Source organism: Mya arenaria, chromosome 4 (genome assembly GCF_026914265.1).
Source record: "Mya arenaria isolate MELC-2E11 chromosome 4, ASM2691426v1".
Classification (NCBI taxonomy): Eukaryota; Metazoa; Mollusca; class Bivalvia; order Myida; family Myidae; genus Mya; species Mya arenaria.
Genome location: NC_069125.1, coordinates 38,196,523 through 38,262,153, shown reverse-complemented (window position 1 = coordinate 38,262,153; position 65,631 = coordinate 38,196,523). Strand labels below are relative to the sequence as shown.

The 65,631-nt window shown below is 37.8% G+C and overlaps 2 protein-coding genes across 4 annotated transcripts; one reads left to right on the top strand and one right to left on the bottom strand.

Moving 5' to 3' along the window:
• Positions 1–15,793: 15,793 nt before the first annotated feature.
• LOC128231530 (soma ferritin-like) lies at positions 15,794–24,747 on the top strand. The gene is made up of 4 exons (XM_052944506.1): positions 15,794–15,986; positions 18,688–18,834; positions 20,063–20,188; positions 20,841–24,747. Exons 1-4 carry the CDS (start codon positions 15,882–15,884, stop codon positions 20,985–20,987), a joined length of 525 nt encoding a protein of 174 aa, XP_052800466.1. The 5' UTR covers positions 15,794–15,881; the 3' UTR covers positions 20,988–24,747.
• Positions 24,748–39,018: 14,271 nt separating this feature from the next.
• On the bottom strand, positions 39,019–63,562 carry LOC128230310 (uncharacterized). 3 transcript variants are annotated; one of them, XM_052942481.1, is made up of 9 exons: positions 54,038–54,617; positions 50,202–50,326; positions 48,521–49,026; positions 48,148–48,286; positions 45,900–46,015; positions 42,485–42,569; positions 41,810–42,132; positions 41,581–41,595; positions 39,019–41,100 (listed from the first exon to the last, which is right to left on the bottom strand). In XM_052942481.1, the coding sequence occupies exons 1-8, from the start codon at positions 54,148–54,150 to the stop codon at positions 41,587–41,589; spliced, it is 1,416 nt and encodes a 471-aa protein (XP_052798441.1). In that variant the 5' UTR covers positions 54,151–54,617; the 3' UTR covers positions 39,019–41,100; positions 41,581–41,586. The 3 variants fall into 3 exon arrangements, with proteins under 3 accessions (XP_052798441.1, XP_052798443.1, XP_052798440.1); XM_052942483.1 differs by lacking the exons at positions 41,581–41,595; positions 54,038–54,617 and adding an exon at positions 63,395–63,562; XM_052942480.1 differs by lacking the exon at positions 41,581–41,595 and having other exon boundaries at positions 54,038–54,616.
• Between the last annotated feature and the right edge of the window lie 2,069 nt (positions 63,563–65,631).

Here is a 65,631-nt window from a genome sequence, read left to right as displayed (position 1 = left end):
AAAATTGCAATATTGATTACACCCTGACAACAGGGAGAGTAAAAATATAGAAGTATCGAATAGAAAGTGTAAACATTTATATAATCGGACATACATGTATGATAAATCAGGACAAACAGTTAAGATACGAATTAAATGTTTAGATAAGTTTAGTTACGCTGCTATCTCTATTTAATGTGTATGTCATACTACCGATGGATCATTTGTTTTGAATGCTTTAGACATACCTATTACATGATTAAATTTAAAAAAACAAACAACTTTAGTAACAATTTTTCAGTGACATTTATATCGACGGTGTCCTCGTCTATGCAGAGACGTTGACAAGTATGGCATCCGACTCCACGAGGCAATGTGACTTAACAAACACAAACATGGTGTTCCTGAGCCTTGCCATGAAAATAGACTCATCGTTGCACCCAAACCTACAAGTTCAACTGAAGAATGTCGAGATTATGAATAGATTTTTCGCTATGATGGGTACGGAAGAGTTAATACCGGTGGGAAGTTGCATGGACGGATCGAAGGTCAACACTCTAACAGATTATGGAGATGTTGACATTTTACTTGTACCAAAGAAATATGTTTTGAACGAACAGTTATTTGACTATGATCCCATTTACCCAGCGTTTCTCCATGTAAGAGGAGATAGTGATCACGCAAATATCTTCGAAAATGTGAAGTTAGTTGATGGCTGCCATGTTCCAGTGATGGTTCTCAAACAAATACAGAGGCACTACTTCCATCAAGTTCCCTTGTTTATTAATAGCACAATGGCAGGCGATATTCCTTCAAAAGGGGAAACTTTTAATGTAGTGAAGCGATCCGGTGTAGGCTTGGAATTCGCCAAACTTGACGTTGGTAACTTTGATTTGAACGGTTTTTTGGGAAAGCAACATAAGGATGTCGATGAGTTCAGGCCCTTCGCGAAATTTATGGATTCAACAGTCGACGCTTTTATAGATTTTAGTATGAATGCAGATAGAGCAGCCAAGCCCACGCGAAGGAGAAAACGCAAGGAAATTCCAAAAGAGAAATCATCGACAAATATTGTGATTTCAACTGCAATTAAAGCAGTGAACTTATTTACAGGAAAGTATAAAGAGCAACTGTCTGAGAGCACCGCACCAAACAGTTGTATTCCCAAAACCGATGATATCAAAGATATAGAAATCGATCCCGAAGACGGAGATGTAACTTTGAGGTATAACAATAATTTAGATATAGACGAATCTGATGAAAGTGACGAAGATGACGATGACATTACAGCGAGCATGCCAGAAGCAACTGAATCAAACCATGATGATGACGACTCTGATGATCAAAAAGTTTGTCTGCCAAGAATATTATCGGCAGATTTTGTTCCAGCCTTTAAGTTTGATGACTGGCCCAGACCAGCAGCAGAATGGAAGACGAGGAAAAGACAGTGGCCATCGGAGGAAACCGTTCTAAAAGTTGTAGAATGTGGTTGTCACATTGTATCAAAACGACCACTCTTTCTTGAACTCAACGGCGATCCAAAAAATGAAGACAACTCACCAGAGTCCGACACAACAAACACATTTTTCAGACTATCCTTCTCCCGATGCGAACTCATTCTTGCAAAAAGTTTGACAGAGACACAGAAATGCTGTTGGAGGATACTGAAAGCCTACCAGAAAGCATTTCTTTGCACAGAACCGAAAGTTCTCGCCTCGTATCATTGGAAAAACGTCGTGTTTTGGGTCAGCGAAGAGACAGACCCTTCGTCCTGGACGGAAGACAACGTTATCTTTGGTGTTTGCAAAGCTTTAGACTTTATGATAAGATGTCTCCACGAAAGATTTATTCCAGTTTATTTCGTAAGAAATGAAAATTTGATCGCCGGTTGCAAACATGAAGTGATAGAAGAAGCGCTGGCTAGAGTCATTGCAATAAGAAAGAACCCTATTGGATATCTGCAGTTCTTTATTGAAAGTCCTCCTCAATCCCCTCCATATCGAGTAAGTAGATCAGCTTTGAAAACTTCGCTTGAAACTCAAAGCTCTAAAACAGAATATGTCTTAGATACGATGGTAGATTCAATGCGAGATGTTCCTGAAATAGTATCAGACAAAAAATTCTACTCAAAAATGCCATGCAAAATGCTCGAGTTTTGGCAAGTTATGAAAAGTGAAATCGAAGAAAATGAAACGTCGAACAAATCGTCTGAATTGATAGGAAAGACGGACAAGCTGTTTAACGAAGTTCTTGGTAAATCGGAAGATCAACGTGCTGAGGATGGTGACAGTATCTTCAAAACTTTTGGAGGCGCGATTTCCGCTTTCACGTCCGTATTTGATGACCACATAAAAGAAAACCCTTCGAAATCTGCATTACTACATGGCACAAGTGCATTTTTCGAAACCGTCAAGGAAAACGTTATGAATGTTTCTGAAGGTGAGCCACTTACAGACGTCCCAAGTGGCATAAAGAGCTTTCTCAGCAAGTTAGGAGAAAGGTTACGGCCAAATAACAATGCCAAAAAGGAAGACATTGAATTAGACTGAACGACATTTTGTTTCATGCCATTTTATAACTTCGGGTAAGTGAAAGAAGTCGTTTGGTGTTGATGTTTCATTTCAATTAATGAGTTTAATAATTAATGCTTGTGCATTTGCTGAATACATATTACAATAATACATATATAAAAATCATTAAAATATATGCCTGCTTAAAGATTTGACTATTTGATTTTGCAATAAACTAAGTCTCACACTAACTTCTTAACACTTGAGGGAAAGGAGATAATGCATATCGTCATTGTCCGGCTGAAAAAGAGATAGCAGTTTATCTTAATATAAGACAGTAAAAAGCACGTGGTATGCAGTGGCGTAGCTACCGTTACGCACAAAACGTCTGTGCGTACAATTCGTCGCACAAGTCAGAAAATATTTTGGCCAAAAATACGATAGAAACTGAAGGGTAAGGGGTGAAGCGTTCGCGGGCCGCTTATGTTGAATATGCGAGACAATAAAATATTTTAAAAAATCGTATTATTGATGTGCCCCGGTGTTGTGACACTGACTGTACATTTATATTAAGAGAAAGTGTTATTATCAAAGTACTCACAATTGTCATGTCAAATTTGTTGTTGTCCGTGATGGGGTAACTTAATTTTAAACCCAATTATAGACACGAGTTTACTTTGTAGAATTACCCCACCCGGCATTTCGTTTACTGTTTCCTGCTAATCCAACGTATATTCCGATTTAGAACATGCAAGCAACTTAGCTATATTGTGTAACAGACTTATATGACTTCATTTCATAAGCTTCTTACTTTTAAAACATGAGGAATATCACGTAATTTTGTCTGTTTCATAGCAACTTATTGCAATATCATAGTCAGTCAGCCATCTTGTTTCATTGATTTTTGACATTTACGTCACATCCTTTTACCAAGGTTGCTATAACCGCGAAGTTTAAACTCTAGAGGTTGATAATTTTACCTTGTATTATTATTTTGCTTTGCTTTAGCGCTGAAAACTTAAGGCGAAAATGTATATTCTAGCATAACTATCTTAATCGCCATATTTTCAGCGGTTCTATTTTTAGACCGATCAAAGTTTTACTAGTCGATTCAATTTTAGGCGATCGATCGCATTTTTCTAGATCGATCAGCTGTAGTCGATGCGCTTTTTTGGTGTCGATCTACGAGTCGATGCAGTAGTCTGCATCACGCATATATAAGGAGCGTAGATTTTTGCTCAGGAGTTCTCCAGTTTTCTTTCGTGGCGGAAGCCTGCGTTTAACATCTCGGCATTTTTTTAAAAGTAATTATAGCATAAAAGAATCAAGAAATATTAAAGAACATTACTTAAATAATAAGTGGAACCGTTTTACAACGTTTAAGTAATTTATAAGATTTTGCTAAAGTTTTATTAACACTTTATCAATTTAAGGCGCTTGATGGCTGACTGTTTTAGTGTCTGATTGACAGGGAAATAAAACTGTTTTAGTCATAAACAATAACAACATTTTAGCCTTTCTCAAAACGACGGTTTTACCATGCATGTTTTCTTGTTGATGTTGACATAGTAAACTGAATAAATATTTTAACGGTTATTATCGTTTGTGACTTATCACCCGGATGTCAGCCTAAAGTCCGCGCCAGAACTGTAATACACGTAGGGCCAGAGCTAGCCCACAACATTTTTGGTGTCAGAAGTGGGATCGGTTTAACTTATTGCCGATCTAGTGATTCGAACCCAATTGTAAAACTTTAAAATCTGTAACTATGAGCGACTACGACAGCGACGACGAGGTAACGTTTCGGGAGGCACGGGATGACGCCGGGGAACCGGATGAGAGCACCGACCAGGCACCTTGCCGTGACGCGGGGCCACCCGACACAGACAACGCGGTCGACGGCAGCACGCAGGACTTGAGGGCGATGGTGACGGACATGGCGGGCGCTCTCCGTGAAGTGGTTACCCAGCTTCGATGTATGAAAGAAACACAGAGAGTACCGGCCGCGCCTGCGGACACGCTAGCGGCACAAGAACCACTCGACCATCGGGCGGTACCGGAAGTTGAGCGACGAGCGGCGGCCCCGGCCTGGCACCCCGACAGAAATAATTCACACAGAGTCCAACATTTCAGGGGCGCAGATCAAGCACAGTACCCGACCAATGGCTACGCACGCAGTGGACAGTACGACGTAAACCGTGCCCAACAGTGCGGCAGTACCGAAAGGTCACTCCCTAGTGTACACTACCGAGCTGGTGACTACAACAACCGGGGACAGTATGGCCCGTTTCGTGTCCAGCAGAATGAGAGCATAGACCAAGTCCCTCATGGAACACACTACGCCGAAGGTGACTACAGCGGCGGGGGACTGCGTCGCCAATATGCACGTGATTACGACCCAGCTAGGCGGACAGCAAGGGCCGGAGGCCCCAACCAGCCACATGTTAAGCTCCCTACGTTTACAGGAAAGGAGAATTGGGCCGTATGGCTATCTAAGTTTGAAACCATTGCAGATAGGTATGGCTGGGACAACGAGGAGCGTTTAGACAACTTACTGCCCAAAATGGAGGGACAGGCCGGTGAGTTTGTTTTTTCACAGTTGACTGCAGACGTGCTTTATGACTACGATGCTCTAATAACCGAGTTAACTTGTAGGTACCGGGTAATAGAAACGGCACAGACATACGCGGCTAGGTTTAACAGACGGAACCAGAAGCACGGTGAGACCGCTGAAGACTTTGCGGCCGAGTTAAAAAGATTATACGACAAAGCGCACCGACATAGAGATAGGAGAACAAGGGAAGAAGACCTTCTAAGGAGGTTTTACGACGGTCTTTACGACCAGGAGTCACGGGTCACCGTGGAGTTCAGCAAGGAGCCCAGGAATGTCGACGAGGCCGTATATCACACTGTCAACTGGATCCAGATGAGAAGTGGCGCAAGGGGCGACAGGGGGCGTCACTCAGCAAGGCGTGCGTGTGGCGGCGAGCAACAGGAAGTAGATGATGAAAGTGAGCACGTGCACTGTGAGCATGTGCGATGGGCGGCCGACGGAAAGTCAACCGCAGTGCCCAAAAGGACCGACGAACGACCGGAAACAGTTAAAGGCGACCAGCGCGCGCTGATAGAACGCTTGCTTCAAAGGATTGAGAAGCTGGAGGAGGCCTCCAAACGCGATCGACCGCAGCGGAGGGGTCTTAGCGTAGAATGCTACAACTGCCATGAACAGGGGCACTTTGCCCGCGAATGCCCGAAGAAAAGAGAAGTAAAGAATTACCGGGGTGATAACAGGAAAGAGGTAAGCAGCAATGTTCCTTTAAACAAGCAGGGACCATCTCTCGCGGCCAGAGGGGGGTCCAACTAGAGGGTGACGTTTTTACGACTGGCCACAACTTTGTTGGGAATGCAGGCAACGAGGAGAGGGTCCAGCTAGGTGCGGTCGCACCTAGGGACCGAGGTGACGGCATATACATCCAAGGCGAGGTGGGCGGAGTCCCAGTGGCGTTTACCACGGATACGGGAGCGACGAGGACTATTATATCGCACCGGGTGTATGAGCAGATGAGTGACGCGGAGCGGCCTAACCTAAAAGGGGCTGCTCATCTTCGAGGTGCAGGTGGGGCTCCAATTAAGGAATGGGGTAAGGGTATGTTTAAGTTGACATTAGGTCCCCTCGTCCTGGAGAAGGAGCTTGCCGTGGCGGAAATCGAAGACGAGGCGCTGCTCGGGTTTGACGTTCTTGTAGGGGGCGACGGTGGTCCGGCGGACATGCTGTTGAGCAGGAACGTTATAGTGTTAAACGGTAAGGAGATCCCGTGCCTGCGGAGGGTAAAACAACGAAGGTTAAGGAAAGTGGTAGTGGCAGAGGACGTGTGCGTGCCGGCACAGTCGGAAGCTGTGGTTGACGTCTACGTGGAGAGAACAGAAGAAGACGACCTCGATGACAGGGCAAACTACTTGGTAGAGGCGACAAACTCCTTCCAAGAAAGGTACCCGCTCTTGATGGCCCCGACTCTCGTAAATATCAACGGCGCGACCACGTGTAAGGTGAGGGTTTTGAACCCGCTCAATAATGAAGCAACACTGAAACAGGACGCCGAGATTGCGCATGCTGAGCGCATCGAGCGCGTGGTAAGTGTCCTCTCCGACAAGGAAATGCCTGACGAGGACAGTAATGTGAGCAATGTAAGGCGGGTACAGGTGAGCAAGTCGATGGATGCGCGGGCGAGCACGCCCGCCTTCCGGTCCGAGGTAAGTGACATCCCGGAGCACTTGCGTGCGCTTTTCCATAAGGCGGCGACGGGTAGGGATTTGTACCAACAGGAGGTGATAGCTGGTTTTCTGGTAAAGTATCAGCAGGCGTTTTCGCGACATGAGTGGGACATTGGCCTAACTGACCTGGTAGAACACGAGATCGATACAGGTGGCGCCCGGCCTGTCAAACAGCGGCCTAGGAGGGTACCCTTAGCGTACGCCGACGAGGAGAAAAAGGCTATCGAGGACCTGTTGCAGAAAGGGGTCATCAGGAAGAGTACTTCTCCTTGGGCTTCACCGATTGTCCTCGTCAGAAAGAAGTCAGGCGCCATAAGGCCGTGCATAGACTATCGCAAGGTCAACGAGCTGGTCAAGCCTGATGGATTCCCTCTGCCCAGGATACAGGACTGCCTCGACGCAGTCGCCGGGTCAACACTTTTCAGTAGCTTCGACTTGACCAGTGGGTATTTTCAGATTCCCGTTAAGGAAGAAGATATACCTAAGACAGCCTTCTGTAGTAAGTATGGCCATTACGAAATGGTCAGAATGCCATTCGGCCTTAACAATTCTAGTGGGACTTTTCAGCGCGCGATGGAACTTGCATTGCAGGGCCTGCAGTGGGTCACGTGCCTAGTGTACATCGATGACATCATCGTGTTCGGCCGGAGCTTCGACGAGCACATGGTGCGGACGTCGGAGGTCATGGACCGCATCTCAACTGCTGGGCTGAAGTTGAAACCAGAGAAATGCCAGCTACTCCAGACTGAGGTCACCTTTCTCGGACATGTTGTGTCCGGCAAGGGGGTCAAGCCCGATCCGCACAACATAGCCAAGATCGTCGCCTGGCCGCGGCCGGAGAATGCCAAACATGTGAAGCAGTTCGTAGCAACGGGGTCATATTACAGACGCTTCGTAAAGGGCTTCGCGAAGATGGCCTCCCCCCTGTCAGATCTAACCAAGCTCGACAAACCGTTTGTCTGGAGCGACGCCTGCGAGGAGGCTTTTAACCAGCTGAAGCAGTGTCTGATAAGCCCTGAGGTCATGGGGTACCCCCGGGGCGACGCGGGACACTTTCTCCTGGACGTCGACGCCTCAGGGGTCGGCATAGGCGGCGTCCTGGCACAGATACAAGAAGGCCGTGAACGCGTTATAGCATACGCCAGTCGCGGTCTGAACAAAGCCGAGCGCAACTACTGCGTCACAGAAAAGGAGCTGCTGGCTGTCGTCTATTTCGTACAATACTTCCGCCAGTACCTTCTTGGGCGGAAGTTTCGGGTGCGCACTGACCACCAATCTTTGGTATGGCTGCTGCAGTTAAGAGAGCCCAGCGGCAAGGTTGCTAGGTGGTTGGAGATACTAGCCTCCTACAACTTCGAAATAGAGTACCGACCAGGTCGACTACAGGGCCACTGCGACGCGCTTTCCAGGTGCCCAACGCCAAGGGACTGCACTTGCGCAGCGGTCGACACATCCGAACCGCTGAAGTGCGGACCATGCTCGAAATGTAAACGGAGGGCGGACCTCATGTGCTGGGCGCCCTCGGACGTGACCGCCCAAAAGACTGAAGTACCTGAGAGGATCGACTCCGCCTTCCAGCCAGACGCCGGTGGTGCTGGAGATGCTGGGCCTAAGAGAAACAGTGACCTAAATCCCAGACCGGATGGGGAAGCGGGCGGAAGTAAGGCAGTTATTAGTGTTGAAGGTTCGGAAATTGTGAGAGCAATCGGAGCAGAGCAATTGCAGGCGACTGGGTCAGGGTCGGGTCTGTGCAACTGGCTTGACGGGTATAAGGCATGCGAAGTTGCCGAGCTACAGCTGCAGGATAGCAGCATCGGGATAGTCTATCGCGGTCTAATCGAGGGTACGAAACCCTCATCTGAGGCCATGCATGTCCAGAGTCCCGAGGCGCGCCACTACTGGGTGATCTGGGACACCCTGACGTTGCAATACGGTGTCGTCTTTAGGTCTCAGAATCCTGATAAACGGCCCCAGCTAGTTGTACCACACAGCCTGAGAAAAGATGTGATGCGCCTTGTCCACGACGCAGTCACTGGCGGCCACATGGGTATCAAAGCCACCAAGGCCAAGTTACTTAAGGCCTTCTACTGGTATAACGTCAAAATGGACGTTAAGCTATATATCGGCTCCTGTGACGTCTGTGAAGCAGACAAGCGACCCAAAAAGACGGCGAGAGCGCCCATGGGACATATAGGAGTTGGCGCACCATGGGACGTGCTGGCGCTAGACTTCATGGGTCCACTTCCGGTCACTCCCAGGGGAAACCGTTACGTCCTCGTTGCCGCGGATCACTTTACGAAGTATGTCGAAGTGTGGGCCGTGCCGAGGCAGACAGCAGATGTATGCGCCGAGAAGATTGTGAACGACATCGTGTCAAGATGGGGTGCACCACTCTGCATCCACACCGATCAGGGTTCCGCGTTCGAGAGTAGCCTTTTTAAAGAGCTGTGCAACCAATTGGGCGTGCGAAAGACTCGAACCAGCCCTCGCCACCCACAGTGCAACGGTCAAGTGGAAAGATTCAACAGAACACTTATCAAAATGATTAAATCGTACCTGAAAGACGAGCAAGAGGACTGGGACCTGTACCTTGGTGTTCTAGCCGGAGCGTACCGCGCAACGCCAAGCCGCGCAACATCGCTCACGCCCAACATACTAACTATAGGAAGAGAAGTGCGCATGCCCGCAGAGCTTGTCTTCCCAAAGGCTGTAAGTGGTGAAGATGACTTTGTCTCAAGGGGAGACTACGCCAGGTCTTTGAGAGCAAGAATGCTCAAAGCACACGAGGTAGCTCGAAATCACCTCGGTCGATACGCATCTAGAAACAAAGAGGTGTATGACACACGTGCCTCGCTAACTGAGTACAAAGTCGGCGACTTGGTGTGGTGTCTCCGGGAGATGCGGAAAGTTGGCGTGACCCCGAAGCTCGAGAAGGCGTTTGATGGGCCCTGCGTGGTCAGGAAGAAACAGTCGCCGGTCAACTTCGTCATCCAGCTTGACAAGCGCGGTCGAGAGCGCCTCTTCCATCATGATAAGCTGAAGCGGTACCGAGGTGGGACGGTACCAAGATGGGCTGCAGAGGCCCGAAGACGGCTAGCTGATGGTCCTGTACCAGTGATACCTGCAGCGGGTCGACCTACCGAGTGTGAATCACCCGAGATCGGGAGTCGCCTCGTAAATTAAGCATCTGCGTTATATTTCAGTGCACATAGGGTAGCAAGAAGCAAATCATTGTTATTGCTATATAACTGTAGTAAATAGGCTTTAAAACGCCAGTAGTGTTTTCCATAGCCTAGTGGTGAAACTGAATATTAACTGCGGTACAAACAAACATTAGCAAGTGAATGTAAACTTTTTATGTGGTTGTTCTGACCTGCCTTTCAAATTGCTGTGTGAACAATAAACGTAACTTATGTTAACATAATTATAATGTGGAGTAAAATCATTTCAAAATCTTAAATGGAACCTAGGGGGTGGTTGTCCTTGTGGTAAGGGGTAAAAAAAAAAGCTAAAACAGTCAGACCTCATCCGCAGCTTATACTGCATTTACTCATAAGTCCAAGCTTTATTTCAGATGGACGGAAAATTTTCTAATGGCAGCATGACGTACAGGTGTGTTCGGTGCGACAAAATAGGCCGTAAGTGGCAAGTCTTGGACCACGCTCTAAAGGAACACATCCCAGTGGAGAGGGTACCATTCTATTGTATCCTGTGCCGGTTTAGGTGCCAGGACTCCAAGACACTGGTAGAGCATACTAACAAGTATAAGCGCCATGTAGACGAGGTCAACAAGAAGGGGCCAAGTGATATAAACCAAATTCTAGTCCAGTCGAACAACCCTATCTTTGTTGGTGATGATTGGGCCCAACCAATGAATAAGCTGACCTCGGCCACTGATAATGAGGTACAGGGGGGCTTTGACAGCTGTAGCGGGTCGTGGGGCGTGACCGGGTCAGCATTCGGCTCCACCTTCCCAGGGGTCCCCCGTCCTACATTGCGGGCCACTCATCTGCCGCTAAGCCCAGCCATGAACCCTTATGATCAGGCCAGGATGAGGCCCATGCAGACCAACGCCACAATGATGAGGGATGTCTCACCAATACAAGGAGGGAATGCCCCTCTCAATTTCGGGGCGTCGGATATACCGACGTTCACGATGGCTGGTGGAGAGCAACAGCCATGTACCTCGGCGCAGCTTGTTCCTTTAATGTTGCAGCCAACCAACTTAGGGCTTCTACAAGCGACCCCGAAAGCAAATGATGTACTGGAGAGCAATGGTACCACGCAAACCAGGGTGGCGGCAGTGCATACGCCAACAACCCCTCTCTTTGATGAAAGGATCAGCGATTTCCTGTTGCCTGGTCCATTAGATGAGGCGGACCCGATCTTCCTGGGCCTAGACCAGACCCCCAAGCCAGGGACGAAGAGGGCGGCACAGCCACCTGCGGGCTCCCCAGAACGGAAAAAGACGGCAGGGGATCCCTCCCAGGAAGCCTTGGCACGCATCATCGAGGAGACCATGCAGGCGTGCACAACCCGCATGATAGCAGGCATGGACAGGAACACACGAGCCGTACAGTCATCCATCGAGGCGCTAAAAGGTGAGGTCTATCGGATCGAGAGGAAGATGTCCACAATGGTCCCTGTGAAACCAGTCAGCAAAGAACAAACCATAAAGAGTGTTGTGACAAAGCCAAAAAGGCATTAACAATATGAACAGAACAGTTATTATTATTATAAATTTACAGTTCCATATAGTTATAAAAACTCTCGCTTGAAAGTTAAACAGGCAGCAGGAGCTTGCCCTTTAAAGGCAGGGGTGATGATGTGCCCCGGTGTTGTGACACTGACTGTACATTTATATTAAGAGAAAGTGTTATTATCAAAGTACTCACAATTGTCATGTCAAATTTGTTGTTGTCCGTGATGGGGTAACTTAATTTTAAACCCAATTATAGACACGAGTTTACTTTGTAGAATTACCCCACCCGGCATTTCGTTTACTGTTTCCTGCTAATCCAACGTATATTCCGATTTAGAACATGCAAGCAACTTAGCTATATTGTGTAACAGACTTATATGACTTCATTTCATAAGCTTCTTACTTTTAAAACATGAGGAATATCACGTAATTTTGTCTGTTTCATAGCAACTTATTGCAATATCATAGTCAGTCAGCCATCTTGTTTCATTGATTTTTGACATTTACGTCACATCCTTTTACCAAGGTTGCTATAACCGCGAAGTTTAAACTCTAGAGGTTGATAATTTTACCTTGTATTATTATTTTGCTTTGCTTTAGCGCTGAAAACTTAAGGCGAAAATGTATATTCTAGCATAACTATCTTAATCGCCATATTTTCAGCGGTTCTATTTTTAGACCGATCAAAGTTTTACTAGTCGATTCAATTTTAGGCGATCGATCGCATTTTTCTAGATCGATCAGCTGTAGTCGATGCGCTTTTTTGGTGTCGATCTACGAGTCGATGCAGTAGTCTGCATCACGCATATATAAGGAGCGTAGATTTTTGCTCAGGAGTTCTCCAGTTTTCTTTCGTGGCGGAAGCCTGCGTTTAACATCTCGGCATTTTTTTAAAAGTAATTATAGCATAAAAGAATCAAGAAATATTAAAGAACATTACTTAAATAATAAGTGGAACCGTTTTACAACGTTTAAGTAATTTATAAGATTTTGCTAAAGTTTTATTAACACTTTATCAATTTAAGGCGCTTGATGGCTGACTGTTTTAGTGTCTGATTGACAGGGAAATAAAACTGTTTTAGTCATAAACAATAACAACATTTTAGCCTTTCTCAAAACGACGGTTTTACCATGCATGTTTTCTTGATGATGTTGACATAGTAAACTGAATAAATATTTTAACGGTTATTATCGTTTGTGACTTATCACCCGGATGTCAGCCTAAAGTCCGCGCCAGAACTGTAATACACGTAGGGCCAGAGCTAGCCCACAACATTATTTAGTAAGAGCCTCGTTTACCATTTAGTTGAAGGGACGCCATTTTTATCCATGCAGTATACGGGGTCAGTTATACAAGTTATAAAAGCCTGGTGAGTAGTTTCCCACAAAAAGCCCAGTCATGAATTAATCGTCAATAAATAGTAAATACTGAATATATCCGAACGATGTTTACAAAGCGGCAAGTTTCAAAATGCCAATCGCCAACCTTGAACCTCCTCATCTTGACATGTTCAAAGATAATCCTCAAACAGTTGACAATGCTGATAGACTTTACATCTTAACAGCAAAACGGGAACATTTCTATGAGCTTTCCTTACCAAGGAGGTACATTTTGTTTAGATTATTTGTGACATGAATGTCCTATTATATTTGTCATCTTCATTTACATGCATCGACGGCCCTACATATAGATCACTGGTATGTGTTCCCGACAGTCCGGCTTTTGGCAGTTACATGTACGGTGTCTGAACACACATTTATGGTACATCTCCTTCAACACCGAGTGTGAATATATACAATGAACTTAAGTAGCCAGGCATGCCTCAACTATTTTCCTGCAATGTTCCCTGGCCTTATACACGCCTTGATCGACTTATAACACTGGTGCAAAATGCTCCAGTATTTCGTTTAAAATACGGCAATATTCAATTTTATGCCTTGTCCATGATATTTATAATTGAAAGACAATGTTACCAAGCCACGAAATTGTCACCTTCAATACAGTAAAATTGTTTCACTCGTTCGGTGTTCATTAACATGACAGTTTTGGGGATATTTATCCGTTAGGTACTTGCCAGTCCATATTGATTTAACATAGCGTACCATAGCTTAACATTTCGTTCATTCTTTTAGGTAAAAACTGACGTTTTATAAGTCAAATAACAGCAGTTCAAACTAAAGAGTGAAAATAGCAACTTCAAGAACTGCTTTTAAAATCATTTTTGTTACTTCCCTTTAATGAAAACTGAATACGTAAAAATTAAACCAGTAAATTATGATGAAATAATAATTTGATGAACGCCGGTGTTTGATTGAATAAGCACAACTTAACGTTTATTAGGGAAATGGCAATACCATTTTTCAAACGTTCTCTCTGAAGCTGAATGATCGAGCATTTGCTGCCGTTTAAAACATTAGATGAACACAGATGCTCGAACATAAACTCGATGTTTTAAATAAAATTATATAATATAGTGTTAAACGGTCTTACTTATTTGAATACAACCTACATTTTACGCCAATGAAATTACAGAAAGGCAACCATTTAGTAGTAGATTTAATCATTAAATATTTCAACTTTCGCGCGTTTTAAAAAGTCCGCCTACTGCCAAACATCCGATACACACTCCCTGCGCCAGATTTTGCGTCGACAATGTATCAGCCAATGAGGTTGTTTTCTAAGTCAGTTAGATGAATGACATGAAGTGAATTCATAATAAAAGTAAAGTGTTTGTTTATTATAGTGTCACCCCTCTTAGTTAAGGGCCAGCCCGTTGGGCTTATGAGACACCTACATTCGTGAACATCTTCACCCCGATTCCTTATCCCAAATGCCAGGCGTCTGGCAGGAAGGCAATCGGTACCCCTCGATTTAATTAGCTGCTGGGTCGGCAACCGGCCATGTCAGAACAAGCCCCTTGACAAGTCTCGAACCTTCGACCTCCCGCAAGGCCACGGAGACTTAATAATTAAGAAGGACTCGTCGCTACGCTCACTCCGCCCACTCTTAATTCTCTTCACGTCATCTAACTATTACATAAAATGATTTTCCTAGGGACCACAAACAACAATTAACTAATAAACTAACATGCCTCACCACACCTCATGTCAACAACGAAGCCTGGTCTTTACACCATCTTGGAAACGACTTCTCTACAGGCGAATAAGACTGTTCTCTCCCCTTTTTAACAGTGAGGATGATTTGATTTGCGAGTTGAATATCAAGAAATAGACTCTAAAATTTGAAAATCTTTTTTTTTTCATCCAATGTTTACCAAATGTATTTGATTTGTCTACACGTTCGACATTTCAAACATTCATTCAGTGAAATGCGATTTCTATAATATAAAGTTGATCATATCAATGCATTAAAAAATTGCCCAGTTCAAATGAAAATAAATTCGTGCAATAATTTCTATTATAAGGAACGTAAAGGCATCAACACAAGTGTATAGATGAGTGTTTATGATTTGCACTAAAACACGAGACCTGATATTGAACTATTGGATACTGACTATTTCTGCACGAGCCAGCTTAGGAACGACAGCATACGTCATTAGCGATCAAAACTTCGTGTGAGTGGTTGCTCTATTTTTGTTAGTAGGTCAAAGTTTAGCATCTGGTGGTATATCGCTGTCACAGTTAGTTATGTTTAATACGAATATTAAAATTTTCCAGTACAGTACAGTATGGCTTAAGTTGAATCGTTGGTTTGATTCAAATATTTTATTGTCAATCCTCTGACGCCCTTGGGCAAATTACACCATATTTCATTGTTACGGGTCTTATTTCTTTTAATTAACACATGCATGAATTACATTGAAACAAAACATGTTTATAAAAAATATATACCATCTCAGACCGTTGGCTTTCCTTATACATAGTGGCTATGTTCAACTAATCTTTTTTTCTTATAAGAAGTGGAACTTTTTGCTAACGTTGCTTAATATAATTAAGTATGCATACGTGGAAGTTTCTCCCCATATATTATGTTGCGATCGTGAAGGCTGAAGCACTAGAATCGTTATTATATTTCGCGTGCAAATATATAAAGCCCGGAATTGACTTAACTGGGTTTTCCCATGCCGGTACAAATAAAAGGTGAATATCGAGCTATTGAAATTCATGTAACAGTCCAATGACTCTATTGTCTCCGAAGTAACGTGTGAATATAACAACGGTTTAATTTTGTTTGTACCGGAGGATTAGGCTGGGAAAACCCGAATAACTATAATTCCGGGCTTAAACTATTGCTCAGTTGTCTATAGTATACAAGGAACTTTATTTAGTAGACTGTGACCATTGGTCTAGTCTCGATCATCTAGAAGCTTGCGGGTCTTTACTAGATCAATGACCCTCTCCGAAGGCGACCCTCTGAAGGATTGACTACTGACGCACGTAATAAATAATCTGGAAATATGGCAAATTCTTTACCACGACAGAACTTTCATGCCGACAGTGAAGCAGCAATAAATCGACAAATCAATTTAGACTTATACTCCAGCTATGTTTATCAATCTATGGTAAGATCTATTTTTATAGTACTTTTCGCCTTTCGGATGTTATCATTTTCGGATACTTATTAATTTTAGATTATTATATAAATATATGCATTATTTATTTCAATTTGTATTGCAAAGAAGGAGTCCTGAAAAAGTAAGTCATACAAATTTATAAGGTTAAATTGCTTTGAAAAGAACAAACGTTAGTTAAAATGTTGGTTGACATAGAATGAGGAAGAAAATATTCAACTCAAAAATAATTATTTTTTAAATAACTATTAACTAAAAACTTAATTCGTACAATAAGTAATGCTTTATTTTTAAGTTTTTCAACAACCTACTTTTAATCAGGCTAGATTTGTAGGCCCAAATTGTATTTTGTTATTTTAAAATGATAACTAAATAAGGTAAAGTGCATATGGCAGATTTCACAAAAAAGGCAATTATTTGGCCCATTTGCTTTCATTTATTGTTATTGCATGTCAACGTCATATATACAGCAATTGCCTTTCCCAACCCAATAAGAACACCTAATAGAAGTGATTTGTATTAAAATAATGAAAATATTGTGTTAAATAAGGTAAAAAAATGTAAAAATATGCCGATATTTAGGACAAAAAAGACAGAAAATCTTCCCGGTACCAATATACCACTTTTTTGAGTATGCTTTTCAGTAACATCTGGTAAGTATTTTATTCTTGTCTGTTGAATAATGTTTGCAAGAAATGTTAATTAAAACAATAATATATCTAAAATGATTGCATTTCGTTCGTAATATACTTAAATTTTCGGTAATTGCGCATGGTGATAACGTTACGGTAATCTGTCCTCGAATTGTTGTGTAACATTAGCAGACATGATCCACTGCTAACTGTTTTAAGCCTAAACACACCTTTATTAAATCACTGAAAACAAAGACTACGTGTCGGATAAAAACAGTATTGCATGTAACAAGAAATTGGTCATTCCCGATCATAAAGTTTTTTAGGTCTAAAAATGTGTTAATGTTACTCAAAATCGATTCTGTCCCATTTTAGCATGACGATAGCACCTTTTCTATTCGTGAATAATTTACACCGACTGAGGGTTAACATCCGGGTAGCGATTACTTTTATATTGGACTGGTTCACAGTTGACATTGAAATGATAAAAATAGTGGTGAATACCGTTGATAAAAACTTAATCCAAGTTTGGCTCATTCTGTCCTTCGATGTAACGTTAACATTATGTCACGCTAGCATTAAGACAAGCGCTTAATAAAGCAAGAAAATCGTTGAAATTTGATGACTTTCCCAGAGTCAATTATTCGAACATAACAATGTCGTCTGTAAACTATCGTTTGTAAGTATTCATTCATTAGGTACGTAGTTTATATTGAATTCATACCGCTTTTGTGTTTGATATCGTTATTTATTGGACAGAATTAAGAATTTTTGTGATTATCAATTGACCGTGTTTATCAATCATTTATATAGTTTGTTTTATACTGTATCAAGCTCAAACAGTCTGTGGTAGGTCTGTATTTTAATTTGTTGTGAAACATTCTGTCCAACTGCTAATGTGACATACTGCTAATGTTACTCATTCTGTTTTGTGGTAACACTAGCACATACTGCAATTAGCAATTTATAATATATATGTTTAATATCAAAGGTAATGATAATTGCACCATACTAGAGACATTTATATTACCACAACAAAACATTTATGTTTATAGCTTATCTGATCTGATATAAAAAGAAAACCTATGTTTGCAGAAAGCATTTTCTGTCTTGTTGTCCAATTAGGGTTTGTTTCAATAAATTTATTTGAGAAAAACGAAACAATCTTTATTTTTTGTCTGTACAATCTGCTTTATAGATAAATGAACCATTTAGTGCAAGACAAAATACTTCTTTGGATCAAAATATTTAAAAAAAACAAGTTTTTACCGGCAATATTGTAACACTAGCACAAATGGTATGGTGATACAAAATTCTTTTTTTTATAAAAATGCATGAATAAATCATTGCAAATGTTCTAAAATATGATAGATAAGAAATTGCTGTAAAAGATTATGTTGAAATCACAAATCTGCAATAAATTTTAAAAATCAATATTTGCCGGGAACTTTTTGGTCACCAAAACGTGAAATCTGCCACATGATGCATTTTTAAATAATAACTAAATAAGGTAAAATCCATATGATGCAAGAGACACATTACAATTTGTATTATCCAGATTCCTTTCAAGAAGCATCCTCAAAGACATGTTTACAAACATTCTTCTTTGTCTACATGAATTATGACAATATCTCTAGACATGTTATATGGGATATGTCTAATCCCTAAGGTTTTGCCATATTAAAAAGTGTAAAAAATATATCAAAGTGTAATTACTTAGACAAGATTTCATCCAAGATCAAATCCACAATAATAATTTAACTGTTGAAATTTCAGATTAATGATTGATAAATTATCTGTTCAATTAATTCAATTCTTCTTATTCTTTCTCTGATGTCGGGCAGTTTCCAATAAATGGTTAATATTTCTGTGACAGAGTGCCTACTGTGTTCTTGAAATCTGATTAAATTTTACATGCAGAAAGAAAGGACAGATCACCCTAGTATGCATGACTTTTATAAGGTTGTAGCTTAATAAAATTATCCGGTAAATGTAAGGTATACATCATCATGTATCAACATTCTGCTACCTATTAATCCTTATACTTTCGTTATCTTCAGGCCATGTACTATGAGCGGGATGATGTAGCCCTGTGTGGGTTCAGCAAGTTCTTCAAGCAGCAGTCGGACATTGAGAAAGGGCAGGCAGAGAAACTGATGGAATACCAGAACAAGCGAGGGGGGCGCATTGTGCTCCAGACTGTACAGGTGCTATATCATTACTAGTTGTACCTGTTAAATCAGAGATATGTGATCAAGGAGGCCAATTCATCAAAAATTCTATGGACAGACTTGGGTTTCATATCAATGAAAGAATTTCAACAGTGCAGTACTGTACTATTGTTGATTGTCTGGGTGGTTACTTTACATTTTGAGATGGTTCTACTGAAATTTATTGAGAACCCTGCACTTAAGAGGTCAGTGTTCATATGAGTATATTTCATGTCTGCTCGATATCTCTTGAACTGCTTGAAGGAATCTGAAATACCTTGCTAATTTTCAATGTATTGCAACAATGTGCGGATCACAAATTACAACCAGCTCAGTTCAAGGTCACTCTTAAGGCCAAACATCATATGGCTATGATATGATTATATTTCATGCTGGATGTTCACCTAAGTAAGACATTATTCAGAGAGCATGTTACAGCCAGCTTGGTTCAATGTTAAGGTTACACTTAGAGATCAAAGGTCAAAGGACTACTTTTCATGCCTTCTCCATATCTCTTGAACCTCTAAGGATTTGAAATATCTTGCCTTAAAATTTCACCACATTGTGACGCTGTGCGGAGGGGGGGGGGGGACATCAGGTTTTCTTTTACAAAAACAATTATTGAGTTATTTCATTAGTTTTAACTTCATTTATTTGACAATTATTTTGAAGAAAGTTAGAATAATTGATACTAGGTCACTCTGCTTGGCTGGTAATCAAAACCCACGTTTCATTGGTCAGAGAATTGAGTGCACTTACCACTACATAAGCAGGCTGTCTTTGTTAACATGAGATAATCTTTAGTTGAATGGAACTGTTCAATATTTTGTTGAAATTGAGTTATTTTTATTTACTTTGGCGTTACTAATGCTTTTAGCAATTTGGCGTTACTAATGCTTTTAGCAATTTTTATCTCATTTTTATAAACTTATAAACATGAAAGCACTTATGGGAACTTTTGATGGTGATTTAGTTATGAAACAAGCAATTTCAAACATTTTTGATATCAGACCCTTTAAAATGTAAACTAGTCCATTTCAAAAAGAAAGATGTGTCAAGTAAGAATAAAAATCAGCTTTAAAAGTAACACAGGTCAACCAGTTATAGCAAAATAAGAAAAATTAGTTAATAATGTAAAATCATATACCCTTCGATACGACTAGGCCAAATATTTATCTTATACGTACAATATTCTATATAATTATATTGAATTGTGTTCGACCAGAAACCTGAGAACGATGAGTGGGGCAGTGGTTTGGAGGGCATGCAGATGGCTGTCTCCCTAGAGAAGAGTATCAACCAGTCACTGTTGGAACTGTATGGCGTGGCAGAAAAACATGGAGATGAACATGTAAGAGTTCTTACCTGCTCATAAGATTAAATTAATGCATATTTAAAGGCAATACTGTTCTACTTTAGTTTCTTTTTATGCATATTTCAATACATAACTCCTTTTAACATGTTGCATCTTGATTCAATAAGATCGTTTATTACATTGTCACAATTTGTTAGTGAAAACATGCATTTTCTACAACATAGCCAGCCACCAAGCATTCTATGGATTATAAAAGCTGCACATTTAAATAATACTCTTATTGGTCAGCAAATAAGTACATACACTAACTCAAACGTTAAGTGGGTATCCCATTATAAAAAACAACATATGACCATGTTCTCTATTAATTATGAAACATGTGTGAGTTGCAAAGTGTGAGTGAGTATAACACATATATGTTAGCTGTTATTTTAACTTTAGTGTCAGAATTGTGTAAAATATTTATTGTTTTCATACTTATTTCTAAAAATCGACTCTGTCAAACAAAAGGGCACAGCAGAGTGTAGTAAAAAGGAAGTAGAATGCCAGAAAAGGTTAGCGGGGTGCCCCACCCTGCAATTAGACTTAGCTGAAGCTCTGTATGTTATATACATGTAGAACATGAAATGAGGTCCAAGGTTCTTGCACTGAAATTGCTGATAACCCATACTAAAATATTTTTTTCTAGCTGGGTGACTTCATTGAGGACCACTTCCTGGGGAAGCAAGTGGACACCTTGAAGGCGATGTCAGACTATGTTACCCAGTTGACCAATGTCGGACCTGGTCTTGGGGAGTTCCAGTTTGACCAGAAACTTCAGGGCGCAGAAATGTAGACTAGCTAGATCCATATCCCTTGCCAAAAGGACACAATGTAGTTAGCAGTGGACCAAAGACGTTCAAGAGTTCTATGTCTAGGGAGTAGTAGCAAAAATAATGCTTTTGTTGTAGTTAAAAATGTATATGAAAATTGTTTCAATGTTACAGTGTTAATTATAGCAACTATGACTAATTGACTATTGTATTCTTAGAGGACAATCTCTATAAACAAATTAATGTAATTTTCTGAAAAAAGCTAATAAGTAAATGTATTGTGGTATGAATAGGGAATATATGTTGGTTTATCTGTAGGGCTATATCTTTTACCTAGTCCATATGGTATATAAGACCTAAGGTTGGGTGCAATGTATCTTTACAAAAGCAACAAGAAGTGATGAAATCCCGTATATCAACCGACTAACATAGAATTTTATACCTAAAAAGTATTTTTTAAAAAGATAATAATAATTTTCTTTACAAAAGCATTTTAATTCGATGACAAGCATCCTATTTCCTTTGTGTAGTATTACGAAAGTAGATTTGCACGTGTAGACCATGCTTCTGCATCTATACCGATTCACAAAACGTAGTGTGTAATTCAGAATTTTTCCAGTTTTCATATTCTGTGTTTTTATCATGCAATATGCATATACATATTGACAAAACAGGTATGCAATAGGTATGAATATAATGTTTCAGAGTTAAACCTGGAATGCAGCTTACTTTTTCCATAATTTGTATCCGAATATTTCTAACATTTTTAAAGTAGTAAAAGATCATAATATTGTCCGTTCCCAATTTCAATGTTGTAACATTGTGTATAAGATGTTTTAAGGTGTAAAATTTGGTAAATTTTGAATGCCTGGTGACCTTGTACTTTTTTGGTATCATTTAAAAGGGTTTGAGGGGCAGGGGAAGAAAATTTTAGTATTATACCGTTAAAAATAATGCAAACACGCTGTTTAGGCATTAAAATATTGAACAATTCAAGGGTTTCGTTAAATGAAGTTTGGAAGAATATAACTCCCTAAAAATGTGCCAATACTTCAAAAATAGGGTCTTTTGAAGTACAAAAACTTCCACTATTTTTTGAGAAAATTTCCAAAAGTGAAGGATTGGAAGTTAAGAATATCTTGCCAATGTTACTTTATGGTCACAATCGCAAGAAACCCTTAAAGTAAAACGAATTCTTTAAATACAATTTTGTGAAGTTTGCAAGATATAGTCTTAAATTATTTATAACATTTAGTATCTAGATGGATAATATTGAACATTCTCAGAGTTTCAGTGGCACAAACTTCAATATTTCAGAGGAAAAACTCCCAAATATTGATGTTTAGGAAGTTCATACTTTCAGTTTCAAATTCTGGAAGCCCTGACAATTGTTCAATTTACCGATATTTCTGATTTCAGTTGAAATACCATAAAGAACGAAAATTCAAATGGCCATCAGTTTGCTTTTTATATTTTTCTAGTCATTTATTTTACATACATGTATATGTATTTAGCAAGCAATATTCTTTCATTTAATACCTAAATCACATGAGGTAGGGTTTTAGCTAAAAGAGGGGACAGGGTGCTGAGGGACGAAAGGGCACATTGTATCTGGAAGTGAATATTTAAAGCATAATGAATTTTATAGAAAATATTAGAAATTTGAAGTAATATTACGTTTCAACTACCAAATATGTAAAGCATGTTTGAATTCATAATCATAGTTGAAGTTTTATTCAAAACAAAAGAAAAAATTGATTATCTTAAGCATTTATTTTTTCGAAGGCAGAAGGGTGCACAGGCTGGTTTCATGAAGGCAGAAGGGTGCACATGCTGGTTTCATGAAGGCAGAAGGGTGCACATGCTGGTTTCATGAAGGCAGAAGGGTGCACAGGCTGGTTTCATGAAGGCAGAAGGGTGCACAGGCTGGTTTCATGAAGACAGAAGGGTGCACAGGCTGGTTTCATGAAGGCAGAAGGGTTCACATGCCGGTTTCATGAAGGCAGAAGGGTGCACAGGCTGGTTTCATGAAGGCAGAAGGGTGCACAGGCTGGTTTCATGAAGGCAGAAGGGTGCACAGGCTGGTTTCGTAAAGGCAGAAGGGTGCACAGGCTGGTTTCATGAAGGCAGAAGGTTGATTTTAAAAAGGACAGGGTTCAGCACCCTCCCATAACCCTCTTGCTAACACCCTGCATGAGTTTGTTTTATTCACATATATGTAAACTAATTCAGTCTTTCTTCATCCCATTACTGTTTATTATATGAAAAAATAACTTAAAAATAAGATATAGGGTATGAAATGACAATAGGCAGGGTCTGAAATGACTATCCAAAGGGTACAAAATAACCAAAAATCGGACGGTACGAAATGGTCAGGGTACAAAATGACGAAGTTCCCTAGGTTACCAGGCATCAAATTTAACATAAGTGTCAATGTCTCAATACCATGATACCTTCAATAATATTTGCTTACATGAGTGTAGTATGTATGTAGTGGCAAAGCATTTATTTAACTCACATTGAATATATGAAACTATGAATAATTCAATTGATATTCATGTCAAATGCAAAACTGGTGCTTAAAGAGTTACATTTTGAATGCAGATATTTTGAAATAGTCTTATTCAAATTGATTTTGAAATAATTATATATATTTTTTAATTAAATTGTATAAATTTTTATTTGATCTTATAGAGTGTTTTGTTATTTTTCTATTCAAATTGATTTTGAAATAATTTACATTTTTAGAAATATAAATTGTATAAATTCATGTAAGTTTTTGATCTTATCGCATGTATTGTTATTTTTTTATGGATCTTCAAGCAGTGCATCAGCTGCCAAACGCCCATTGTTAATCTGGCGCCAATTTATCGAAACATTTTAAATCTCCTATAGCAGGATTAAGCTCATCTCACTATTTTTGATTTCATATAATTTGCGCAAAATTTACATGCATAACAGTTTTTGACTTCAAAAGGAAAATATTGCGATTTACGATACATGTAAGTATCACTTCTCCTAAAAGTCTCCTCACTTCACCCTAATTTGACTGGAGGGAGAAGTCACGTCTCCCAAAAATGTCAGCCTAATGAGAGCCCTGATTTGTATGCTAATCACGATAAGCCATTTCTTATTAAGTCAAAATTAGATTAATGAAATAAGCTACTTAAGCTGGTTATGCTTAAGACGTTTAGAGAAATTGGGGCCCGAGTGTTTAGGACATAATTATACATGAACTATTTGATACTCACACTTTGTTAATATTTAGATTTTTTGTTTTAGCAGGAAATTAATAAATGTAATAGTATCACTGATATACTTCAGCAGCATATACTTTATGTTTGTTAATAAGTAATAACATGTATGTTTATATATTTTTTGTAGCTTAATAAACTTTCTGAATAGAATTAATGGATTTGAGGATATACGTATAATGTACATTGATCTTGTTTTACAAGTAATGGGTAATCGATAATTCCATTTTTTTACACTCTTGAGATTTTGTTGTCTTGAAATGATGTTGAATTGTTTGAAGTGTTACATGAAAATTTTAACATTACAATAACTGAGTTTGAAAAAAATTTGTGTAACTATATTGTTACCAATTTTTTAGCTACACTAACATTCCATCTTTTCAGGCCAAAACTTTACAATGCAGTAATTTCTATCTGATTGCTAGCGATAAGGGTTGCTTTATCTTTTGTATCAATACTGTTTATTGTGATAGCTATTTACATATTGTCTTTCTGCACATTGTCTTTCAAAAATATAGAATCTCGAGTCCTTCAGTCTTATTTTGTTATTTTCCTTGGTCAATATCTTCCGCCTTTAATTCACTGACAATGCATGCTGTGCTCTTTCAATACTATCTCTTAAACAAAAGGTTTAGGTGTATGGGTAACTGGTTCATTGAATGACGTGTGTTGCTGCAACTTACTGTTTTCTTACTCTCTTGTTTAATAAAACTTGTAGATTGCTTGCTTTATATAGAAAAAAATAACACTCGTTTTGGACTCTAATTCATGTAAAATGCATTACAGTTACTCTATGTGTCCTTTGAATAGGTACACACAAGTTAAGAACATATATAAGATACTTTATTGCCGATCATTTTTAGGCATGCGTAGCGTGTCAGGCGTTTGCATCACGTTGTCCGACGACTTGGGGATCACGTAGCCCTTTTACGTTCCTTTGGATCGCGTTATCCGGCGGCGTTGGGATCACGAAGCCCGGTGGCGTTGGGATCACGAAGCCCGGTGGCGTTGGGATCACGAAGTTCCGTGGCGTTGGGATCACTTAGTCTGGCAACGTGGCATCACGTAGTCCGGCAACGTCGGGATCCCGTAGTCTGGCAACCTGGCATCACGTAGTCCGGCGGCGTTGGGATCATGTAGTCCGGCAGCGTTTGGATCACGTAGGCCGGCGACTTTGGGATTACGTAGTCCGGCGGCGTTGGGATCACGTAGTCCGGCGACGTTGGGATCACGTAGTCCGGCGGCGTTGGGATCACATAGTCCGGCGATGTTGTGATCATGTTGTCCGGCGGTGTTTGGATCACGTGATCCGGCGACGTTGGGATCACGTAGACCGGTGACGTTGGGATCACGTAGTCCGGCGGAGTTGGGATCACGTAATCCGGCGACGTCGGGATCACGTAGTCTGGCAGCGTGGCATCATGTGATCCGGCAACGTCGGGTTCACGTAGTCCGGCGTCGGTATCATGTAGTCCGGCGGCGTTGGGATCATGTTGTCCGGCGGCGTTTGGATCGCGTAGTCCGGCAGTGTTGGGATCACGTAGTCCGGCACCGTTCGGATAACGTAGTCCGGCGACGTTTGGATTACTTAGTCTGGCAACGTGGCATAACGTAGTCCGGCGACGTCGGGATCCCGTAGTCTGGCAACCTGGCATCACGTAGTCCGGCGGCGTTGGGATCATGTAGTCCGGCAGCGTTCGGATCACGTAGTCTGGCGACGTTGGGATCACTTAGTCTTGCAAAGTGGCATAACGTAGTCCGGCGACGTCGGGATCCCGTAGTCTGGCAATCACGTAGTCCGGCAACGTCGGGATCCCGTAGTCTGGCAACCTGTCATCACGAAGTCCGGCGTCGGGATCATTTAGTCCGGCAGCGTTTGGATCACGTAGTCCGGCGACGTTGTGATCACGTAGTCCGGCGGCGTTTGGATCATGTGATCCGGCGACGTTGGTATTACGTCATTCGGCGACGTTGGGATCACGTAGTCCGGCGGCGTTGTGATCACGTATTCCGGCGACGTTGGGATCACGTAGTCCGGCGGCGTTGTGATCACGTATTCCGGCGACGTGGTGATCACTTAGTCCGGCGGCGTTTGGATCATGTGATCCGGCGACGTTGGGATAACGTAATCTGGCGACGTTGGGATCACGCAGTCCGGCGGCGTTGTGATCACGTAGTCCGGCGACGTTTGATAACTTAGTCCGGCGGCGTTTGGATCATGTGATCCGGCGACGTTGTGATCACTTAGTCCGGCGGCGTTTGGATCATGTGATCCGGCGGCGTTGTGATCACGTATTCCGGCGACGTTGTGATCACGTAGTCCGGCGGCGTTTGGATCATGTGATCCGGCGACGTTGGGATTACGTAATCCGGCGGCGTTGGGATCACGTAGTCCGGCGGCCTTGGGATTATATAGTCGGCGGCGTTGGGATCACGTAGTCCGGTGACGTTGGAATCACGTAGTCTGGCAACATGGCATGACGTAGTCCGGCGAAGTCGGGATCACGTAGTCTGTCAACGTGGCATGACGTAGTCCGGCGAAGTCGGGATCACGTAGTCTGGCAACGTGGCATCACGTAGTCCGGCGGCGTTTGGATCACGTAGTCCGGTGACGTTGGGATCACGTAGTCTGGCAACGTGGCATCACGTAGTCCGGTGATGTCGGGATCACATTTTCTTACGACGTGGCATCAAGTAGCCTTGCTCACGCTTTCATATCTGCTCGTCAACTTAACAATCAATGCAATCGATTATACAGTTTTGACTTAACTTTGTCACAATGCAGGGATGATAAAATTCCGGATTAATCCGGAATTCCGGATTTAAGGCCTCACGAATCGATTTTGAGATATATGTAAATCCGTTGAGTTTTTTCTAGGGAGGGAGGGGAACAGGGGGCGATTCGAGCCCAGTTCGAACAATATGGGTACGAAAGGTGAGTTTTCCGGAAGTTTAAAGCCGGAAATTAACGAACCTATTTACGTCTTGGCAATCGAGCTATATGATTGGTTAAGAAAGCATCGGGTGATTACGGAAATAACCGATCGGACTATAAGACAGTATCCGGATATGACAGACGACGAAGACGAATAAACGAGTATTGGAAAAAACACGACTACCACCAACTTCTAAAAACATCGATTCGTCGATTTAAAGGTATATTTGCTATTTATTTTTAAGAGAAATTCCCGAAACGTTTCTTTTTAAGTTAATAAAATGTGTTAAAACTGAGAATGGCTTTTGCGCGTGTAGCAATATTTCGGACATCCCGATTCGGATTGTGTTATGATAAACGATTTTTATTTTACAAATTTTATTTGGCCGATTGAAATTTACGCTGCAAACCGTTTCTTTATTCTTCGCATAATGTTTGAAGCATTGTTCTCAATAAGAAGTGGCTGTTGACCATAATGGAAGGTTCAAATGAAAATTGGGTTGGTTAAATTAAAAAAAAAATGAATTAATATTTTGTAGTAGTAATATATATTAAGTAGGAGCAGTCAGTTTATTTTCTATTTGAGACAGTTCAACAAAACTTCTTGAGGACCCAGTTTGAGTGAGATTTAATTTCTATTGTTGTATTTCCAGGTATGTTGATGGTTCCAAAAGTCAGGGATGAACAGACACCAGTTGTTCCTGTCAATGACCGCCATGATACTTGGATTTATGGCTGAACATGACCTTCCATACTCCCGGGCACCACATGTAGTGAGTCTTACCTAAGACACTTGCCAAAGATACAAAAGCTCTCAGCGAAATTAAAACTTCAAAGGTGTTCAGAATCATATAAGATGACTTACGGAGTGGCAAGCCATTTCAATGATGAACTCGTGGAGGAGTTACGTGAAACTCGGTTTTATTTGAATTTAGACAAGTCAACAAACACACACAATGAGAAAACTGTTGCAGCTATTTTTCTGCTATAGAGAAAGAAATAGTGTTAAGACATTTGTCCTCCTTAACAATCACAAGGGCTGATTCTGAATCAATTTTCAAGGAATTTGAAAGCCTGTTTTGAGAGACTTAAACTGCTGTGGGACAATCTAGTTTGTCTACTGGACACCTGTAACACCATGAGGGGAAAAAATCTGGCTTGGAAACCAGAATACGTCAACTTGTGCCTCATAGACATTGATGGTGACACAGTCCACCATGTCCACAACGGTTACCCTGCCAAAGCATTTACAGTCCCATTTGGATATTACTTGGAATAATATATATAATAATTAATAATATTATATTCTCATAAAATGTGCAGATAATGGAATAAATACTCTTATGATATATAAAAATTGAATAAATAACACTTTTACAATAAACATTTGCAAGCTTGATAATTGATATGCTGTTCATTATTATTTATCAAACATCCCACAGTGTAGACTATTCATACACAGGCATTTGATCATAGCCAGTTGAGTTTTATGGGAAGTGGACAACTGAACCAAAATGTCAGGTACATGTCTTATGCCTGTGACTTCAGGTAAAAAAGTAAATTTAACTTTGTTTAAAAACAAAGGTGTTAAACTTCACTGCTAAGATTCCTGATAATTGTTCTGATTGCGGATGTCTCCTGTTGAACATAATTATATCTACCAAACCGAAAGGTGTACTCCTTGAACACTATTCTAAGGCAAAAAAGGGTATTAGAAACCCTGAAATACTGAAAGCTTCGGGGGCTTCGCCCCCCATGTCCCCCCTACCAGGGCTTTGCCCTGGACCCATCAGGGGCCTTTAGCGGCCCCCTGAACCCCACGCAGATATTTTCAGGATTGGCACTTTGGCTCTGTTATCATCCCTGCACAATGGTTTTATTGGCAATCTATTTCGACTGTGTCAGATCAACAACAATGTCACACTATTCACTCTGGAATTATGGCCCCTTATTTGTAGAAATGATCGAAATAAAATCGAAACCTCGATCAATTCGAACGAATGAGTGATGGTGAAATGGACAGCCTTGTGTTTGAAAGCAATTTTAAAAGGCGTAAAAGTTAGCAGCCACCTAGCCGATTTGTGTTCTTCGCTTACAATTATTGCATCGTGCAATTTCGTATTTTCAAACATTTAACGACCAAAGAGTCGCATTGTCACCCTAAAATATGAATAGGTATGTCTTTAAAAGTAACATTTTACATTAAATAGTAATAATAGTAGCTTTTTTAAAACATGTTGCATACATCATGTCACACAACTGAAGGACAAACAATAACAAGATGAATAAAGCATGCGGAATTAATGATAAAACGGTCTCTTTGTGAAGTTTCCGTTCTTTTGATCCATTTTGCTGAAGGTTATTTTTCAAATGGCTGGAGAGTCGCATTAACATGTGTCAGGTAAGAGATTGGTGTTTTATTTTGGTACAAGGTTGGCCTATTTCCTCGTTGATGGTAGATATGAAGGTTGTGTGTGTTCTTATAAAGATAGACAATTTATGCATGATATTAACCTGTAACTGTTTTAAATTTTACATTTGTAGTCCGCTTTATTGGCAATACTATTGGTCAAAAATGGCTGGAAGGAAAATTCAAATGGCGCGAAAGAATAAAAACAAGTTTTAGTTGAGATTTCGTGTTGTAAAACAACAGTTAAAGCCCTTGAATTAGTGCACATCATGTGTTTGTGTCGCACATGTCTGAAATCACAATGGCTTAGTATCTGCCGTCTTCAGCATCATTTTTTTTTGTATCAGCCGATTTTCTTGTGATGTCAAATAGTTAGGCCGTACATGTGGATTTTGATTATTAGTGAATAATAACTGTAATTTTTTCGTCGCTCATATTTCCAAAAGTATTTCTCATACACTCCTTCAACTTTATGGCTGCATTTGATCCTTGCCTTGATTGGAATTACACTTTGAAAGTCTAAGTTACGCGTACGACCCTTGACTTGATTGGAATTACACTTAGGTAGTCTCAGTTTTGACCCTTGGGTTGTTTGGAATTACACTTTGAAAGTCCAAGTTATTACCCTTGACTTGTTTGGAAGTTCAGTTTGAAAGTCTCAGTTACGACACTTGGCTTGTTTGAAATCACACTTTTGAAGTCTAAGTTATGACCCTTGACTTGATTGGAATGAAACTTTGGTAGTCTGAGTTTTGACCCTTGACTTGTTAAGAACTACAGTTTGGAAATCAGAGTTATGACCCTTGACTTGTCTGGAATTACACTTTGGATGTTTGTGTTATGACCCTTGACTTGTCTGGAATTACACTTTTGAAGTCTGAGTTATAACCCTTGACTTGTCTGGAATTACACTTTGGAAATCTGAGTTATGACCCTTGACTTGTCTGGAATTACACTTTTGAAGTCTGAGTTATGACCATTGACTTGTATGGAATTACACTTTGGAAATCTGAGTTATGACTCTTGACTTGTCTGAAATTACACTTTGGAAATCTGTGTTATGACCCTTGACTTGTCTGGAATTACACTTTTGAAGTCTGAGTTATGACCATTGACTTGTTTGGAATAACACTTTGGAAATCTGAGTTATGACTCTTGACTTTTCTGAAATTACACTTTGGGAGTCTGATATGACCCTTGACTTGATTGGAATAACACTTTGGATGTCTGAGTTATGACCCTTGACTTATTATGAATTACACTTTGGTAGTCAGAGTCATCACCCTTGACTTGTTAGGATTTACACTTTGGAAGTTTGAGTTATCACCCTTGACTTGTTAGGATTGTCTGAGTAACGACTCTTGACTTGATTGGAATTATACTTTAGAAGTCTGAGTTATGACGCGTGATCCTGACTTGTCTGGAATTGCACTTGGAAGTCTGAGTTATGACCTTTGACTAGATTGGAATTACGATTCGGAAATCTGAGTTATGACCCTTGACTTGACCGGAATTACACTTTGGAAGTTTGAGTTATCACATTTGACTTGTTAGGATTTACACTTTGGAAGTTTGAGTTATCACCCTTGACGTGTTTGGGTTTACATTTTGGAAGTCTGAGTTATGACCCTTGACTAAACTGGAATGACGATTTGGAAATCTGAGTTATGACCCTTGACCTGACCGGAACTACACTTTGGAAGTCTGAGTTATGACCCTTGACTTGATTGAAATTGCACTTTGGAAGTTTGAGTTATCAACCTTGACTTGTTAGGATTTTCACTTTGGATGTTTGATTTATATCCCTTGACTTGTTAGGATTTACACATTGAAAGTTTGAGTTATCACCCTTGACTTGTTTGGGTTTATACTTTGGAAGTTTGAGTTATCACCCTTGACTTGTTTGGGTTTACACTTTGGAAGTTTGAGTTATCACCCTTGACTTGTTAGGGTTTACACTTTGGAAGTCTAAGATATGACTCTTGACTTGTTAAGAATTTCACGTTTGAAGCCTGTGTAAAGACCCTTGACTTGGTTTGAATTGCACGTGGGAATTCTTAGTTATAACCCTTGACTTTTGAAGGCTGGGTTATCACTCTTGACTTGTTAAGAATTACACATTGAAAGTCTGAATTATGACCTTTGACATGTTAGGTACAACACTGTCCACGCCCCCAAAATTGGTAGGTGCAACAATGTCCACGCCTCCAGAAATGGTAGGTGTAACAATGCCCAGGCCCCCAGCAATGGTTGGTGCAACACTGTCCACACCCGAAGACATGTCAGGTGCAACACTGTCCACGCGCTGGTAATGGTAGTTGCAACTCTGTCCACGTCCCCAGAAATGGAAGGTGCAACACTGTGCACGCCCAAAGTAATGGTAGAAGCAACATCGCCCAAATCCCCTTCCTATGGCAGGTGCAACACTGTCCAAGCTCCCAGCAATGGTAGGTGCAACACCGTCCACGCCCCCTACCTATGAAATGTGCATCACTGTACATGCCCCATACCTATGGTAGGCGCAACACTGTCCACGCCGCCTACCTATTGAAGGTGCAACACTGTCTACGCCCCCTAGCTAGGTGCACTAATGTCTATGTCCCCCAACAATAGGAGGTGCACCACTGTCTATGCCCTCAACAATTGTATATGCCCCCGACAATGGTAGGTGCACTTTTGTGCATGCCCAAAGCAATGGTAGGTGCATCAATGGTCACGCCCCCGGCAATGGTAGGTGCAACACTGCCCACGCCCCTTACCAATGGTAGTTGCAACACTGTCCACGCCCCCTACGTATGGAGGGTGCAACAACGTCCACGCCCCCTACCTATGGAAGGTGCAACACGGTCCACGCCCCCTACCGATGGTAGATGCTACCTATGGAAGGTGCAACACGGTCCACGCCCCCTACCTATGGTAGATGCTACCTATGGAAGGTGCAACACTGTCCACGCCCCCTACCCATGAAAGGTGCAACACCGTCCACGCTCCCTATCTATGGTAGGTGCTACCTATGAAAGGTGCAACACTGTCTAGGCCCCCTTCCAATCGAAGGTGCAACACCGTCCACGCCCCACGTGCATGCTCAAAGCAATGGTAGGTGCAACAATGTCCACGCCGCCAGGAATTGTAGGTGCAACAGTACCTTAACCGCAAGCTATGGTAGGTGCAACACTGCCTTAACCGCAAGCTATGGTAGGTGCAACAGTGCCTTAACCGCAAGCTATGGTAGGTGCAACACTGCCTTAACCGCAAGCTATGGTAGGTGCAACACTGCCTTAACCGTCAGCTATAGTAGGTGCAACACTGCCTTAACCGCCCCTAGCAATGGTAGGTGCAACACTGCCTTATCCGCCCCTAGCAATGGTAGGTGCAACACTGCCTTAACCGCCCCGAGTAATGGGGAAAAAAATTTGCAGTGTGAAAACCAATGAATCAATTTGATATCAATTGAAAAAAAAAACCTTAACGTGTTCTTATACAAATACTGTGTAATCCATCATTTGTCAAAAGGACAACAAACTTTAAGTGTTTTTGATATGAACACAAGTCAGTAATGATTAATTACATTGAATACATAATTATTATAGTATGATCACACACTTGTGATTTTTGCAATAGCATAATGATTTTGTTTTTTTATGGAATATCGTTTAACGATACTTTATAGCAACGCATTGTTTGGATCTGGGAAAACTGAGATAAGTATCAACGTCACAAGCCCAGTAGTTAAACATTGAAGTATAAAACCCAGTTTGGAAGCACAAGGTAAGGGCTCAAGTGACACTTAACGGGAGATATAAACGTACGTACGCCACGCACAGATCACAGATGCATCAAATAGCTTTATCAATCAATGATGGGATGACGCCTTGGAATGGTCGGTGAAACACTACTTCACATAAGTTTAAACAACACACAACTCGTTGGCTCGAACTCGTTTGGTTCGATTTCCTCGTTGGCTCGAACTGGAGGTAAAGGACCGATTTCTTTTTACTAAAGGTAAGCATTCCCGCTTGGCTCGAATTCTCCGTGGCTCGAGGTATTTTCGAGTCCATTTCTGTTCGAGCCACCGATGTTCGAGTGTAGTTTATATGCCCATAACCTCACACTTGTCCCAACCCTCAGGCAATAACTACAGAATTAAAAATAAAATCCCGATCAGGGATCATTAACTTGAAAACAATGAAGAATAAAGCAAGACTAACATAAAAAAGGATAATCCGGCGCGCGCCACCTCTAGAATCGTCCAAGTTTATCGTTTATACCAATTATGGGAGAGAAAAAAAGTAATAAAATACGCTAAAAATGCGCCATTTCCGACTACGAATTGTTAAAATATTCTTAAGGGGGTGACCTCAAACCCCATGCAAAATAGTTTATGCTATACACTTTCGGTTCTGAGGTTGCTTCGTATGTCAAAAGGTTGCGCCCCTAAGTTGCGCCCCCTCTAACGTCAATTGCTAGAGCCGCCCCTGATAATAGTAAATTCATGTACACGACGACAGGATACAGACATCACCTTCAAACAAATGAATCAAGCCTAACAACAGTGTCAACTCTTAAAAGGTATAATGTATTCATTCAAAGACGGCCATCTGACATAGCTCGCTTAGTAAATTCTAGGTTTAAAAAATATGTCTTTATATTGTCGCATAATGAATGCCGCCATTATAAAAAAACAAGTAATAAAAATGGAAATAGAATAAAACAACAGTACAAAACGTATGCTGTCAAAAATTCTCTAAGATATCAAAACGATATGAAATGGAAAGTCACGAGGGTTATATTGTCAAAACAAAGATAAGAACCTGCAAGATTATGGCTATAGTTCTCTGTTGCTGTTGTTTTTTTCATTTTTCTATTAAAGTAAGTATTCATACCCAATGAAATTTGTCCCTTTCAAACATTTCGTATTTGGCAAGCTTGTGAGTCAATCAAAATGGTAGAAATTTGTAAAAGCCGATTTTGCCTCGTATTGCTCTCTAGTATAAAATAGTTGACTAATATTAGCTTATTAGAATATTACTGCACTTCAACTAAATCGAAAATAAAATATAGCGGTACCTGAAAAATAAATGCGCATATAAAATAGTGCTCGCTGTTTTTAGTACCAAATATTTGAATAATAATAGCTTCAAATAAAACGAACATGAAATGTATCCATACATGGACAATTAATGCTCATATCACATTCTATTAAAAAATCTGCTCTTCATGCACCTTGTTACATGATTTACACAAATGTTAAGCTGACCCATACTGACATCTTGACAACCCACGTCACTTGAAGTGAACGTCACACGGTGTTTCGTGGTGCTTGGATAGACCTGCATTTGACCATGTTTGATTATTAGCATTAAAAGCCAATTAAAGATGGATTCTTACTCCCAAATAAGCAGTACCACGATTAATAGAATCGTTTTAATTTACCCACAAGGATGAATACATATCGGAAACAATGGTTCTTTTGAAGGATACAGTGTTTCATTTGAAAGAAAGGTGTAAGAGACACGGAGTTTCTACCTTATAAGACGATCGTTGATCTCGATAAATCTTTTAGGACCCACCAGTCATTAACTATTTGTGCGTTTTAAGCTATTAAATACACGGTTTCAATCGTGTTGTCAGTAACTGATATTTTCCATAAATGCATTATTTAGTAAGTAGTTAAAGGATTCTCACTCAAAATTTAACGGTTTGTTAAATTGATTATAAATACGAGTATCACTTTGAAAAAAGAAATCTGCTTTGCCGTTGTCGTAAATAAATGTTGCTGAGCAACTAGCTAGCACTATTTTCGTTGTTTCTTTGTACGTCAGAATACTGTTAACCCTTAAGCTGCTGATGGCGATTTTAAAGGCTTTGCAAACAGCTTCGAACCAGACCAGACGCCGAGTAACTCGGCGCCTGGTCAGGTTCCAAGCTGTTTGCCACTCAGTCAATATATCCCCAAAGTTTTAAGTAAATTGAAAGAAATTTAGAATAAACCAGACGACATTTTTGAGCAGACGACAATTTACCCAGCATGCAAAGGGTTAAGATATTAATATGTCATTTCTTGTCAAAGCCCGCACTCTAGTCATTAGCTCTTTCTTTAAATTTGTCCTAATTTGTGTTCTATAGACACTAATGACGTGTTTAACAAAGATGCGTTTGTCTGTTAAAGTTTTTTATCACCCATTTTAATACATATTTCAGTAAAGAGGTTGTGGGATAGAACATCTTTCATCGCTTATTGTAACAGGAGCTTCCTCAATTACAATGACAGCTAGTAGTTAACTTTTGTCCTTTTTAAAAACGGCAGGAGCGTGTATTTATGCTAATTTGTCTCGTTCTGATAGTTTAAATAAATATAGAACCAAATAGTTAACGTGGTTTATTTCTAAATAAGAGAGTTAATTTGTATTTATGGTGTAATGGCTACGTAGCTTATAGACATAAATTGATAAAATTTATAGATTGGCAAGACTGGATCCGTATCACCTGGTTTATTGCCCCTTAAAAGCTGCATTCTCACAGATTGACGGTTTAAACAACGTTTGATTATTTTTCTTTGTCATGGAATACACCAATTTTTTCGTAACATTAATAGATAACAATGCAAAGTTATAGATGACAATGCAAGACACTTTTCCTGACATGACATAGAACTCTTGGTCCAATTGGTGCAAAGTGACCTCCTTTTGTACTGAAATTATATACAAAAATACTGTCCATTGCAAATCTTGGAATCTTTTGGCAGGAAATGAATGCGAATTGAAACATTTATAGATAACAAAGTGAAGCTGTGCTTCTTGCAAAGTCGGTATTTTTTGTCATATACATTGATTTCATATTATCAAAAAATAATGTTTTCGAAAGGCTCAGTCGAACGCTTGTACTAATTTAATGAAACTTGGGATATATCCTTAGAATAATTTGTCCATATGTGAAGCCTCATTGGAGCGCAGTCATGTGGCTATCTGGCGGGGACTGGCGGGGACTGACCGGGCAGTGTAGCTGACCTCGGTCACAAATCATCCCGACTGTCATCCGTGACAAGATTGATGGCGTATCGTCACTTGTAACATGCCGTTTCCTAACGTATATCTGCATACCTCCGTACATCTGTTGCTGCTCAAGCTATTACTGTTATACTGACATATCTGAATGAAGTTAATAGTTGCAACTAGGTGTATTTTTGTTCACACTGTTCAGTAAGCATAATGTCGAATGCGATTTATTGCGCATTTAGTGCCGCATGCAAATTTCATGTATAATATTACACGCATACGTGCAATTATACATGAAAACAAATGACTGCAGCTGTAAGATCACACTCTTAAATGCATTTATGATTTATTCATATAATGATAACTTATCAATTGTCACAACGGTATATCATATACATACGTTTAGTCTTATATATTTACTTCTTTTTTTCATGAAACAGACACTCTTATAATGACAAAATAATATATAAAGAATATTACAAGAGTGGTTATTCAATACGGGTTTCGTTAAAGTCTTATTCAAAATCAATACATACACATGTATAACAAACATAAATTTTGAGTAATAAACCTTTATCTGCCTATGAATAATGCATTTATGGAAAATATTAATTACTGATAATAAGATTGTAACCGTTTATTTAATAGCTGAACACGCAAAATTATTAAATGATTGGTGAATGCTAAAAGATTTACTGTGATCTACTATCGTCTCATTAGGTAGAAATATCGTGATTTCTGCACCGTTCTTTCAAATTAAACTCGGTTTCCTTCATAAAAACATTGTTTCTGACATGTAATCATACTTATTTGTATATCTAAACAATTGTATTAATCGTAGTAAATCTTATTTGGGAGTAAGAGTGTATCTTTAGATAAGTTTTCAAAAATCAATAAAAACGAGCCTAAGCGAGTTTAATACATTTTTGTTTAAATGATCGATCACGAACATTATATTATATTTATAGCATCAATATTAAGTTGATGATTTCCAGCGTTAAAATCGGAAAACGTCGCTATATAAAGCTTATCATTTAAATGGGGTCATATAACGCGGCGATATGCGATTTTCCGAGTTCATGTCCAGAAATTGGTACACAAAATAACATATGCCCAATTAGGGGCTGTCTTTATGTTTTTAGCAATTAAAACGGGTTTTTTGAAACGACGAATCTTCAAAGGATACCACTGACGTCAATACTGAGACGTCTTTTTTCCGTTCACGTTCCATCTACATTAACTGATATTTTCATCAAATCTTCGTTAACCGCAATGTTGTTTCACCACCTAGCGCGTCACGTGAAAACGTTGACGGACATATAGTTTTTCGTTTTCTTTGGTAACGTTAATTTTCGCGGTAAAATGGTGTGGTGCTTCGCTTAAATATGTGCATCTTTCTTTAATTTCTGGAAACCCTTCACCTTTTTAAATACATTTATTCCATTTTTTTTACAAATCTCTTTCTGTGTTTTATTTATTTTCTGCATTATGTATTTTGTGATTCACATATCATACTTAAAATGACCTATGTCCATGATTGGAAATAAACTTTATCTTATCTTATCTTATCTAACTTTACCGAATTTGTATTTTGCGCAATACAAATTAAAATATCAATTAATCTTACCACTTAACCTATTTTTCCGATACTTGACGTATATCAAAATAATGTTATGTTAATTAAATGATCAGTATACAAAAATAATAGAGTGTTGTTTTGTATAAAATACTATTAAACTATACTTGATAGTTATTGTTTATTGTTGTTGTACTAAATGATTAATTCGTCATTAGATGGACACTAAATAACCGATCAATGACTAAAATTTGGCGATTGATTTCATTAGAGGTTTTTTGAACGAATCAAGCAATCCATTGACGTTAAAACCACAACACACACCTATTATCATATTTTATGTTTTTAAACTTCTTTTAATTCTTTTTTGTCGAAGTTTTAACAGTATAAATGGTTCAGTCATTAATTGATTGTCATAAATTAAAACGCTAGATAGTTTCTATATATTCTTGTCTAGGGGCGTTATATTTCATACGCACAAACACGCACACACGCACACACACACGCACGCACACGTACATGCACGCACGCACACACACACAAACACGCGCGCACGCACACACCGTTTTGTTTTTTGATTGCGTTTGACTGCGCAACACAAATAGAAATCTGTTCAGGAATTTCAGTACCTGGTTTCTGCTATTTGAATATGAAGAGTGTAAAAACGTGGGCGTTTTCAAACAATGTAGCTGAGTCTGCAGTAATAATTGTTGTCTACATTGCACGCGTTTTTTTATTATTTATTGCTAGCAAAAGTAATTTTCTGATGGCATATTTTACAATCGTTAATTAATCATCGATACGTCGCATTTGATATTCATGAATAATTATAGTTCAAACTATGATAAGTTCGTAGCGTATATATAAGTAGCAAAAACACAGTATTAAACAATACACCTCGATCGTTTATTTTGTTTCATAAAATGGCAATACAAAATACAATCACAACTATAGACAAACATACAAATAAGAAAAAAACAACATCTAAAAACTCTTAAAGCTGCACTCTCACAGATTGACCGTTTTGACAACGTTTTTATTCTTTTTATCTTGGAATGAGCCAATTTTGGCGTAAATGTATAGAAACCAATGATCAAAGACTGCTGGCAAAAGATCGATGTTTTTAATATTTACGTTCGATAATTGTTTTATGGCTAAAAGTGTTACTAACGCTTTTAGAAAAATGAGTTTTTCGGAAGTGTTCGAAACAAATGATCTATTCTATTGTGAGTTATCTTATATGACTGAATCGAAGGCATTGATGTCTTAATAAATAAAGTCAAAACTGTTAATCTGTGAGAGTGCAGCTTTAAATGATTTTGAAATTTAAAAGTTACCCCACATATTACTTTTTAAAATAACACAAAAAGTTGAAAAATTGAGAAGAACAATTAAAAGGTTGATTATGTTGCTTAAAGCAAGGAAAGGTTATTTATATATACAATCTATGTACTTGTCAAGTAGATTGAGTAGTTGTGTTTTTCTTGTTCTGACTTGCTTAAAAATGAAGACTAGATTGTCATATACGTTAATAAAAAGGTTACACTGGAATTTATTGTTACTCTTATATTTTAAATGATTCTATTTTCTCTGTTAGGTATATTTTGTCTATAGTGTTTTATCTTTTCTATTTATCAATGATAAAACTATTTATAACATTCATTTAAATAGAACAAATACATATGACCAGTTGCTCAACTTTTATAAACCGAATTTATTGGATACCAAGACTTGGAAAGAAATACTGAGCATCTGGCCAATAATATAGCGATCAATCGAAACAATTATACATATATACCATAACATATTAACATAACTATGAGCACAGCCAACTGTAAACAAACAAAAAACGTTGATAAAACATGTCCTAAATTGGCTAGGCGTATAGCGGGCCATCCGCGGTCAAATAAAAATAATAATCATATTGAAGCAATAAAATTAGTGATCATGTTTTTTTCACCAACCGAGCAATCATTCTATAAATAGTTAGATGAATTTGTAACACAACAAGCGTTCAAAAGTATAAGGATAATAATAAATATTGACAAGTTGTCTTTAAATAATTACACTCTCTGAATTCGTCAATATATTGATGAAGTCTTTAATATTGTCAGCTCAAGTTGAATATTTTTTGTAAATGTCCAATATTGAAAGCGTCAATATTATTGACCGCGGATGGGCCGCTTTAACGTAGCACATACGCCGATAAAAGTTGTGGCATAGAAAAATGGTAAGTTTCCAAACAAAAACGAAATAACAATAACAAATATATACTATAACATATTGTGGCTGTATGCGCAACTTCCTATCATTAAAATATCTAAATAAATGGTAAACACTATACTGTAACCATTGTACCACAAACGATCTAAAAGCACGTCTGATTTTATGATAATTAATCTCGTAAAAAATGATGTATGTATTTTAAAAATGATTAAATGCTATGAGGACCAAGTATGTTGTTTGTTAACATGATTACTTATACCAATACAGTGGTATAAATTATTTTAAAGTAAATGTGTTGCACATGACAATATCACCGATAATATCAGCGCTAAAAGAATCAACTATTCTCTGTCTTCTTCTCTTTTTTAAGAAAAAACAAACAGAACAAAAGAGAAGTCGGATAAAGAAGTTGTATATAAAAACGTATGGCTCATTGCGACATAATGCGACTAAATGTCAATCAAGGCACTGTCCGTCTTTGAACACAATGTCCAGGTCAATCTCTGACCATTGTCAGAGCGAAACAAAGCAACTGGGCATGTGTCAGTCACCGGTAAACAAACGAAGGCTTTGCCGTAGTCAGCAACGCAAATATCACGAATTCGACTAGATATCACCAATTGAACATGTAAGATTCTGATGACGTAACGTCTATGACGTCATTTGATGTCACTGAAGCAAACTTTTTCAAAGCGTTCTATACATCACAGAGAAGTCCCTCACAGTTTGGTATCAACACCCTGAAAAGAATAAAAATATTATCTTTAATGATATAAAATAAGTTAACACGTATTAAGTATGCACATACCGTCACCTTGAGCAATAAGAACATATATACATAGAAGCAGATATTGAGTATTGCAAAAAAGTGACGATTCAAAGACCTAATTATATAATTGAATTGTAATCTTTGTACTTAAATATCGAAAATTTCATCTTTTTTAACAAAATTTAATTGACCCAAGCCTATGTATTTAGACCTTTAAATAAAAGCTACGGGGTAAAAATGATTATAAACATGTTCTATCCAAGCATTTGTTTTTGCAATAGATGGAGCCAAGTTTTCTCTGGCAGTCTGTAAGTATAAGTAGGCACTACTCAGCTGCATGATCTTAAATGTGGTGTTGTTACGCATGGAAAGTGATTTGATAAAGTGACACCGCAACCTGGAGCGCTTTAACGCTGAAAGCATGTTCTGATTCAAAATGTTCAAGTCTTACCATTGTTTAGCGTCTCTGAAATCGACGAAAGCGAGCATGACTCGTCTATACATGCAATCATATTTTACAGTAAACCACTTGCGGCACCTGTACTTCTATCTAAGAACATTTGTTATCTACGACGATTATATTTAACGTCTCGGCATCTTCACAATTTTGTTTTTGCGGTTATACTGTAAAATTGCTTTCTAAAGGACGATCACCAATAAAAAGTTATTACTAGTATTACCTCGAATTCTTCCTTGGAAAGGCTATCGTCGAACACCGGGTTATCTTCCCCTGCGTACGAGTTCACGCTTGGCTTTGGCGACAGCACCGGAAGTGTTGAGACGGTGCTGTTGCTCATCGTCCGGCCCAGGTTGTAGTCATCTAGACTCACGCTACTCATCCGGCTGATTGACGGCACGTAAGTGGAGTCCAGATCGTCATCGGAGTCGTGGGGCGTCGGCGGCTCGAATGTCGCCTTAGTTAAGTCAGTCTGGCTGTTCACAGACAGGCCTAGAGATGCCAGCCTGTTTAATACCGGAAGTAAACTGCTTCGTCTTCGACGAGCTAAAAGAATTAAAGATAACATGAATGTTAAGAAAATCCATTTCATCATGTCCATATAGGATTTAATGCAAATATTCATGACAATATAAACTGTAGGACAAAAAAAAAATACGTAGCATTCCGTGTAATAAAGCTACTTGAAAAGAAAATTGATAAGTGATGTTTACGAAGGCGAAAATGTTATTTAGATACATTGAAAAAGTATAAACGCTTTCTCTTTCTAGACATACAGTCAAACCTCGTTGGCTCGATTTCCCGAGGTTCGGGGATATTTTTGCCGGCCCCTAGGAGTTCGAGAAAAAGGGGTTCGACTGTATGCGGAAGCTGAATTCTAATAAAGATTCGATCTTACCTCCACCGTTGGCAGCGCAACTCTGAATCTCCTTTTCTCCAGCGCCCTTCCGCTTGGCCAGCGCATGTAGGTTCTTTATCTCCACCTGAAAACAAACGAAATACATGACCAAATGAACATTTCATAGCGTGCGAACTTCCTTATGCATTGTTCTGAGGTAAATTTAAATATTTTTCAAAGAAGCATTTTAGGGAGGCGATTATGTAAATAAATCACCCCATTAATCGTACGAGCAATTTATTCATTAGCTGCAGTTGTAGACAGTGAATCCAAGCCCTGCACTAGTATTTAATATTGGTCTTAATTGGATCTAAGGACGATGTAGCTAATCGGATTACTTGTTATTAATAACTGACCAATAGTGTGAATGAAGTCAATGATGCATGACCCTAACTTTATTTGCGTATTGAATATCACCCCTGAATTAAACCGTATTCGAATCGTTAGAAATAACGAAGTCATATGCAGTGACCCCAAACGACCAGAAATGTGAACAAAGAGACGACCCTCTAGATTACGTTTCAGAAGTGTGAGGTTGATAGCTGGAATAGCGATATAAACGTCACTGCATTCGGCGGTAACGTTTATTGAAACGAAATACATGACCAAATGAACATTTCATAGCGTGCGAACTTCCTTATGCATTGTTCTGAGGTAAATTTAAATATTTTTCAAAGAAGCATTTTAGGGAGGCGATTATGTAAATAAATCACCCCATTAATCGTACGAGCAATTTATTCATTAGCTGCAGTTGTAGACAGTGAATCCAAGCCCTGCACTAGTATTTAATATTGGTCTTAATTGGATCTAAGGACGATGTAGCTAATCGGATTACTTGTTATTAATAACTGACCAATAGTGTGAATGAAGTCAATGATGCATGACCCTAACTTTATTTGCGTATTGAATATCACCCCTGAATTAAACCATATTAGAATCGTTAGAAATAACGAAGTCATATGCAGTGACCCCAAACGACCAGAAATGTGAACAAAGAGACGACCCTCTAGATTACGTTTCAGAAGTGTGAGGTTGATAGCTGGAATAGCGATATAAACGTCACTGCATTCGGCGGTAACGTTTATTGATATTGATATGAATTATTAACATTTTCTTGTTCTTTATGCCTTTTATGTTTTTGTTTTTTTTTGCCATGTAATTATTACTTATTTGGCAGTTGTGTATGACGCTGTTGCTTCTACCAAAAGGGCTATTCTTTATTTTAACAGTCGACTGTTGTACATTGCTTGGTTTGATTCAGGCTACATTTTCATTCAACATTTTGTCCATTTGTGGCTTTGATACTGTCATCATTTATCTTACAACGCGATTCGAATGGCGGTTTTTTCAGCACTCAAATGGTTCTCATCTATATTTATTAAAATCAAGTTGCATGTCATTTCCGTTCGTTGCAATCGATTTCTTAACTGCAGCTCAATTGTGATTTTTGGATTTCTTTTGCCCCTGATTATCCACATATATTTTTGTAAAACAAAATTTAATGGAATATAGTTGATACTTAATAATTCAATAAAAGTGCTTTTCTGAGTCTAAGTCTAGACTTGGACTTGAGACCGTTTGTTATCATGACCCCTGAACGTTCATGAAAACGAACCCAGAAATCACCATCAGATGCGTTTAATAAAACATAATGACAGTGGCTTCAATAGTTTGACATATGCAAACAAACAATCTATCTGTCTGACGACTCCTTGCTAGTAGAAGACAGTTCATTCAGATAGAGGATATGCTTTTTTAGATGACATTGATGTAATGAATTTTATGAAAGGTATTCAAATACAAAATTGTCACATAGATGACAATTATGTTTATTTTTTATTTTTACCGAACCCAAAACAAACAAAAAACCCTTTCATAGTGTTCAAATAAACAAAACCACAATACAAAAGCATATCCCTTCGAACACGGAAGACAACAAGTTATGGAGACATTTATTTGATTATAAAGAATGTTTGTTCGTCGCACCAAAAAAGGAGGACATTTTTAAAACTTTGTTACATCGTCATTCCATTGAAAATTATCCATTGGAATTTAAACAAAAAACACACAACCAAATGAGCTACGGTTAAGGAAACCATACCTTGCAGGAAACAAACATGATATACAACTGAATTTCTTAATAAATAAGAACTCTAGTTGTGAGAGGACAACATTGGATTAATTGGTAGCGTTGTCAGGTACAGGGGCGGGTCCAGGATTTGACGTTAGAGGGGGTATAACTTAGTGACGTAACTTTTTCACCTGCGTTCGTTCCTCTGAACCAAACTTTATTTGGTTTAAATGTTGGAAGGATGGGGTTTGGTTTGTAATCCGAAATGGTGCCTTTTGGGCTGTTCCATTACTTTTTTCTGTTATAGTGAAATAAAAAGGAAACTTGGACGGTTTTAGGATGGGGCGGCGCTGGGTGCCCCCCCCCCCACCCCACCCCTGGATCCGTTAGTGAGATAAATGAAGGCAGTTTCAACGCCAAAAATGAGCTAAGATGGACACACCATTTAATAAACATGAAACGTGATTCATCACCAAACAATGCATATTATACGTCGGCTGTCAACATACAGACGAAGAAATCGTGATGAAGGCCAAAGACATAGATAGGAGAGTGTAGATAGGTAGATAGAGTAACATGGGAAACATTTGTGGAATTACGCGAAAACAGACTCTAGAGTTGCAGACTGGCTAACTAAAAGCCAACTTATGGACATAATTAGGGTCAGTTATTAGTCACCCTGTAAATTTCGATCTTCATCTTGTTGGCAAAAAATGTAGTATGGCAGACTGATTGCCAAAGGACCATTTTGTAGACAGTATGGAACTAGGCTAGTTTTAACTTACCCTGTAAATTTCGACCTTAATTCATCTTAAAAGCGAAAACAGACTCTAGTATGGCAGATTGGCTTGCAAAAAACCCTTTTGTAGTCTCTAGGGATCTAGGCTAGTTTCAACTTAACCTATAAATTTCGACCTTCATCTAATTAGCGAAAACAGACTCAAGTATGACAGACTGGCTGACAAAAGGCAAACTTGTGGACATAAGGGAAAAGGCCCAGTTATAACTTACCCTGTAAAGTTCGACCTTCATCTTAATAGCGAAAACAGACCCTAATAAGACAGACTGGCGGACAAAAGGACAAATTGGATATATAAGGGAACTAGGTCATGTTTAACTTTCCCTGTAAAGTTCGACCTTCATCTTATTAGCGAAAACAGACCCTAGTAAGAGAGACTGGCGGACAAAAGGACAAATTGGATATATAAGGGAACTAGGTCAGTTTTAACTTTCCCTGTAAAGTTCGACCTTCATCTTATTAGCGAAAACAGACTCTAGTATGACAGAACGGCTGACAAAGGATCATTTTTTAGACACTAGGGAACTAGGTCAGTTATAACTTACCCTGTAAAGTTCGACCTTCATCTTGAGGTCACTAGCTCTTTTCACAGACCCGCGGTACTGCTGTTTGACGATCTTCAACTGTAGTAAATCTCGACCCTGGATCACTAACACAAAACCTGGAAAACACAAATGAAGAGGTTCATGACGTCATCGGGCGTTGTTTCCTAGCAGACTTGATATTTAGCCTATACATTTTTTTTATTTATTGTTTTTAGTTTAATTGGATCACAGTCTTACATTTATGAGAGTGGTATAAAAAGAGTCTCAGACACTATATATAATATGAGATACACCTGTTTTTCACGACCTTGATTTAATGAGAAATTATATAGATTATAATAGTTTCTTTCATTGTAAGACGTCAACTACTTTCAGCTATAGAGCACAAAAAGGAATTGCATGAGTGGCTAAGCCACGAGTAGAATATTTACTTTATGTTTACGACGTGAAATAAGTTGCACTCTTACACTGAAATCAACTCTTTTTTTTATCTCATGCTCATAATTCATCGAAGTAAATAACAATTGATATTTAAAACTAAAAGTTGCCAAATGACGTCAAACCGGAAATAACGTCAATGATTCTTCGTCCCGGCATTGTGTGCGATTACGTTTTCTGTTTTAAAGATGAAACGGGCTAATATGAATGAAATCTTGAAATCAGTGCGATTAACTCATTGGGTCAAAATGTGAGCTTATAAGGATAAAATCCACCATTATCTTTTAATAAACCGCCGAAAATAATGATGAAATAAAACATAGTTGTCCACTTAACTTTTGTTATATATGTTCAATTCTAAAATTAAACGAATTTTCTGCTTAATGACCAGCGAAATGGGAAGTTATAAAACTGTTAAACGCATTGTTGCTCTGCCCATTACTCGTATTAAATGCGTGCTTAATGGCTAGAATAATGTGGCGTGCGTAAAACGTTAACCACCTTGCTGCTTTGGTCACTGATATTAATAGTTATGTCTCCAGAGAGGTAATCTGTTTCACGGTACGTAGAGCATATAACGTGACCACGTTGCGCCGTGAGTGTTCAGTAATTAATGTATGCACGTCAACTAAGGCCTTGCACGATGCAGACGCATGCGCATCATTAATCCTGGCCACATCCGTCGGTCACAAGGAAAATAGGTCATTTTAAACAGGATACATATATTTACCATTTACCATTTCATGTTGTATATGCACGTTGACATGATATATGAAAAATGTATGTATATCTAGACGACGAACAATGTCTGAATTTAATGTCTGTTCTGTTCTGTTTTGCTTAAATCCAAACGTTGCAAGCTATATAGTGCATAATAACAAAACTAGCCTTGTATCTTGTACACCGGACTTAAGAAGGTAAGTAAACTTGAAAGGTGTATGGTGTTTATGAACTGTCCGAAAAATGACCTCATTGGATGAGAAAAAAACAGTGCTAAAATGAATTATCATTAAAATGGCAGATGACCTTTACCCCCCACATTTTATAACCCTACTTTGTCATTTAGCAGAGTGAATTGTGAGCAAAATCATTTTGATGTATTGCATTGTGTCCAGCTTTAAACAATCATTTATGTTTTGTTGTTTTTGTGCAAAAATCATTATTTTTTACATTTTTGCCTATAACAATTTTAAGATGAAAAAGAAGCAAACACTTGGTTAACGTATGTTTTTTTAATAAATTTAGTAACATCTGAAATTAGATTGTTCTGATATGTCTTTGTAAATTATGATGTGAGACTCAATAGATGTACCAAATTTTAAATTACTAAACTATGATCAAAATGGTTAAAGAGTATTAGTATGAACTTACACAACTAATTGGTTTAATGCGAAACAGTCGCATATAACCATTCATTTTCTGTACTGGCACATTATAACTTTATGTTTTTTGTGGACTACATTAAATGATGTAAACAACCAACTAACTGGGCCAGCCACTGGTTATATTTACGGCTTCACCTGGTTAAAATTAATAACAGCTAACTGCAGATTTACATAAATTTATGATTTGGGAAACTTAAGAAACGCTGCCTTTTCATTAGACAAAATATAATGCTGACCACTTATATAGGGAATGATGAAGACGAGAACATGTTTTTGAAACTCATTTAAGCGACCCATCAATTAAAGCAGGAGGAAGTGCAACAGCAGCAACTGCAGCAGTAGCAGCAACAATACATAAACAGTTAAATACTAGTAAAATATTTTAATAACAAATTAAGGACACGAAAACATTTATTAGTACTCACTGTTGACAATACGGATTACTCTCCAGGGAAGTATAAAGATCATGATATTTGCCGCCTCGTCTTCAGGGTGTGCCCACAAACCCTCCCAGAACACCAAATCAAGCGCCCAAGACACAGTCAACACAAACGCGTCAAACACCTGAAAACATTCAGTCATGAGGTTGTCAAAATTCTTGGTTAAACATGTCAAAATATTTCATTTTCATATATTGTTATTTGAAGCTAGAATGTGCTTTGAAATTTATGTTTGAACTTAAATAACTATGCAAACTTTCTAAGCTGTCACATACGTCTTACATTTTACACTGAAAAGAGGCTAATTGAACGTTGTACTTTAAAACGCTTGATTTATCACATGGAAACAGGTGTTCACCTCAATTTTGTGATGAAGGAATTTCTTGCCCATGACGAAGATCTTGAAATACGTGACGAATACGAGGAAAGTCAGGATAACCATTGAACCAAGATGAAACGCGTGAGTGAGCTCGTGCAGCATGTAATGGCGGTACTTGGCCGAGTCTGACAACATGTCGTGTTTGTGGTTTGCGCCTGCGCCGCGCTTCTTCCGCTTGTGGGTGTGGTCATGGGCATGGTCATGGTGGGCGTGGTGAAGCATTGGGTCCATATCCAGGCCCAGAGCGTCCAAAACGGGATCGCTCCCGTTCTTGGGCCAGGGTATATTCGCTAATGCCGCCAGTGCGTCTATGGGTAAATGATCATGGCCATCGGAGTGGGTGTGTCCCATCTCTTTGTGGACCTCCATAAGCACACTTGGCAGCGACCAGTCACCGTGTATTGAATCATTCAAAATGTGAGGGAACGTCCTAAACACGATTTCTTTTGATTTCGATTCAAGGATTTCTTTTTCATAAAGTTCATCTGAAAAAAAAAATAATATATAAATAAATATGAATTTGGCGAATTTTCAAATGCATGCTCATTGTGCATTACTTACAAAAAAAATAATCAAGTTTATGTCAGTGAGTCAGTCTGACGTAAGGGATTAGAAAATGATTGCAGATTGACAAATTAAAACATATGTTAACATAACACAAGACAAGTCTAAGGTCCGTTCCGTATCAAAGCAGCAAAAATGGTACATAAATGTTAGGAAACATGTGTTCAACATCATATAACACAACATCGGCGAAAAAAGAGCAATTAACTAAGACATGATAAAATGCCATATAAATATATGTATAGGTGGATGTTAATTTGCCCATCTTCCGCAAAAAACACCGTGCGTCAGCGGACAGGACAAGGACGGTCGCTGTTGGCTCTCCTTCACTCGGACAAGTAACATATTTCACTTTATTTCCTGAATTTCTTGCGCTGTTAAACGCATCTATCTACAGTTTAGGACATTTGTCTGTAACGTCATAACGGCGTGAAATGGTTTTGACAACGAACATTATATTTAATTATGTAGCACAAACAGTAACGTTCGTCATGTTTTATGTGCAACGATATTAGTTATTTAGTTGATGCATTTTGTTACACTTTTAGAAATTGGAATCAAAGTATTTCATGAGGCAATAGTAAATCATTGGTACATGCAGTGTTGAAAAATATATATCCGAAGACCATACACATCTAAGTTATATATATTTTCTAACATGCTTTTGTTTTGAGTGTTATTATAAGTATTTTGTATGCCGCTTCATTTTAAATTTACTTTATTTTCGAGTATGCTATCCTGTAGGACACAATACAGGATAATTTCATAGTATGATGGTTTATTACAAATGCATATAGGCATTGCAACGCCCAACGACTTGGACGCACGAGCATACGTCAACATCTGTCTCAAAGAAGTTAAGCCGAGACAAGAAAGTTGTTAGTAAACACTAAACGATATTACATTGATCTTAGACAATTTCAGTTTGACGGCGAGCAATCCGATTCGCTTTTGTCTGGTTTAGTGAAGGGGCGTACGTACCTTTTACGGTGAGGATATCGGTACGGCTACTGTCCTGCTATTCGCATTGCTTAATAAGATTGCAAGGTTAATTTGATTGACCTACATGGAGGTTGTATGAAGAGGTGGAACGAACCTTTCATGATGAGGATGTCTGAGATAATTTGGCCAATGACGCATCCGGCGTCCAACACGGCGCACGCGGTCAGGATGATAAGGGCCACGTGCGTGTGAAGCAGCGTCGACATCCGCTTCTTCATCCTGAAACAGACGATTAAGTTCGTTGTAAGAATTGTTTTACCCTTCAGTGTATAATTTATTAATTATTTTGTTTCTGCAATCATCGGTTGGTTACCCCAATTCCAATTCGAATACTCCGGCCATTTTCCTTCGAAACAACGTCGGATGTATTTGAACGATTTACAATATCAGATTTCTTTACATTTGACTACGCTGCATATATATCGCATAGTAATTCAATTACAGAATACACCTGACTCTATACTGCATTGTTGTTGTTAACAGTCAACTGTCTGACACTAAGCTTAAAGTATATGCGTCGCCGCCATTTTGATTTTACGAACTACTTTTACTAATGCGCCGGAAAACTTCAGAGATTCGTCGTAAAGCGGAGAAGGATGTTCCAATTGCCCCAATACTTGTGTTAAATAACAGAAATTTCGGTCCAAATTGTTTTAGATAAAGGACTCCGACTTTGGGTCAAAGATCCGGTGACGATACACATTTATTGTTAGATAAGTTAATGATTTATTTATGTAATCTTCGTATGTATCCTGGGAGTTTGTTGTGTGTTTTTTTGGTACTTGGTATGTCCATGAAGTATTATAAACATGCATCCTTTAGTGCTTTAGGGCTGCATGACTATATTTAACATCACCTTGACTGCACGTTTGAAGGTCTGGCTTTGTCAAACGTTTCCATAGAAACACTTCAAAACAAACGCAAATGTGATGCTTGCGGAGAAATTTTGACATCGGACTGTAGTTTTGCTATAAATGTCACATACCTGTTAAGCGCGTTTATGGCAAAGAGCAAACAATGTGATTTATATATATATTTATTTAGATTACATAAGCCCGAAAGCTGACCTTCGGGTGACAGGTTTCGTGCATTAATGATAAATGCTGCGGAATTTACAGAGGACACGCTGCAATACTGACCATTTGAAACTAAGGCAGGCTGAACTCGCAGTCTTTATTAAATAGAATTGTAAATAGTTGCCAATAAAATTAAAGTATACAGTACGTGTGAAAGTTCCCTTGCACAATATTGTTTTTATCCTAACTCTTGATGTTATTTATATGTTTTAGTGTATGTTAGTTAAGGTTTTCACATTAGTTGAAAATAGGACTTTTATCAAGATGCTCAAAAAAACGATCCAAAACAAATAAGCAGTCTTAATAGTAAAAATATGTCAATACAATTTTCTTTTTGGAGAGCATTTCTCGAAGATAATTGTTCTATCTTATTTGAAAAAAAAATCACAATAATTAAATGCAGATATAATAATGACTCAATATAAAACTTACTCTTTTAGTTTAGTTTCCACGAAGACGAATAATTATTTTATACATAACCGTTTTTTATGATTTAAATTAACATTCATTCATTCCAATGCGGTCAGCATATTATTATTATTATTATTATTATTATTATTATTATTATTACTATCAGTGTTTTATTCAAACGACACGGGCTAATCTATGTGCATTCTTCATTTAAAAGTCAGCAATTTTGGTTAGATTAGTTATTTTTTGATAATAAATGTTTTAATATAAATGCGTAAAGAAAATAAGCAGTAATTAACGTCAAGTTATTTTTAGCAAGGCAGAAAACAAAGTAATTGATGTCAAAAGAAGTTCTGCATTTTCACAAGCGGTTGACAGAATGAAATTAAGCCGTGGCTTTACGGAAATAACAAAAAAAACATGGAAGGTTAAAGGCCCATTTTCACTAAGCGTGAAATATATAGCGGAAAATAAAAATAAAAGTATATAAATATGATAAAGTCTCAGATAATATTTGCTAACCCTGAGGTTGGGGTCATGAAGCATTAGAAATCATTTTTTTTATCTTGCTTGAAAATTTGCCAATTGACTTTATGATTTATTTAGTGGTATCTGACCGTCCAGAAATACCTGGAGAGATACTGAACATTTTCAAATAAATTTCTCATAAAGAAAAGAAGCTTATTTTTCTGAAATAAATGTGATGCAAGAATTTTCGAATGAAAAAATATCAATAATGTTTAATGCAAATTTTGTTATGACGTTGAGTGCGCTAAATTCAGATTATACTTTTGGTTTTGTGGCATGTTTGTTATTGCGTTTAATGCATTTTTTAAATCAAACTTGGGTTAACAAACGTCAAAAAGGTTAAGAGAAGTAATTTGATTATACATACAAAACAAGTAAGTTTACATTATTTAAGCATACTGGGACTTTAAATAGTTTCTGAGGTATGGTTATAAATAATTATATTCATATCCCCCGTCTGCAGTTTTTTCCCATTTATCTCTCTGTCATTTTGATTTATTTTCCTTTCTTCCACATGTGTTATCGAATGATATGCTTTGGGATCAGTATGTCTTTATAAATTGTTACTGACTAGTAATGATTACAATTTGGAACCGGCCTAAAGCTGCACTCTCACAGATTACCTGTATTGACTTTTACTTTATTTTTGTCACAGAATCAGCTGATTTTTGCATCATTGCATTTAATTCAGTCATATAAGATAACTCACTAAAGAATATATCTCAATTGTTTTGAAAACCGCCGAAAAACTCATTTTTCTTAAAGCGTTGGTAACGCTTTTAGCCATAAAACATTGATTTTCGAACGTAAATATAAAAAATTGTGATTGTTTGTCATCAATCTTATATCATCGGTTTTCAGATATTTACGAAAAATTGGTTCATTCCAAGACAAAAAGTAAAACGTCGTCAAAACGGTCAATCTGTGAGAGTGCAGCTTTAAAAAATATTTGCAAAGCACTTTTACATTTTGAAACCTTAGATAGTTTGAGAAAAGTAATTAATTTTCTTCTGTGATGAACGCTATGTTGTAAATCATTTAATATAAGTTCACAAGTATGTATCATTAGCAAATTAAAATACATTTCACGAGAGAACTGGTAAAGCTGGTTATTAATGATATAGAGCAGAACTTTCGAAAAAAAAATAGTTAATGATCCTTACCACAAAGATGATGTACATTTTTTAAGAATTACAAAACAGTTTGTTTTTTTGCTGCAATTAGCAATGTAAAAGAATTTTGTTTTTGTCTGATGGTTAAAATTACACAAATTTTCCGTCACACGGAAACCAGAGAAAGCACAAACAAAAGACAAAACGGAAAATTAAAAAAAAATAAACACCACCAACAACAGCAGCAACAACATCATCATCTATAGTACGTCTATAGAACATTCCTTATACAACAAATGCTGGTGATTGATTTTTAAGAATTTTACAGGCACATAATAAATACAAATCATAACTAAGTTCCAAACAAATCGATATCCCGAAAAGTATAGACACAGAAAAACATTTAATCGAAACAATCTTGCATTTTGTATTTATGTTGTCAATAATATGTCAATATTTATGTTGTCTCTTAAAAAACATACAATTAAATAAAGGACATAATGCAATTGTACATTAAAAACTAAGAAAAGATTTCTCGGAGTGATGCTATTTTTACTCAGCATATGATTTACTCCTCTACCGATTGTAGGAACCACTACCGATTGCAAAAAGCTCTACCGATTGTTAAGAACCTCTACCGACTGTAAAACCTCTACCGACTATAAAAACCTTTGCCGACGAAAAGAAACTCTATCAACTACAAGAGCCTCTACCGATTGTAAGAACGTAAGTCTCCCTCAACAGTTTGTAAGAGCCTCTACCGACTATAAGAACCTTTACCGATTTTAAGAACCTCTACTGACCTGTTTCGCTGGTGTCTTGGATGGACTATACTCGAGTTAAATGACGGCTGTTGGCTATGGTTTTCATTATTGTTGCTTTCAACCGAGTCTTTTCTCTCTTTCATATTACACATTTAATGTTAACGACTATTATATATCACAGTTTTGTCACGCAATTATCAAATTTTTGATATCTCCAAAATTAGAACAAAAATAGTTATAAGCGTGTTTTTGGAAAGTGACAATAATTTATAAATCCACAACGATTGCACTAGGTTGCAAAGGAATATTTTTCAGTATCTAGTCACTATGATCATGGTTCTGCAATATAAGTAATTGTCCGCGACGTCAAATATATGCACAGCAACAAGTGTTATTGTGGTGAGCTATACTTTAGCATCCACACTCGGAGATAGTTCAACAAATTTGCACTGTCGGCTAACAATCCATGTAATATATAACACGAAAGATTAACTACGAATGAAAAAAAAAACACAACGTTTTCCCAAGCGGTCGATCCGCGCGTAATGTAACGTAGAACCAGACTAAGACCATTTCGGGCAAGCAAAAACCTTTATAGCTACATTAAAAACAAGACATGTCAAAGCGCGAACCAGATTGAGGAGTAAACGGAATTAGCTGTCAAGAGAATGACAGTCATATCATAATTCACTGTTTGTCATCGTACTATTTTAGACCATTATTATAGGTCTACCTTCCCAATGCGGGAACGTAACAGTGACGCTTCTATGTTTTGCACAAACGTTACAAGTTTAGCTATTTTTTGCTTAAAGGCCAAAAGCATATGTAGTTTTAATCCGAATTACCCGCAAGACCGAATTTACATTGTCATTCTTATACGGAAGTGGAAAAACATAAGGGCGGTCCTTCTTTGAACTAACTTTATACATCACAAAATCATGAAAGAAAACAAATTCAATCACAATTCTCAAAAAGAAAAATGGAATGGAAAGGTTAGCTTTTAATTATTTTTTTGTTATATTTTCAATTGGGCGCAATGTTTTGTTCATGTCAAAGATAGATAATACTGCTACAACAGCTGTTAAACGCCCAGATCATACCGTTGAAAATGTTGAGTGAAATATAACATCCATTAACCCAAATGAATAACAGCATTTTATATCAAATCATACATGAAAACTCTTACATTTCGAATTTAAAGTATGACGAGATGCCCATTCCGCATGCACATTCTGAAGTCGCCGAGGTTTCTTTTCTTATAAAGTTAGAGGAGATAGTCAATAATGCATTTTAGTCATCTGTCGTTTGTTTAGATTTCGATATAGGCCTTATTCATGAACTATAAAGGGCAGCAAATCCGGATATAAATCCGTGGATCCACGGTCTAGTGGTAACACACCTCACTGTCAATCCAGGGGTCGCAGGTTCGATTCCCCGCCGCATCACTAAAACCAATACCAATCGTCTTCCGAGAGGGACGTTAAATGGGGGACACACCACAACATAAAGTGAGACATTCTGACATGCATGCTAATCAATGCGGTTAAAATGATCTTAATAACAATGTCCTGATATAAATTTGAGATGGTATGCGCTTAAATTATTAGACAACACTTGTCCTCTGCTCATCCGGTTAAGATTTATTCTTAAACATTTTATTTAAAAATAGTTATGATTTCTGCGTCATTGAATAGCATTTAGGGAAATCAGAATTTTAACCTTTCTGGGAATTTTTAACTTTTCGACCGCAATTATACAATGGGCCGATTGCTCAGAACTTACTTGAAGTTAACACCGTGGTTAACGACATTATTGTTTATTTTAATGGGGAATTATTTGATGATATGCCCATATATTTAAATAAAAGAAGTACAGCTGAAACAGTTGTCTCAACTCTTGTTAGGAATACTGCAGATCATAAGTGTATCAGTGAAACCTACAGAGCAATATTGATTTGAAAGTTAACATCGATGACGTGTAACAAAGTTCTGAACAATCGGCCCATTGTTAACTTTAAAAAAGTGAACTATTTTGTGATGTGCTCCAGAACAATACAGATTAAAAGTTAACATCGATGAAGTGTAACAAAGTTCTGAACAATCGGCCCATTGTTAACTTTAAAAAAGTGAACTATTTTGTGATGTGCTCCAGAACAATACAGATTAAAAGTTAACATCGATGACGTGTAACAAAGTTCTGAACAATCGGCCCATTGTTAACTTTAAAAAAGTGAACTATTTTGTGATGTGCTCCAGAACAATACAGATTAAAAGTTAACATCGATGACGTGTAACAAAGTTCTGAACAATCGGCCCATTGTTAACTTTAAAAAAGTGAACTATTTTGTGATGTGCTCCAGAACAATACAGATTAAAAGTTAACATCGATGACGTGTAACAAAGTTCTGAACAATCGGCCCATTGTTAACTTTAAAAAAGTGAACTATTTTGTGATGTGCTCCAGAACAATACAGATTAAAAGTTAACATCGATGACGTGTAACAAAGTTCTGAACAATCGGCCCATTGTTAACTTTAAAAAAGTGAACTATTTTGTGATGTGCTCCAGAACAATACAGATTAAAAGTTAACATCGATGACGTATAACAAAGTTCTGAACAATCGGCCCATTGTTAACTTTAAAAAAGTGAACTATTTTGTGATGTGCTCCAGAACAATACAGATTAAAAGTTAACATCGATGACGTAAACAACGTTGTTAACTTTAACAAATTTCTAAACAATCGGTCCAATATATCATGCGTCCTATTGTACAATGTACACACAGCTACCCAGCCCAATATGGGGTCTTTGGGGGTATCTCAATTAAGATCTCAGTCGATTTTAGTCGTACATTGAAATTATTTTAATTCCATAGTTGCATTATTTTGCTATGTATTTGTTTGAATTGATACACTCAGTTTTAAAGACGCAATTTCACAGATATATCGTTTTGACAACATTTTTAATTTTTGTCTTCGAATGAGCACATTTTTGCGTACATGTCTGGAAACCAGTGATAAAAGACTGCTGACAAAAGATCAAATCTCTGTTTATCATATCTACGTTCAAAAATTAATGTTTTATGGCTTAAAGCGCTACTAACGCTTTCAGAAAAATGAAAAATTCAGCAGTTTACCAAACAATTTAGATCTGTTCTGTTGCTAGATATGAAATATGACTGAATTAAATACATTGATGCAAAAATGAGCCGATTCTGGGACCTTTTCTTTTAAAAAAGTGTCAAATCTGACCATCTGTGAGAGTACAGCTTTAAGATAATAGGAAATACGACTAAAGCCCTTTATTGAAAAGGCCGTGGTCAATAATTAACTTAAATTTAAAATTAGCATATGAGTTTTGATTGGACTGTAAAAATAGTCGACCAATATTCTGAATGGGATCACTGAGGCATGACCAGGATGAAAATATTATATAATTACATTGAATTCGGCCAAGTTCTTACAATAGCCGTCAACTTTCGGTTTAAATTGATTTACTCTGACCACAAATGAGGATAATTAATTAATGATATTCAAAGAGGATTACAATCTATGAAATATTTTTGCGAACCAATATTATCAATTCATCAATCAAAATTACTTTTATTAATGAGTTCTCGGAATAAATTGAACGTAAATATCGAAATGCTCATTCAATTATAGACAAAAGTATTTTTAAGGATCCATACCATTAGATAAAAAAGAGTCGAATTCACACTTGGTTATTATGCATACGACAAACTGAATATATACAGTTGCCAATCATAAAATAGTTTCTGTAATAAGCGATTATCCGTTTCATAAGGATATACTTTGTAAAGTTGCATGATAGAACAAGAAATTGACCTACAGTGTAACAGGGGGATGGGGGATGCGACATGGGGAGTGGACAAAATGCTTGTGTAACCAATGCTATTCTGACCAATGACCTCAATACTGATCTCGTTACTTCCTCTTGCTTATTCGACCTTTACAATAGGCAGATTGACGTCCGGATTTCTTAAATTCTTCCCACCCTTGTCTATAAATAGTTGATTGACTTGGCCTTAACTTGCTCTACCTTTTCACAACTCAATAACGAGTTTTTCCATTTAGTTCCGTTTTAATGTTATCCGTCGTACGCGTGCTACTCGTGCATCCTCGTGAATATAAAACCATACGTTCGTTTATTAATGCAGAACCCATTTCAAGACGACGTTCACTAACATTAGTATGTTATGTTTTTTAAGGGGGAAATATAAGGCATAGCTCTACAAGAATATTACATCTAGTGCACTTTTCGTAGTCTGATAGTGTTGCCTGCTCGCGTGTTAAGACACCACATACCGCTACCTAATTCACCCACCCAACTGCACGGCTTCCAGGCAACGGCCAAGCCGTACCGTATTCAAGTCCAGCTGTCCGTATGTCAGTGGCCCGACTTTATTTAGATTTGGTGCGATGGCCATTTACCTCAAGTCATTACTTAATAAAAACCTAAATACGCATATCGGCAGTTCATTGCCCTTGTTTACAGTTTTTTTTTCTGATGATGGTGCTTAATCTTCGAACATATGCGTCATAAAGTAGGCTTAAAATTGATAACCCTTGGGTTTATATGGACGTCCGGCTACACTTATCCTTCCATCAAAAACATTCAAGCCGCGCATTTTTCAAGATTCATTTAACAATAACAATTATACACCAGTGGTAAGGAAATGTAAACTTCATTTGGCCAGTAAGTTACTTTAAGGTTCCAAACACACAAAACAGCGCGCATGGTCCATTTCCTTATATAGGTGTAAGTAAAGTTACACTATATTTTTATAGTTTTTGCAACTGAGGGTTGATCATCAGTTTCATTGAATAATAAAAATGAATGAACAGGTGATTTGCTTGCATACGTTGTCCTTTGCAATAACTAACAATGTTCTTATATATTTAATTAACCTATCGTAACATTACAATGACCTCCAAACTATACGAACATGAAATGGAAATGTTCTTATGATTTGATTTGATAAAATATGAATGGAAAAACTCAGTCAGTAGCTAAGACATACATATACAAACAAATAACAATATATTTGTATTGGAATCAGGTCTCTTGGACATGGTAAATAAAAACGCTAGGTATAATATTACCCCCTCCCCCTGGATATCTTTAAATATGAAATAAGTCTTAAAATTATTAAACTTTTTCTAACAGTGGCGTTTATTGATATGCTTTAATAAAATCCTCGTTTAAGTTTATTCAATAATATTAAACACAATTTTAAACAGATACTTCCATTAGCAAAGTTCGATAAACTTACGTATATTTCTCGAATTTTAGAGTAATTCCTTTCATATTTTTCTTGATATACATTTGTGTATGTTTTATATTTGTAACACTTATAAGCAACGTTTTTTCTGTCTTAGATATTAGTATTAAAATGTAAAAACAAACTCAACCTTTATATTCTAACCAAATTTGATTATGTCATTGTGTGGACTGTCCTACATTATTTCCTACCAATACAGTTGATGGGGCCAAGCGTCAGATGTTTTCATCAGTGTGAGTGCGTCTTATAAGACACGGATGTACTGAATTAATGAACTTTCCTACGGTTCGTTGCAATTGGTCAAGTTGTTAAAGGATGATATACATCATTAATTAATTTGTTTGTTTTAAACGATGACTTTCTGAAATAGCACTGTGATCAAATCTTGGTATAAATGATAATGTATAATAACCACTGTTAGAGTGTCGAATCATTTTGAAAGAATTCACAACGTGCATAATTAACAATCGATCAATCAATCAATCAATCAAAATATTTATTTCCTTATGATAGGGAATATGCATACATATGTACCAATATCATGATAAGTTAAATGGATTTTAACTAAACATATGAACAATTGTAATTAACAAATAACGTACCTCGATATTTAGGATACAACAACATTTTCAACCAATGAAATTGCAGATAGGCAATTATATTGTACTAGACTTAATCATTAAGAGTTTTAACTGTCGTGTTTAAAGGTTCGCAAACTGCCACTTATCCCATACACACTCCCTGCGTCATTTTTTTGCATTGCAATGATTCAGCCAATGAGGGTGTATTCTAAAAATTAGTTTGATGACCTGAGGTAATATCTTGATGAATAAGAAGGGCTGGCTCGCTACAGTCCATACACCGATTCTAAATCATTATTAGAATACAACCTACATTTTCAGCCAACGAAATTGCAGATTTTGCGTTGACAACGTGTCAGCCAGTGAAGTAATATTTTAATACTTAAGAAGGGCTCTTTCAGTAGACTTAACCTGCTCATTCTTAATCATTAAAATGTTACTTCATGTAATCTAACTATTACATTATTTTTCTTCATGTCATCCAAATATTACAAAGTATCGATTAATGAGTGTCTATATCATTGTAATACACTGGTAATGATAGTAGTACAGCGAAAAATGTGTTTAGAGTACACACAGGAAAAGCATTAATAAAAACTTCTGGCAAAACAGACATGTTTTTCTTCTTATTTTACCGGGCCTTCCACATGGGTCAACCCACGCGCCACAACGCGCCATTTCAGAGTAAGTAATATCTAAATAGATAATGATATGCATTTAAACTAAGATATGTTAATAAAGATATTACAGCACAATTATTTTTAAACCTTCAATTAGCACGTTTCTAGAGAACGTTTTGACAGTGACTCTAAATTACTGCTTGTCACGTTGACGTTAGTAAACCATTACGCACGCGCTATTTCGTGAAGTGTATAAAACAGCATTTACGACGGCAAATTTAACTCAAAGTTAACGTTTCAGTCATGCCATACAAAGTATCATTCACGTCGACAAGCCTCGTTACCGACTTGCGCACGTGCTATCGGGTCGGATATTTTGATTCGCATTCACGTAAAAGATACTTGTACCATTTTCCGTTTAGTACAGTCTCAGGGGCATGGAGAAGTCAACTTATTAGTGTAAACATTTGCAAATAATTTCACGCCTAATGATACAGATTGTTAACCATTGGTGAGAATATACATCGAACAGACTAAGTAAGACCATTTTTACTGTTCTTAGATCTGCTGGACAATACAAAAAATTTGGACTGTAGCAGGCTCTTAAAAGGAAACATTGTCTAACACAGTAAAATTTGAATAAACTGTTAGTGACTCTTTCTATTAATGTTTTTAAATCAAGTTTAGGCGAAATTCCATACATAATTACTGAATAATGTTCACGATATGCATTTAGGCGGGGAAATGGTTATTAAAATGTATAGGAAAACGGCCCGTGATATTGTTTACTTTGTTGTTACAACTGAAGCCCATGTGGACCTAGTTCTCGAACGGATACTATTCAAATTCCGTGATAGTACACGCTGAATATGTACGTAGTGTCACCGGAAACAACAACATCTATAACAATAGCAACGACGACGACCTTTATTTGGTGTAACGGCGATTTTTGTTTAGGAACGACTGGGATCTATCATCATGTAGTTTTCATTCCGAGGAACCCTTAGGCTGGATTTTAATAATTATGTTCAAAAATAAAGTGAAAGTATTTGCTTTGTTAACATATGTTTCTAACGGCTAATAAGGTCTAAGGCTCGCAGTGATATTAATTTACTAACGAATAAAACAACACATTTAAAAACAAAATCAACTCAAAGATCAATGCGTATTGATAGTACGCGCAGGTCTGATTTTACTAGTACATATTTCCTAGCAGTGGAACTCCTTATAAATAGATTAGATAGCGATAAAGGATATTACATGGAACCGACTGTCAAATTACTATTTATGGAATAGTTCAGGATATTATATGTGTCGCTTTACACGTACAAGTCGGGTATAGATAGAATAAAACGTCACTTTTAATAAAATGACACCTCAGTTGAGATTTAGGACAGGAAATGGGCTAGTCATTTGGAATTTGTAACTACAGCGTGGTGCAGTAGACTTTGTGAAAGTAAGTCGCGTTATTATTAATTATCAAATTATATTTTATATGTTAAAAACGGTACTTATTTCTATTTAATATGAACATCATTATTTGTTAAAAGTTTGCAATTATTTCAGAGGGCAGATATACGCTAAGTTTCTTCGAGATGAGCTTATTATCAGTCTGTAAAAAGTCCATCATTGAAAGATAAATGCAAAAATATCGTTGTATGATTTTATTTCTCAATTCATTTTTGCACGTGAAATCTGAGTGTGTATACCGAGTGATGAATTATGTCATAAATGCTACGTCGGAACGCAATATTTTGCTTAAAATGAAGTCTAAAAACAAAGATAACCTTTTTTTTACTTCACCATTTTAAATGAAGCAATGGAGAATCTATGCCGCTTAAAGTTTTATTACCAAAGTTTGATTAGGTGAGTAGTTTCCTCAAACACTACGACAAACCTGTTTCCAAAATATAAAAAAATGACAGTGCTCAATCGGACGGCGGTTTTGTGAAATGTTTAATGAAACTAAACTCTCAATTAAACTCTGGTAATAGACCAAATGATGGGCGTCGTAAACGTCGTAAAATGGTAAAGAAACGTCGTAAATGGTAAAGAAACGTCGTAAAATGGTAAAGAAACGTCGTAAAATGATAAAGGAATAGTAAAGTTTACTTTTTTTAAAGTCTTCATTCAAAGAAAAATATTGCCTCTCAACGTAGCATTTATGACGCAATTTATCACGTGGTATAAACACGTGACTGAAAATGTAATGGAAGATATCATCAAGATCTCCTCTAACGCATAGTCAGCAGTATTGTTTAGTTAATGGATTATTATCACAACCGCTTGTTACAATTGGAAATTAAGAATTGCTTGTTATTACTTTTATTAATTTTAAGTTTTATTGAATATTGGTAATTCAAAAGCTTTTGGCAATGAACAATAACATGAATACATATTAAATGAGATGCATACAAACTTCAACGGTTTAAACAATGCATACACAACTTGATATGACTTAATACAAAATATACTTGAAGGTATTAAACTAAGAAGCAACTGCATCAATGGATTCAGATCGCCTTAACATAGAATGGTATATGAATTTAACAAAACGTCTTAAAGTGATATTATTTTTGATGACTTTATTATTACGCTATCTTATCAGCATTTAAGCTTGATTTCTTGGAAAAGTTTTATGTGGATATCGTCAAATTGAAAGATTGTACGACAACGCCGACGCCGCCGATACTGATGATGGCATGAAGGCGATGACAAGTTAAAAGTAAATGCTGACACTTCTGCAAATACGTTAGAATAATATGCTGAACTAGCGTTTCTTTATTTTGTTTAGATAAAGGCCATGAAGTAAATTTCCTATGAAGTCATACATTATATGAGAGTAAAGCAATGCTCATTAGCATTGTTATGCTAAAAACATGACAATACTTACGTGAATTATTTCACTGTTGAATAAGAACTATAAAGACACTAAATATGATTCGTTAACACGGTGTCTAAGACGGCAATATCCTGGTATATTCCCCACTATGGCTTCAAAGCCCAAACACAGACTGTATAACGAAACTCATAGGTGTAAGATGCAGACAGTTATAGTGCTTTAAGCCTTTTGGACAACTGACAACTGACAAAATGATGTTGGGATGTTTAAAATGTTCATACCTTGCTTGCTTAAATTATATAAAACATTATGCAAACGAATGCAACGAACATGTGTTTCATTAGATTGAAGAAGACAAGAATATGGCCCTGGATACAACGCTGCTCTGTTCTAAGGTACTCAATACAAACACTTAGTTTGAGCTGATAGTAGGGGAATTTAGTTCAAAAACGTCTACTACCAAACATCAATGTTGTTCAAATGCTGGACCTGTGACCTTCTTCCAAATGGCTCAACCAATTTAGTCCAAGCTACTTAAACGTCCTTCAAGGAAGTCTTGGACACACCAATGGCAAAGCTCAACATCCGCGTGTCTGAATTTCAGATATACTTGCTTTATTTTGATTAAGACTAATACTTTATCTTCTATGGACTTTTCAAGCAACTTTTACCTCAAAGTATTAATAAATATAAACATGACATAACAACCTGCCATATTGTTAACATGGGTAAACATGTAGGTTTTCGAATGACCCGACAAGTCCTACTACAATGAGAAACACACAACATAACATACATTACACTTGGAAAGCAAGAAGTCGTTCATCAAATAGTGTTGCAGTTAAACCTCCTAAGAACGTTCCTCTAGTTTTCCTGTGCTTGTACATTGTCAGCTTTACAACTGAAACTCTCACATTTCAGGCCCTAATACCACTACAATATTCTCGAGTTAATTCACTATCTTAAGCTCAACTCGGTTCAATACATGAAAACGTTGTATCCTTCTAGACCTTGTACGTTTTACTCTGTTTAAAAGCGTATTTTCTTGTAGAATGTGGATAATATTTTTGTCAATATTTCAAGGAAAGACTAAATCTAGAGCTAACAATATCCTTGAGTTATTGTTGAAAACAACGATTTGTACTCAATTACATGTTATGCTGTAGATTTGGAATATTCACCAATGGTTTAAAATCCAAAACTTCTATGAGAGAATGGGTTTTAAAAAGTGCAAAACCTTATACTAATTGCAATAACTTTTGTAATTATGTGGTAAAATGAGTTATAATAGAGATTTGACTTGAATAAAAATAGTCCCCCAAAAATAAAATTAAAAATATATATTGATTGATAACAAATAAATGGAATACACTTTATTAATGATGATTTTAAACATATTTTATTCAACATAAATATCTTATATTGCAATATTGTATGTCATTATATACATGATATATTGAATCAAATTAAAACGAAAGCAGAGCTTATAATGTTTCTCTTCGGATAGTTTTATTAATGTTACTCATATCAAATTTATGAAGTTTGATACACAACATGTAGAGAAACATTATTATGGATCCTGATTTATGATGCAGAGTGATATGTTAGCTACCATAACACAAAGTAACATGTAATAAGGTCATGTATAATTAATAATACTTGGGCTGCAATTTGCAAACAGGTGGTTTGTAAGTAATCATATATCATGACGTCATGCCGCTGATCGTCCGTGTTGCAAATAAGACAATCAGGTTTAGTTGTCTGTGCTTCTTGTCATGACAAACGAATTTGACATTCGGAACACCTCGGTCAGTAAAGTAGTTCGTAAAATATTAAATAATAGTTATAATGAGTTGCAGTGTTTAAACGTTTATTTTTACTACAAAGTTTAAATTGATTGTTAGTTGAGTGAAGTATTGCATAAATAATTCAGATTTTCAAGGGTGAAGTCATAAAGTTTATCTTTTCTATTGAAATTATTACGCGATATACTTGAAGTGTAGTTAACCAGTAAATATTTCTGACGTTGTAAACCGGCCATAAACATCCGAGTTAGCTTTCGACAGTAAATGGCTGATGTATTCCGAATGGCGTATTCGACAGTCACTGCAGCCTTTACTTGACTCCGACATGCAAGTGGATGAATCTATTTTGAAACAACCCTTCTTCTCGAATGAGCGCTGATCCTTTTTCTTGAAACGAGGTGTTTGCCCTCCTTACCCACTGACATAGATGGTGACTAATTCACGCAGCGTGCACGTTCGCATAAAATACACTCTGCATGTTAA

What these genes read in the sequence shown, in the direction of transcription:
- LOC128231530 (XM_052944506.1), top strand. Translation starts at nt 15,882, where the DNA reads ATGGCAAATTCTTTACCACGACAGAACTTTCATGCCGACAGTGAAGCA. An exon ending in GCTATGTTTATCAATCTATG is followed by an intron (nt 15,987 to 18,687) that starts GTAAGATCTATT and finishes CGTTATCTTCAG; the next exon opens with GCCATGTACTATGAGCGGGA. An exon ending in TTGTGCTCCAGACTGTACAG is followed by an intron (nt 18,835 to 20,062) that starts GTGCTATATCAT and finishes GTGTTCGACCAG; the next exon opens with AAACCTGAGAACGATGAGTG.
- LOC128230310 (XM_052942480.1), bottom strand. Translation starts at nt 54,150, where the DNA reads ATGTGTAATATGAAAGAGAGAAAAGACTCGGTTGAAAGCAACAATAAT. An exon ending in CCAAGACACCAGCGAAACAG is followed by an intron (nt 50,327 to 54,037) that starts GTCAGTAGAGGT and finishes CGTCTGTTTCAG; the next exon opens with GATGAAGAAGCGGATGTCGA. An exon ending in AGACATCCTCATCATGAAAG is followed by an intron (nt 49,027 to 50,201) that starts GTTCGTTCCACC and finishes TTTTTTTTTCAG; the next exon opens with ATGAACTTTATGAAAAAGAA.